Here is a 72089-nt window from a genome sequence, read left to right as displayed (position 1 = left end):
TTCACATATTACACTATTATAAATAACCTAGGAAAAATGGAAAAAACAATTAAACATGTTATATGTACATACTAGAAAAAAATCCAGTAAATATTGTAACTGATGAAGTTTGTTTCCTAAATCTTGATTATGGATAGAGGCATAGCGTTGTATACCACATATACAAATATTCCCATGTATTATTTTAGAACCTCAAGCTGCTTTGAACTTGATTTACTTGTTTTAAATCAGTGCTTTGAATTGTTATAATCACATATATGTGCGATATAATTACTGTAATGTTCAATTACTTAATAAAAACAAGAAGGATCAAGACTAAAACAAAAAACAGCCCGTTATTGTAAAAAGGTCCAAGCTTTGATATGAATCTATGCATGTTCACTATACTTCCCAAAACGATATTCAAAAAATGGTAAAATCTAAACGTGCCTATAAGGAAGTGACAGGGAAATTGTGAAATTTATGTGATGTCTAAAGACAGAAGAAATGTGACATATATGTGATGGTGTTGTATGAGGTAATGAGCTGGTAACAAAATACAAGCTATGTGCTGAGTCATATATAGACTTTAAGAAGTAATAGTGTTAACCATTAAGATAATGGTGAATTTTTCAACAAAGGTGAATGAAGCACTAAAACTTATAATAGTGAACAAAGTGTAAGTAGTATATTAGATTGCAATTAAAATTGGCGAATTTTAAGTGTGTAACTATAATGGTGCTAATGGTATATGCTGAATAAAAGGAGAAAGGAATTTATATGAAAACGTGCTAAAAGTGATGTGTTTCACTAAAAAAGAAGAGAAAAAAAAATTATAACAACTACTGAGTCACATAAATTGATTGACTGAGTTTAGGTTTGAAGACATAAAAGTAATACATGAAGTGTTATTATTTATTAGTGAGTAAGATATATGAGGAGTATATAACACTAATCTAAGATTCACACTGGCGAGACTATTGGTATTGCTATGCTACTTCACTATATGGATAGTATTTACATACTATTTAAAATAAGTTTAAAGAATAGTTGGTTGCCTTTCTAAGTGGTTATCTGATCTATAGATTACAAAAATGAAACAAAATTATTGTATTCATTTAATCCATACGGTTGAACCGTATTCAGTAAGAAAATCCATTTGCTTTCTGCTTGTAGCAGGATGTTTTCTAAATTGCCCCCTCTTATGCCCAATTGTATTTTTTCAATTCCAAAACATTTGAGTTCAGATTGTTTGGAGTTGTGACTTTTGAAAAGGTGACGTGCCACAGAAGTCAAATTTTTACCATCCTGGAGGTCTTTACCAGCATTTTTTATGTTCCTCAGATGTTCTTGTAATCGTGTCCTGATTTTTCTTGTTGTCATGCCTACATAGGTCTTATTGCATTTACACTGGAGGGCATAGACAACTCCCTCTGTGTGGCAATTGATGTAAGATCTGATTTTATGTGTTTTATGAAAACTATCATGGATTTCCTCTTGTTTCACCATAAAGCTACATGTGCTACATGTGCCACATTTAAATGAGCCCTTCTTGAATGCTCCCTTAGTTTTTGGTCCTTGTAAGTGACTTGGACTGATCAAATCCTTGAGATTATGTGTTCTCCTGAAGCCTGTTTGGATTCTGTCTCCCATAATATGTGATAGTATAGGATCAGAAGTTAAGATGTGCCAATTCTTTTGTAGAATATCCAGTACTTGTGTACTCTTAGAATTATAGGTTGAAATGAATCTAATTTCATCCTTTGGAGATTTCTTTTTCTTCTTTAACAGGTCTTGTCTGAGAGTATTTCTGGCTTTAAATTCTGCCTTTTTGATAGATTTGCGGCTGTATCCTCTGGATATAAGTCTTTCCGTTACTTCTTTGGCTCTTTGTTTATAATTTTCTTCAGTGGAGCAATTACGTCTCATTCGTAAAAATTCGCCCACTGGAAGGGCTTTGATTGTGTTCGGGGCATGTGCACTTGTACTATATAATAGACTGTTTGTAGCTGTCTTTTTTGGATGAACATCCATTTCCAACATACCAGTTTGAGTTTTGGTGATTTGAAGGTCTAAGAAGTTGATCTTTGCTTGATCAGCTTCATAAGTTAGCTTGATATTTAGGTTGTTGGAATTTAGCTTTACCATGAATTTGTCTAGTTCATTTTTTGTGCCCTCCCACATAAAGAGCACATCATCAATGTACCGAATCCATAGAGGGATTCTATTGAGATCTTCTGTATTGTTGTCTGAGAAAACGTGTTTTTGCTCCCACCAGCCTAGAAAAACATTAGCATAGGTGGGAGCACACGCAGTGCCCATGGCAGTACCTCTTGTTTGGAGGTAAAAGCCATTATTGAATGTGAAGAAATTATGAGTGAGAATGAACTTTAAAAGTTGTAATATAAAGTCATCATGCGCAGGGTCTTCCTCTGAACCCATTGACAAAAACCACTTCACAGCTTGAATGACTAGATCGTGATTTATACACGTGTAAATTGATTCCACGTCCACTGTGACTAGCCATGTAGTGGAAGAGAGGTGTATATTTTCCAATTGAACCAGAACATCTGTTGTATCTTGTACATAAGAAGATAGTTGGGGGAGAAAATTTCTTAATCTGAAGTCTAAGTATTTGCTCGCTTTTTCTGTGAGACTATGAATGCCAGAGACAATTGGGTGACCGGGTGGGTGCTTTTTATTTTTATGTATTTTTTGAATTAAATAAAAAGTCGCTACCGTCGGATTGCTCACTTTAAGGAATTGATATTCCTTACTTGTAATTATGTTGTCATATCTGGCCATATCCAGAATATTCATGTATTCTTCCAGAAACATTTGGTTTGGATTGAATGCCAACTTTTTGTAACAAGATGTGTCTTTTAGTAGTTTGTCAGTTTCTGTTCTATACATGTTAATCGGCCATAATACAATATTTCCTCCCTTATCGGAATTTCGAATAATGACATCATCCCAATATTTTATCTCATTCAATGCTTTTTGTTGATTTTTGGTCAGGTTGTATGTTGTTGGTTTGTCAGTTAGTTTGGTTATCTCCTCACAAACCACCTCTGTAAATGTTTGTAATTGAGCACATTGATTTAATTTAGGCATAAAAGTTGATTTGTTGATTATCTTGTCTCTCCATTTAACTTCTTTGGATTGCTCTGAACTTAGTTCCTCCTCTAAGTTGTGTTCCGATATTAAGGACTCTAGTGTTTCCAAGGTGTTCATCTCCTCATCAGACCAGGAATAATCAGGAGCTGGTTCAATTGGTTTTGATTTTCCACAGTAAAATCTTTTTAATGCTATTTTGCGGACAAATAAATGTACATCCTTAATGGTTTCAAATTTGTCCAAGTTCGGAGTAGGGCAAAATGACATTCCTATAGAAAGTATGGATTTGTGAGCTTCTGATAATAGTTTCTGGGATAGGTTTATTATTCTTAATGAGTCAGTCTCATTTGGGAGAAAGGGCTTGGAGCTCTCTGGTAGGGTTTCCAGTTCTTTTTGTTTGTTTTGTTCACTGTTTGGCTTTTGTTTTGCCTTTTTGGTTTGCCCCCTGCCTCCTCTGGTGTGTCTGTGTGTGAAGAGGCACCTGCTCCTAAAAAATCCTTTCTCTTCCCTCTCGTGATTCTGGTGTTAACCTCAGGGTTAGGTGTCTGTGATTCTGTGTCTGACTCCTGAGTTTCTGACTCTTCCCCTTCCGTATCAGAAACCTCACATTGGACTAGGTTTACTTGTGATGATTTCACTCTGTTGAAATTAGTTTTATTTTTCCATTTGTAAACTTTCTTGCTTTCATAGTCCGTTTTGTCCCTGTTTAATTTCCCCTGTTTAGTTTGTTTGATTTCATTCTCGTATTTATCTAATTCCTTCTGATATTGTTTATATGTTTGTTCAAAATCTGGTAGTGATTCAAATTCCTGTAATTGTGTATTAAGATCCTGGACTTTTGTCTCCAAAAGATCATATTCCTCCTTATCATGCTTAATCAAGATTTTCACTAATTTAGTCGAGCATTCTGTTAATGCATCTTCCCACTCTGTATTGTGTTGTGGGTTTCTGAATTCAAATGCCGGAAACAACTGTATTCTCAGCCCTCTCGGAATTAATTTAAGTTCAATATATTTCTCAAAGAAATGGTGATTCCACCAAAATTTATCCTGTTTGAACATGAGTTTGTGTATATATTTAAGGGCTGAGTTAATTTTATCCTGTATATTGAGTATATTTGTTGAGGGGTTTTTAAATACGTCATTGAGGTCAGTTTCTCTTTTACGTTGTCTGGATAACCTATCCTGTTCCCACTTGGATGACATAGTGATATAATAAAGTAAATTTACGTGTGTGGCTGATATAATGAACCACTTAATGTGTGCTCTATTGGTGAGAAGCCTGAGAATCAGGTATTGAAATTAGATGAATTTACAGAAATTACCAATGGCACTACTTGTGTGTAATAGACCTGCCTATATCTTTAATAATGCCAACAAAGTACGGCAAGATGTGGGTGCTTAGTGTATGAATTTAGATACTGAAATATGCAAGAGGAAAGCATACACATTGAAAGCACTCCCAGGTCAAATTGCAAATTTATTGCAAGTAAATATCACTCAGTAAATAATCCAAGGATAGAGTATGGAAATAGGAAGATTCACTAAATTAAAATATAACTTTTATTGGGTTCATACAATTAAAATAGGAAAAAAACAATTAAAATCACTCTTAAGTACCGACTGTAGTATGTGAATAATTTATATAGCCAATTGTTAGTTAAGCTAATCCTTCCAATCAATACCAGGGTGCACAATAATATCACGTACCACTTGGTAAAGTGCAACAAAGTCAAATAACGTGATACAATAGTATTAATTTGTTTAGCACAACTGGTAGCTTAGAAAGTGAGAGAATAGAATGGATACTGTGTCCCTGTTTAAGTAAACAGTTTGATTAACCCTTTTATGGTTGTGAGCAATGTTGAAATTCAAGTTATGGTGTGATACAACTTTAAACTGAATATGTTAGCTTAGTAAATAACACACAGTTTATATATAGATTTATTTTCCCTATATTGTCATATAATTAGGGAAATAAATACTCTGTTCCTGTTTAAGTAAACAGTTTAATTCAACCGTTGATGGTTGTGAGCGATATTGAGATTCCTGTTATGGTGTAACACAACTTTAAACTGAATATACTAGTTTGGTAAATCCACAGTAAATCCACAGTTTATATATAGATTTGTTGCCCTATATTGTCATATGATTCACAGTACAATTAGAGACGTTATCACAGTATAGGTCAGGAGGTTGTGCTTGACTGTTAATTATCTTGTATATTCAGTATTAAATTCAGGTTGTTATAAATCACTCCCTTGGTGAAGTATTTTATATAATATATTTGCCCCACTTGGTTGTTATACAAACGAGAGTGTGGGTTGAATGTTTTCACATAAGTTAGATACAATTGTGTTACTAAATTCCACAATCTGTGTTTGAAAGTATCACTATCAATTGCAACACTTATAACATAAACCTGATATTGGCAATATATAGGTGTGTGCTGGTTCGAGTGCACTGAGTGTTAAGGAGAGTGTCCTCCAGCTCAGCCGTATGAGAAGCAATTGCTCCTTTTGTTAGGTGTTGTATTCGAGTGCTACAGTGTATGTGTAGTGGTCCTATAATGGGATCTATTCTCCTTGTGATCTTGACAGATATACCTGTGTATGAAGTTATAATTAAACCCCTTTAGATTATTTGAGGTTAATAGGGCATTGGCATTACGTTAGAAGTAACAGCTAAATAATGCTCGTTTTACATCAGCCATGCACTATCTAAAATAAACAGATCCTCGCACGCTCTCTGAGCCCACACACATAGTATGGAATAATAAAGTTACGCTCGTGAAAGCAACTCCATGCACTCTCTCACTTTCACACTAATTCTTTAGACAGGATAACTAGTATAATTGGCTAATATTAGTTAGATCATAATGGATAATGTACGAGTAAATTGTTACTCCTAATAATGACTACAGTAATACAGCGGTAGATTAAGGCTAATCTAAAACACAGGAGCTCCTAGGACTCCTCACCATTGCCCTAACGTCCCTAACATGTTTCGCCACTTAGCGTGGCTTTTTCAAAGGTGAACGCGCCGCACAGTAGTCGGCTATTTAAGGCAGATAAGATTCACACCCCCAATAGGCGTGTATACACCTTCTGACCTATCATTGACGATTGTAGTGTGTGTGTCATAATAGGGAGGAGACTTACAGGAAAGCGTCTATGGGGATTAACTGTTTGTTAACTGTATTAGACAAAAGAGGCACATTAACTTAGATGCCAAGCTAAAAACGGATTATCATATTGCACTATGATAGACAACCTTGGAAGAATGAAAAAAGAAAAGAGCATGATAGATATTCACACTAGATGAAATCTAGCATATGTTATAACCGATGAAGTTTGTTTCATAAGTCTTCATTACGGATTCACATATTACACTATTATAAATAACCTAGGAAAAATGGAAAAAACAATGAAACATGTTATATGTACATACTAGAAAAAAATCCAGTATGTATTGTAACTGATGATGTTTGTTTCCTAAATCTTGATTATGGATAGAGGCATAGCGTTGTATACCACATATACAAATATTCCCATGTATTATTTTAGAACCTCAAGCTGCTTTGAACTTGATTTACTTGTTTTAAATCAGTGCTTTGAATTGTTATAATCGCATATATGTGCGATATAATTACTGTAATGTTCAATTACTTAATAAAAACAAGATGGATCAAGACTAAAACAAAAAACAGCCCGTTATGGTAAAAAGGTCCAAGCTTTGATATGAATCTATGCATGTTCACTATACTTCCCAAAACCATATTCAAAAAATGGTAAAATCTAAACGTGCCTATAAGGAAGTGACAGGGAAATTGTGAAATTTATGTGATGTCTAAAGACAGAAGAAATGTGACATATATGTGATGGTGTTGTATGAGGTAATGAGCTGGTAACAAAATACAAGCTATGTGCTGAGTCATATATAGACTTTAAGAAGTAATAGTGTTAACCATTAAGATAATGGTGAATTTTTCAACAAAGGTGAATGAAGCACTAAAACTTATAATAGTGAACAAAGTGTAAGTAGTATATTAGATTGCAATTAAAATTGGCGAATTTTAAGTGTGTAACTATAATGGTGCTAATGGTATATGCTGAATAAAAGGAGAAAGGAATTTATATGAAAACGTGCTCAAAGCACTGGTTTAAAACAAGTAAATCAAGTTCAAAGCAGCTTGAGGTTCTAAAATAATACATGGGAATATTTGTATATGTGTTATACAACGCTATGCCTCTATCCATAATCAAGATTTACGAAACAAACTTCATCAATTACAATATATACTGGATTTTTTCTAGTATGTACATATAACATGTTTCATTGTTTTTCCCATTTTTCCTAGGTTATTTATAATAGTGTAATATGTGAATTCGTAATGAAGAAACAAACTTCATCGGTTATAACATATGCTAAATTTCATCTAGTGTGAATATCTATCATGCTCTTTTCTTTTTTCATTCTTCCAAGGTTGTCTATAATAGTGCAATATGATAATCCGTTTTTAGCTTGGCATCTAAGTTAATGTGCCTCTTTTGTCTAATACAGTTAACAAACAGTTAATCCCCATAGACGCTTTCCTGTAAGTCTCCTCCCTATTATGACACACACACTACAATCGTCAATGATAGGTCAGAAGGTGTATACACGCCTATTGGGGGTGTGAATCTTATCAGCCTTAAATAGCCGACTACTGTGCGGCGCGTTCACCTTTGAAAAAGCCACGCTAAGTGGCGAAACATGTTAGGGACGTTAGGGCAATGGTGAGGAGTCCTAGGAGCTCCTGTGTTTTAGATTAGCCTTAAGCTACCGCTGTATTACTGTAGTCATTATTAGGAGTAACAATTTACTCGTACATTATCCATTATGATCTAACTAATATTAGCCAATTATACTAGTTATCCTGTCTAAAGAATTAGTGTGAAAGTGAGAGAGTGCATGGAGTTGCTTTCACGAGCGTAACTTTATTATTCCATACTATGTGTGTGGGCTCAGAGAGCGTGCGAGGATCTGTTTATTTTAGATAGTGCATGGCTGATGTAAAACGAGCATTATTTAGCTGTTACTTCTAACGTAATGCCAATGCCCTATTTACCTCAAATAATCTAAAGGGGTTTAATTATAACTTCATACACAGGTATATCTGTCAAGATCACAAGGAGAATAGATCCCATTATAGGACCACTACACTTACACTGTAGTAACTTCCACTTGTACCGTTCAACATCCGGGTATTACTGGTGATCTGTACCTACATGAATAACTACGCGAGGCGCGTTGTCGCCATAATTTAAACCCCGGCACTGTGCAATAGCATTATCAGCCATTAGCACTCGAATACAACACCTAACAAAAGGAGCAGTTGCTTCTCATACGGCTGAGCTGGAGGACACTCTCCTTAACACTCAGCGCACTCGAACCAGCACACACCTATATATTGCCAATATCAGGTTTATGGTATAAGTGTTGCAATTGATAGTGATACTTTCAAACACAGATTGTGGAACTTAGTAACACAATTGTATCTAACTTATGTGAAAACATTCAACCCACACTCTCGTTTGTATAACAACCAAGTGGGGCAAATATATTATATAAAATACTTCACCAAGGGAGTGTTTGATTTATAACAACCTGAATTTAATACTGAATATACAAGATAATTAACAGTCAAGCACAACCTCCTGACCTATACTGTGATAACGTCTCTAATTGGACTGTCAATCATACGACAATATAGGGCAACAAATCTATATATAAACTGTGGGTTATTTACCAAACTAGTATATTCAGTTTAAAGTTGTGTTACACCATAACAGGAATCTCAATATCGCTCACAACCATCAACGGTTGAATTAAACTGTTTACTTAAACAGGAACACAGTATTTATTTCCCTAATTATATGACAATATAGGGAAAATAAATCTATATATAAACTGTGTGTTATTTACTAAGCTAACATATTCAGTTTAAAGTTGTATCACACCATAACTTGAATTTCAACATCGCTCACAACCATAAAAGGGTTAATCAAACTGTTTACTTAAACAGGAACACAGTATCCATTCTATTCTCTCACTTTCTAAGCTACCAGTTGTGCTAAACAAATTAATACTATTGTATCACATTATTTGACTTTGTTGCACTTTACCAAGTGGTACGTGATATTATTGTGCACCCTGGTACTGATTGGAAGGATTAGTTTAACTAACAATTGGCTATATAAATTATTCACATACTACAGACGGTACTTAAGAGTGATTTTAATTGTTTTTTTTCCCTATTTTAATTGTATGAACCCAATAAAAGTTATATTTTAATTTAGTGAATCTTCCTATTTCCATACTCTATCCTTGGATTATTTACTGAGTGATATTTACTTGCAATAAATTTGCAATTTGACTTGGGAGTGCTTTCAATGTGTATGCTTTCCTCTTGCATATTTAAATTAAATATACCTACATTAGCTGTAAAGTATCCACTAGTGTGGTTATATTCCAATGTTAAGTAGCATTACATCTATCCGCTATTATTATGTTGTGACTTGAACACTTATGAGATTCTTAGAAATAGTGCAGGAGTAATTGTTAGCAATGCATACATTTGCTATTGCTACAATGTTAGATTACATACTGTATATAAACTCCATGAGACTATTATTAGAAAGAGTACTTGGCATACCATTAAGTTTGCTCTGAAATATATCAAGCCCTTGATAGCGAATTGTAGATACCAATATATGTTTCCAACATTGGGGTAACATGAATTGGATAGTAAATGCTCTCTCGTGGGAGTAATAATGCTATCAGAGGTTACTAGAAGTATCAAAAAGTGAAGTCAGTATGACCGCTCCTACTATCAGTAATATTTGAGATTAAATATACTACTATTCCATTTAAAATAGAGCCCCCATCAGCTCTGATAGTACCCCTGACGTGTTTCACCCTACTGGGCTTTATCAAAGTGCTTGATATATTTCAGAGCAAACTTAACAGTATGCCAAGTACTCTTTCTAATATTCGTCTCATGGAGTTTATATATGTAATCTAACATTGTAGCAATAGCGAATGTATGCATTGCTAACAATTACTCCTGCACTATTTCAAAGAATCTCATAAGTGTTAAAGTCACAACATAATAATAGCGGATATATATGTTATGCCACTAAACATTGGAATATAACCACACTAGCGGATACTTTATATCTAATGTAGGTATATTTAACCCTGTCATAGAAGAAACATGTATCATAAGAGTTATATTCAACACAATACATGGTACATTATCACCTACATGATAATTGTTTCAGAGGTATAAAGCAATAGCGAATGTAAGCATTGCTAAACCTATTGACTATTGTTACAACAAACTCACATCAATAAACTGTTTCATTAAAAATTACTACAGGGTGGATGTAAAATACACAGCATTACACTGAATGTCAGCATTGCTGCAACCACTTTATTGTTGCATTGCTCTCTTTCATATACCCTTAGAGTGGATGACTTGTTATAATTCCACCTTTTTACTGGTTCTCATTACGTCATACTGGAGAGCAATAGCGGATGTATGCATTGCTACTCATTATTAATTTTGCACTACATACCTAGAACCTATCATTATCTTAAATTTAGTACAGCAATAGCATATGTTTGCATTGCTATTTACTAACTCTATTTAACTAAATAGTGGCACAAATTGTGGACGCACTCCCAACTCTACTATAGAGGAAATAAACATAACTAGGGGCGTAACAACCAGTAACTGATTATATTCATTATCTTATTTATTTTGCTAATACTTAGCACTCCTCTCCTGGGCATTCAGCAATAGGGAACATAAGCGTTTCCAAGTATACTCCACATTATTACTACCTCATTATATGCCCACTAGATGTAGGATCATTCTTACTTGAGCACATATTTGGCTGCAACAGTATTTGCATAAATCGTCTATCCACATTAAATGCCATTAGTGAATTTATCACTCCAAATACTTGTTCATGATTCATTATTGAACACTATACTTATAACTAACAGCTATATATTTTTAAAATGTTGGCATTGATACTATAATTTATTGATCTATATTGCTCAGTGTCTGTTTAGACCAATATTACATCCTTACAGTAGTAAGGATCCAACACACTTTGGTTACTTTCCCACTTTGCATGGAGTTTTACTTATTTTGTTGACTCTGATACAACCTTAAGTGTCATTATACTTAGATTAACGCTCCCTGATTTAGTATTAATTCCCTGAATGACCATTGAATAGAAATTGATTCAAAGGCTCATATCATACATACTGTTTCCCAGGGTCAACATATTACATATACTATCTATTCCTATTTTTATTGGCTTTTACCCATTTTTAATTAATTTTGCACAGTAAAAGTTATATTTTAAATATTCCTTTCTCTGTCCTGCCTTCTAAGTCAGGGCACAGAGTGCTGTTATTTTTATATCCCAATTTATCCCCAATTCCTCTGTACAGATATGATCTACTTTATTCATCATAATACTAAGGAGACTAATTAAATTATATACATTAGTTTACTCTATAAGTACTTGGAACATTTTCGGTATCAAAATCTGGTAACTGCAACTGTACATTAGTGGATCACTTTTAGATACTATTTCTTATTTTTATGAATATAATTACAAGAGCGGTTAATTTTAAGTTATTTTTAAGGACGATGTCCCTGTGGAACAATTTGGTATGACTAAAGAATGAATTCTTGATATGATTTATTTTTTTATTTTTCTGCTATTATTATATAAAAAAAGACAGAATATTATTTTGAACCTAATGTTAGCTTTTGTATGAATACTTTATTCAGATATATCCATGCTTTAATAGCACTGCATCTCATTGTTTTTATTTTTCTTATTTCATTGTTTGTTTGTTCTAGAAGGGACAGACAGAGAAGCAGCAGGATTACCGATACCCTAGGTGCATTTGCCTTTCTTTATTTCTATCAGTTTTCAATAGCCAAACTCCACCCACCATTTGGCTTATTTGGAGGAACCAATCTGGGCTTTAGTCTGCAGACAACATAGCCAGTCACTATTGTAAAGTTAGTAAAAATGTAATTGTTTTCCGACAGGTTAGCAGTTAAAACCAATTAGGGACAGATAGTAGGGTTATGGCCTTGAGAAGGCATCAGGGTACATTTAAAGGCCCGAGAGTTAGAAAATGTTCTGTTTTCAGAGCCAAGTTACATGAAAAAGGAGCAAAATAACTAATGAAAATATATTGCAAAGTTGTTTTATTATGCAATACTAAACGTTGTATATATGAATCCTAATGTGTTTCTCTCAAAGCTAAATCTCTATAAAACTGAGTTTCTTATACCCCCATTCTTCCAAAACATTGACCCCCCCACCAACTTTCTATAACTGTTGATAATAACATTATTACCCCCACCCTTCATATCTGATGCCTTGGGATCACACAACTCAAATCTTTCATTCACTCCTCACATCCAGTCTTTAGACATTTTCTGCCATATCTACCTTAAAACCATCTCCAAAATTTGACACAAAACACAACTAAGATTTTATCCACTCTGTCATCATTTTCAGCTTTGACTGTTGCAACTCCATAGTCACGGGTCTGCCTAGCAGCCATATATCTCCTTTACAATCCACAATGAATACCTTTGCTAAGCTGATCTTCCTTATACAACCCTTGTCATCTGTTGCACCTCTGCAAATTCATTCACCGGCTTCCTCTAGCCTCCAGAGAAAAATCCTGACCATATATAATAAGATCAATGGATTTTTACAGTGGTTGTTTAGCAGCAATGGACCAACTATAGCAGAATTGGACTACAATGTGTGCACATAATTTAAAAGGTGATATTTATGTATTTTTTTTCTTTTAAATTACTGTTGTTATTATTATTATAATGGTGGTGGTCCAACTATAGTGTGAGACCTATTTTTGGATAAGAACAGGAAAAGTCGGATATGAACCTCATCATTAATTTATTTTTCCATTCTCACATAAGCATTCTGCAGAGATTTTTAGGGAGGCAGTGACTATGTTCAGAGGACAGCCTGGGAGCTTGAGCTGAGGTAAGCTTTAAAAGAAAGGAACTGTTTATGGTTTATGGAGGTAGGCATAGAAAGAAGGGAACTGTTTATGGTTTATGGAGGTAGGCATAGAAAGAAGGGAACTGTTTATGGTTTATGGAGGTAGGCATAGAAAGAAGGGAACTGTTTATGGTTTATGGAGGTAGGCATAGAAAGAAAGGAACTGTTTATGGTTTATGGAGGTAGGCATAGAAAGAAGGGAACTGCTTATTGTTTATGGAGGTAGGCATAGAAAGAAGGGAACTGCTTATTGTTTATGGAGGTAGGCATAGAAAGAAGGGAACTGTTTATGGTTTATGGAGGTAGGCATAGAAAGAAAGGAACTGCTTATTGTTTATGGAGGTAGGCATAGAAAGAAGGGAACTGTTTATGGTTTATGGAGGTAGGCATAGAAAGAAGGGAACTGTTTATGGTTTATGGAGGTAGGCATAGAAAGAAGGGAACTGCTTTTTGTTTATGGAGGTAGGCATAGAAAGAAGGGAACTGTTTATGGTTTATGGAGGTAGGCATAGAAAGAAAGGAACTGCTTATTGTTTATGGAGGTAGGCATAGAAAGAAGGGAACTGTTTATGGTTTATGGAGGTAGGCATAGAAAGAAAGGAACTGTTTATGGTTTATGGAGGTAGGCATAGAAAGAAGGGAACTGCTTATTGTTTATGGAGGTAGGCATAGAAAGAAGGGAACTGCTTATTGTTTATGGAGGTAGGCATAGAAAGAAGGGAACTGTTTATGGTTTATGGAGGTAGGCATAGAAAGAAAGGAACTGCTTATTGTTTATGGAGGTAGGCATAGAAAGAAGGGAACTGTTTATGGTTTATGGAGGTAGGCATAGAAAGAAGGGAACTGTTTATGGTTTATGGAGGTAGGCATAGAAAGAAGGGAACTGCTTATTGTTTATGGAGGTAGGCATAGAAAGAAGGGAACTGTTTATGGTTTATGGAGGTAGGCATAGAAAGAAAGGAACTGCTTATTGTTTATGGAGGTAGGCATAGAAAGAAGGGAACTGTTTATGGTTTATGGAGGTAGGCATAGAAAGAAGGGAACTGTTTATGGTTTATGGAGGTAGGCATAGAAAGAAGGGAACTGTTTATGGTTTATGGAGGTAGGCATAGAAAGAAAGGAACTGTTTATGGTTTATGGAGGTAGGCATAGAAAGAAAGGAACTGCTTATGGCTTATGAAGGTAGGCTTTATTTAAAAAAAGTAAATGTTTATGACTTAACTATTTCAAACCCTGCATCCACTGTGATGGACATCACATGTTTCTTGGTATTATTCAATTAAAACTCAGTAATTCTCTCTCTAAAAACATAAGGCTCTAATTCACCAATCAGAAAAACTACAATGACAGAAAGTCAGACACCAATGGCACACAGCTACTACAGTAAAAGGTGCAAACAACTTTTTCACTTGTTAAATATTGATTTGATTTCATTTAGTCATTAATTTCTTGATCTGGATGTGATTTTAACATGTTAAAAAAGGGTTCATTCATTATTTCTAATGACTGTTGCTTCTTAAATTGCGAGAAGCAGGCTTGCATGTCCGAAACTGCCTGCAAGGTCTCCAGAGCAGCTTACGCTGCTTCATACATGGAGTCCATTGTAGAAGTACCGCTTGGGACCCACAAAGCACCGCAGGTCCTGAGCGGAGACTATTAAATGATTGTCTTGAAGGCCATGCAAAAACATAGACCATTCAGCAATAAGTTGTATTTTATTTCAAACAATATCAATGCAATATTTGCAAAGTTTATAAGTATATCATTTTTGTACACTTTAGTTGAACTACAAGTAATGTAGGAGAAATGTAAGTTCTATTTTTTAAATTGTATGTTGTAACATTCCAACAGTGATAATATTTTCATAAACACATTAATTTAATATTCTCTTTTGAGTTTTTTTTTATTATTGCAAGGCAACTATACATGAAAATCAATACATTGATATACCCGGCTGTGTATAATTCTGTGATTAAGCAAGGTTAATCATTCAGCAAAAGGAAAAGTCCCATGTGAGTTTTAATGAAATTTCACTCTCTCATTTGTAACGTCCATTATAGTGAACATGAAAAAACAATGGGAAAGATATCCCTTAGCTTTTTTTTTCTGTATCATTTTTGGATGACAGAAGAATAATATTTGCCTATAAGATTTTTTTTTCTACTTAGTCGAAATAATTCAGGACTCAAGGGGTTTATGGAGACATGCTTTAAATACAATGAAAGGTTTTTTACATGGATTTTTTTTTTTTAGCAAAATAAAGGTAATTTTGAAGTGGTTATTAATGCTATGATCTTTAGGGTGCTATATTTTGTATTTCAGTTAACCATCAGCTCTTTTACTTGACTATGTCACTTTAATTATTCCCCTAGGTTTTAGTCCCTACAGGAATACAGTCTATTTGTTTTTTTTTCCCTAATATATTTATTGTAAGTTGTAACCTTTAAAAGCCTGCAGAATATACTGGTGGTTAGATATAAAGCCTGATAATAATAATAATAATAATAATAATAATAATAATAATAATAAAAGCTATTGTCATTTCTTGTCACGCTCAATATTGTTTTTTCAACCTTCATGTTGTCATATAGTACATGGAATTTCACTATATCTGTTGACTGATCATGGATCCACACACAAACACCAGCAGATAGATGATATGGTTGATCGGTGTGTGTGTGTGTGTATGTGTGTAGGAGAGTGTGTGTGAGTGAGGATGTCTGTGTGTGTTGGGGGAGATTGTATAAGTGTGTGTGTGTGAGGCGGGTGTATCTGTGTGTGTGTGTAGGGGAGAGTATATCTGTATGTGTGGAGGGGGAGAATGTATCTGTGTGTGGGGGTGGACAGTGTATCTCTGTGTGGGGGTGGAGAGTGTATCTGTGTGTGGGGGGGAGAGTGTATCTGTGTGTTGGGGGAGAGTGTACCTTTGTGTGCGTATCTGTGTGTGGGGGGGAGAGTGTATCTGTGTGTTTGGGGGAGAGTGTATCTGTGTGTGGGGGGAGAGTGTATCTGTGTGTGGGGGAAGTGTATCTGTGTGTGTGAATGTTGGAAAAGTGTATCTGTGTATGTGGGGGAGAGTGTAACTGTGTGTGGATGGAGAGTGTATCTCTGTGTGTGGGTAAAGTGTATCTGTGTGTGGTGGGGAGTGTATCTGTGTGTATGTGTGAGAGGGAGTGTATCTGTGTGTAAGAATATGCATGAGGTGAAAGTGTATCTGTGTGTGAGGGGAAGAGTGTATCTGTGTGTGTGTGTGTGAGGGATCGTATCTCTGTGTGAGGTGAGTGTATCTGTGTGTGTGTGTGTGTGTGAGGGAGCGTATCTCTGTGTGAGGTGAGTGTATCTGTGTGGGGGGAGTGTATCTGTGTGTTTGGGGAGGGGAGTGTGTCTGTGTTTGTGAGGAGGAGAGTGTATCTGTGTGTGAGTGTGAGGGCAAATCTGTCTGTATTGTGTGTGTGGGGGGGCAGGACACATTTACATTTCAGGGCCCTGTAGGCACAGAAATTTGAAGCACACCCCTCTCAGATAGGTTGTGTTACTGAAGCTGCTTGCTCTCCTGCTCCACCTGCTTGCCAGCTGCAGGTAATTACAGAAATTAGCCTGCTATTTAAGACAGATTCTCAGTTCAATCTGGGCTCCTGCATTGCGAGTCTAACTTCTGTGTTGGTGCATCTGATCCTGTTTTACCTGCTTCAACCTTCAAGTTGTTTTAACCTCGGCCTGTGATGTGACTATTCTACTAGATTTTCCTTTAGTCTGTTTACTCTTCCAGATTCTCCAAAGGTATTCTGTATAGTTTCTGGCTGTACTCCTGGTTTTGACCTAAGGCCTATCTAAGGGACTCTATGTCAGGACTCTATGCCTGCTTGCTTACAGAAGTAATCAACAAAAGTTTCACAGCAAATAAAGATGGTGGCAATATTGTGTTTTAGAATATATGAAAACTGGCATAAAGCCCAAGCTGTAGTGAGCACTGGAAACATATACCCGTTACAGTAGCAAAAGTCCCATACAACATGTAAAGGTTTCTTACCGTGCCCCCCCGCATATTCCAGCCGGTCCCTGGGTAGAGGCTGTGGGCCTTGCGCTGTTGTAATCCTCTCCTGGATCTCATCTGACACCTTCCTGTGTCTCTCAGCGTCCTCTGTATCCTCCAATCAGCCTACCATACCCTCCTCAGCCCGTAGCGATAGGGGGGCGTGGTTATGCCTCTGATGCGTCCGATGACGTCAGCTCACCTCTGCCTCTGTTCGTTAAGGAGCTGGATGCCAGGTAGAAAGTCCTGAACAAAGCGTGAAGTCCCCAATGCTTGTCGTGCTCACAATGGGTAATGACCAGTAAAAGTTCAAAGTAGAAATTAGGAGCACCGGCAGCGGGTTATTTAAAAAGTAAACTTTTATTCTTAACACCTTAGTGTCATTAAAATTATTCCAGTTGCTTGGCACAAACAATGGAAGTAAAGTTAGGATAGTCTGTTAACAACAACTTTACATGTTTCGGCTCCAAAAGCCGTCTTTATAAGCTGCTGTTAAGCACAATAAAATTAGCATATTTAAAAGCAGCAGACAAATCCTATTGGTTACAACTTAATTACTAAATAGGTAACACTTGTAAACCTACTATATGTGTTGCTAGTACTTAACCCTTATATTCCCTTTTCTTGTGTACAACAGATGTGTATAGACTTAATGCTATACTCCCTTTTAGTAACAAAATATCCTATTAAACTATTCACAGAAAACGAATAAACATATTTGGAAAGGTTTTGGAACATAAAACAGATAAGTCAGACATCGCAAAAAATGAGTATATAAATCCACACTTTAGGGTTCTCTACACAGTTCCCATTACATCTGCTTATAGCGGTATCATTAAATAAAACATTTCTGAAATTGAATTATGTGCTTAGAACAGTACAGGAAGATGTAAGGAAGTAAAAAACTAAATAATACAAAAAAATAGATTAATTCCCTATATTAGGAAGAATTGGTATAAATATTTTACCCAAATTGATAACAAATAGAACAAGGATATTTTGTTACTAAAAGGGAGTATAGCATTAAGTCTATACACATCTGTTGTACACAAGAAAAGGGAATATAAGGGTTAAGTACTTGCAACACATATAGGTTTACAAGTGTTACCTATTTAGTAATTAAGTTGTAACCAATAGGATTTGTCTGCTGCTTTTAAATATGCTAATTTTATTGTGCTTAACAGCAGCTTATGAGGACGGCTTTTGGAGCCGAAACATCTAAAGTTGTTGTTAACAGACTATCCTAACTTTACTTCCATTGTCTGTGCTAAGCAACTGGAATAATTTTAATGACACTAAGGTGTTAAGAATAAAAGTTTACTTTTTAAATAACCCGCTGCCGGTGCTCCTAATTTCTACTTTGAACTTTTGCTTGCTTACAGCTAATAACTCTGCATGTTCTTCTGGTTCCTGAAGCAGTAGTAGAAGTGTATTATATTGCTGTTTGTTATATACTTGTTCTTGAAGTAGCTGTATCCTACTGACCAGTTGCGGAGTTACCTGTCTACAGCATATTTACGTTTCATGCCTGCTATTGCAAAGTTACCTGTCTACAGCATTTCTAAGTATCTTTCCTGCTATAACAGAGTTACCTGACTACAGTATATATTCGTATCCAATCTTCTTTTGTACAGTTTTTTTTCTACAGCATATCTACGTATCTAACCTACTATTGCTGTGTCTACAATGTGCCTGTACTGTGCCTATTTCATTTCTGTCAAATTACCCTTCTGAGTGACAGGCAATAGCACGGTTCCCCTCTATGGAGGGCGACTATGTACACATGCCTACTTGCCTAATGATAAATCCGGCCCAGGGGGAGGGAGAGTGTATCTGTGTGTGAGGGAGAGTGTATCTGTGTGTGAGTGTGAGAGAGTTTTTCTCTTTGTGTGTGGGTTTGTGTGTGTTTGTGTAAGAGAGCGAGAGTAAAACGGTTTGTGCTATTACCTTTACAACATTTTCAAATTGGACTACACTTAAAAAAACAGTCTACTTGAACATGTTTATTTGCTTAAAAAGATAGATAATCTCTTTGTTATCCATGCCTTAGTTTTGCATAACCAACACTATTATATTAATATACTTTTACCTCTGTGATTACCTTGTATCTAAGCCTCTGCCATCTGCCCCTTATTTAAGTGCTTTTTACAAACTTGCATGTTAGTTGATTAGTGCTGGTTCCTGCATAACTCCATGGGAGTGAGCACAATCTTATCTATATGTCACACATGAACTAGCACAGTCTAGCTGTGAAAAGCTAATGAAATGCATTGAGATAAGTGACAGGTTGCAGGTACTTAGAAGCAGGCAGAGATTTAGAGGTTATAAAGTATATTAATAATATAACAATGCTGGTTGTGCAAAGCTGAGGAATTGGTAGTAAAGGCATTATCTATCTTTTTAAACAATTTAAAAAATAAAGTAGACCGTCTCTTTAAGAATAAAGTGCACACACAATTTAGATACTCAACAAAAAATATTTGCTCACGTTGCTCAAAGTTAGAGGATACTTTGCTGACTCCCCATTCTAACAGTTTGTGTAATTAAAGGTTGTTTTGTTAACTATTAGCTGGTAGGGGATCAATAATGTCTGTTTATGTTTTTTACTGATGTTTTATATATTTCCCTAAAGGGATTATTTTAAAATGAAGGATTAAAAGTTAAGTTTTATAAATGTCTAGCCCCGCTGGCTACCTGAATGTGAGTGCTTTATATAGATGTGTCTTTTCTCACCTTGTTTTATTTTTCACAAATGCTATCTGCATGTTATACCTATCCTTAAAGAGCTATTGGTGTTCTACAAATAAATAAATAATAAAAGCAATATTAATAAAGGAGTATCCCCCCACTAAACATGGTTTTTCTTTTACATATTTAAAGAAAAACATAAGCCACATATCGGGACACCCCCATACAATTTAGACCTAATTAAGGCAAATGCCTATATTATGAACGTTATCTATAGAAAAATGGCAATTGCCAATAGTAAAAGTGAAATGTTACAATGCTTTATTTATCATCAGGTGCATATTTCCAAAATATTACTGAACAAAATAGTGCATGAGAAACTTTTTATTATTATTTTAAATTTTTTACTAACAATTTCAAACATTTATTTTTTTACATAGCATGGTTTAATGCATTTTAACATTTAGATATGTTTTGTATAAGTAGCCATAAGAGAATATTCTGGATATTGCTTTACTGTATTGATTAAAAGACTGTTGTGTTTGTACTCAGAGAGATTTGAACAGAAGGTCAGGGCTGAGGGTTCTTTTACGCCTTGGCATTGAGTGCTTTACTTTTAAAGTTGATAGTACTTAATTTCAGCAAATGTTCCAATGAGACTGAGAATTCATGTCCTAGCTGTAGGTCTTCCATCATTGTATTTGCTAGGTGTGCTCCTGTGGTTTTCCCAATTAAAGCTTCTAAACATTTTAAAATAGCTGTGCTAACAGTTTTGACTCCTCTTTCTTCAGCTTAAGTTTATATTTTTCCATGGTCAAGAGAATTTCAATGAAACCTGTCACTTAATATAGATGGCCTGGACTTTTCTCTCCCTTGACAATATTGAACATAGTAAGCTAGAACTAAAGTCATCACTCAAAATAACATCACAAATTATTCTTACAGCATCATTCTGTACTTTAGTAGTGACCTAAAAGGGAACAAAATGTGTCTTCTTTGCAGAACAAGAGGTAATATATATAAACAAATAGAAGATGTTAGGAGTTGGCTTTAAAATAGAGTGGCAATGGTTTTTAAATTTAATTACAATATTATATATTTTGCTAATGTTATTTTAAAAATCTATACTAAATGTATAATTTATATTGATGAAACCTATCTGCAAAACACTGAGTTATAAACAGTATATGTGTATTTAAGAGCATAGGTGTGCTTGATAAACCTAAACACATTGGCTAAATGCAGTGTGAAGAATTACATCCTCCCTTAGGAAGAGCTAATAGTTTTGTATTATGTGGTTCTTTTGGTGTCCGCTATATTCATGAGACTAATGTTGCCCTCAGCCACAAAACTCGTATTTACTTCCTAGATTTTAATTTTATCAAAACAAAGTGTTAGCTCTTATATAACTGAATATAATGTGCTGCCATCCATTATAACTAAATATAATAAATAAATAATTTTGAACCAGTTACAATCACTATAAGACGTGTGCATTTGGCAGTTTTATTCACTGGATTTGCACAGATCTTAATGTTTTTCACTTGCATAAGAGGATATTCGTCTCCAAAAAGAGTCAAATACCGAAAGCAGCCTCCGTCATCCACATTCAGCAGTGATCAAAACTGCTGAATGCACAGCACACCTCTAATGACTATAACTATATGTATATAGTAGACATGTGCACAAAACATAACATTGTTTTGGATGAATTATAAAAAAAAAAAGTTTAATTCTTATGGGTTGATTCCAATCTTTCCAATCTAATTTTTCTGCATTTTTTTGGCTATTCAAGTTCTGAGTGATCACAATTCAAGCCATTACACTTTTTCTGTAATGGGGAAATTTCAGATTGGATCTGAAAAGATAGCAGGAAAATTGTTCATATGATATCTTAATCTTAATTATGAAAGTTTGGTTTTGATTTTACTGTCTCTTTAATGTAAAAATAAGAAATATTCATATTTTTTAGATATTGACAATTGCAAAAGGGATACAGATAACAATAACACAAATAAACAACATTTGATCTAAGTGCAACACACACACACAAAATACATTAACCCCATTAATACAATATAAAGGAACTAATCAATGATAGGGGCTGTGTGCATATGCAGTCTGAATGTGAAGATTTTGCAATGCAGAGATAGTGTAGAATGTCAGGAGAGGAGAGAATGCTGGACAAGAAGAATGAGAATTAATTGCTTGTTTAGTTAATGAGAGCTACTGATTAGGAAAGAGTACATTAGAGTGAAAATGGCCAAGAGATTGTATGTTATCCAAGACCAGTTGGTAAGATCTGCTGGCCAGTCTGGAAAGCATGGGAGGACTTGCCGTTCGGTGAGAGCAAGACACATGGGAGATCCTGGACACTATAAGGGGTGAAATAGGTCCCCTTTGATATGACAGAGGGTTTTACTTCAGGGCTTAAGAGACGTGGAAATAGTCTAGTAGCCTCGCCTAACACATCAAAGTCTCCTTGATGTATATGACCTTAATAAGCCACTGTCTTGGGCTAAAAAGGCAGTACCCAGGTACGCCTGTTAAGTTGATTACAATTTTTTTTCTCTGGCAGTTTTCAGAGGAAGGAGTAAGACGTCAGTGGAATGTCAACATTCTCTCAGATGCTGCCATGTTTCCTGACCACCCTACTGATTTGTTGCCACAGGTTTATTACCTTTGTCTAAACTCCTGAGGCCTAGTGTACAGTCAAAAAGGGATTCTACCTTTGAAGAGGATTGCCCAATGTCCTGAGTGTCATAGATTACAACCATGTGGCCATCCAAGGTCAAGAGATCATATACAGAAACGTCAAGCATATTCACTCCCATATTAACATCATTCCCTGGAAGCACTTATAACTCATATATTCTATTTCACTCTTCCCTCTTTGACACATTTGAGAATGGAGAATTATTTCCCCTTTTCATCATATATATTTATATGTTATATGTTTTTTAAGGTACATTTATTAAAATATAGGAGATATGTGTGCATGTATTTATGTATGTGTGGTGATAGATTGATAGATAGATAGATAGATAGATAGATAGATAGATAGATAGATAGATTGAGAGAGAGAGATTTGATATGGGAATGCTGCATGCAAAATATGTCTGTCTCATTAAATTATTATTATTCTTTATTTGTAAAGCGCCGACAGATTCCGCAGCGCTGCCCATAGGTACAAGGATAACAGTACAGTGGAGAAACAATACGATAAGACACAAAATTTTACAGACAAATACAGGGGGAATTGAGGGCCCTGTTCCCGTGGGAACTTACAATCTAGATCAAATAAATTATTTTCAAGAAAATTCAATGATCTAACTGATGTATATGTGAAAATAAATCTAGTTTAGAAATAAGATATTTTCTGAATGTTGCTAACTTAAAGGGACAGTCAACCCCAGAATTTTTGTTGTTTTAAAAGATAGATAATCCCTTAATTATCAATTCCCCAGTTTTGCATAACCAACACAGTTATAATTATACACGTTTTACCTCTGTAATTACCTTGTATCTAAGCCTCAGCAGACTGTCCCTTATTTCAGTTCTTTTGACAGACTTGCATTTTAGCCAATCAGAGCTGTCTCCATGGTAAATTCCTGTGCATGAGCTCAATGTTATCTATATGAAACACATGAACTAATGTCCTCTAGTGGTGATAAACTATCAAAATGCATTTAGATTAGAGGTGGCCTTCATGGTCTAAGAAATTAGCATTTGAACCTCCTAGGTTTAGCTTTCAACTTAGAATACCAAGAGAACAAAGCCAAATTGATAAAAAAGAAAATTGGAAAGTGTCTTAAAATTACATTCCCTATTTGAAACATGAAAGTTTTTTTTGGACTTGACTGTCCCTTTAACTTGTGCTGTAGAGCACAAACCTTAACCTGTGTTTAGGTGTTCATTAAAGGTACAATCAAGTTAAAATTAAACATCCATGATTCAGATAGAGCACACAATTTTAAACAACTTTCCAATTCACTACCGTTATCTACATATTTGACGCGTAACTTGCATTCAATATTCAGTGTACATCGGTGATCATACGAAGAGGATCCTCCACGCTCCATGGCTCTGCGGTTTCCGGTCTTCAGTTCCGCGGTCATCTCCACTCGATGCCGGCTTGGTCCTGGATGAAGAAGGAAGATGCTGCCGGTTCCAAGAAGACTTCACCGCCGTCTGGAAGAGGAGCTTCTCTGCCGGACTTCAGGAACGGTGAGTACCAATTTGGGGCTTAGATAGGATTTTTTTTTTTTTTTTTTAGATTAGGGATTTAATGGGCACTTGTAAAAGAGCTGAATGCCCTTTTAAGGGCAATGTCCATACAAATGCCCCTTTAGGGACAATGGGTAGTTTAGGATTTTTTCTTTTTTTTTTCTTTTGGGGTGTTTTGGTGGGTGGGGGGTATTACTGTTAGAGGGGGGACTTAGTATTTATTTTTTAATGCAAAAGAGCTGTTTAACTTAGCGCTGCGGAATCTGTTGGTCCTATAGAAATAACCAATAATAGTAATAATAAGGGCACTGCCCTACAAAAAGACCTTTTTAGGGCTATTGGTAGTTTAGTATAAGATTAGGGGGTGTTTTTATTTTGGGGGGCTTTTTTATTTTCATAGGGATTAGGTTTAATTTTTTATTTTTGATAATTTGGTTTATTATTTTCTATAATGTTAGAATTTTTTATTTTTTGTAATTTTAGATTGTGTTAATTTAATCTTAGGTTGTTAGGATTTTTTATTTTAATTGTAATTTTGTATTTTATTATTTTATGTAATTTAGGGTTAATTTAGGGGGTGTTAGGTTAGGGGCTTAGTACTTAAATTAGGTTTATTGCAATGTGGGGGTTTGGTGGTTTATGGGTTAATAGATTAATTAGGTTAATTGTGATGTGGGTGAATGGCGGATTAAGGGTTAATAGTTTAATAAGGTTAATTGTGATGTGAGTGAATAGCGGATTAGGGGTTAATAGTTTTATTAGTTAGATTGTGATGTGGGCGAATGGCGGATTAAGGGTTAATATATTTATTAGGTTTATTGCAATGTGGTGAATGGCAGATTAGGGGTTAATACATTTATTAGGTTTATGGCGATATGAGTTAATGGCAGATTAGGGATTAATAGTTTTATTAGTTATTGCGCTGGGGGGGTGGCAGTCGACAGGAAGATAGATATTGCGCATGCGTTAGGTGTTAGTTAATATTTTCAGCCAGTTGCAAGAGTTATGGTGCTCATTTTAAGTGCAAGGCTTGCTGTGCCTGCCTATGTGTGGCAAGGTGAAAATGGAGTAAAATGTCTCCATTTTCGCCGTGTAAGTCCTTGCGCTGAATATGTAATACTGATTTTTGACACGGTTCTATGTTAGCTTATGGGAGTAAAAATTGCAGACGAAGGGTGAAATATATATGCGGCACCTTTTATGTTATAGCAAAAGCGTGTAAAAACCAGCATCGCCGGTTTATGCGGGCGACACCGCATATGTAATCTTGCCCTTGGTGTCTGTGGTAGCCATGAGGTTTAGAAAACAAATATATTTGGCCTCTATGTTTTCAGGATATGTGATGTTTTCATATGTTCCAATGTGTTTGTTTTGCCACCTATCATTAAATACTAAAATATATGGATTTTTCTCAAACAAAAAATAGTTTTTTGTTTTATTATTTTTTTTATAACAAGATGTTGCTTTTTGGAAAATATACACATTATGGCGTTGTATGACCATGTGATTTGGAGCAGCAGCAACAGTTCATTTTACTAGGCAGGCACTCTTAAAATCCCCTCAGGAAAACTGCAGGACTAGGATAAAGCCATTCTTATGGCAATCGCCTTCATGTTACAGGGGCATGTGAAAGTGCAGTCTCATCTCTTTCAAACAAGGAGCCTCTTGTTAAGTTGACTGAGGCTAATTTATGTGTCTTTAAATTCCACCTCAAGCACAAAATTGCTAATAATTTAATCCATATATCAGGGATTTCTATATTCCCTGTGATGTCAGCATGCATGCAAATAGTGATGTTAGGGAGGGTTCTGGATAGGGCCATCAATATGCACAATTTTCAGAGGTAAATTACAGGAAAAAAGGGGCAAAATAAATAATGAAAGTATACTGCATTTTTTACTACACTTAAAGGGACAGCCAAGTCCAAAATAAACGTTCATGATTCAAATAGGGCATGCAATTTTAAACAACTTTCCTATTTACTTTTATCACCAATTTTGCTTTGTTCTCTTGGTATTCTTAGTTAAAAGCTAAACCTAGGAGGTTCATATGCTAATTTCTTAGACCTTGAAGATCACCTCTAATCTGAATGCATTTTGACGGTTTTCCACTACTAGAGGGCGTTAGTTCATGTGTTTCATATAGATAACATTGAGCTTACGACGTGAAGTTACCTAGGAGTGAGTACTGATTGGCTAAAATGCATGTCTGTCAGAAGAACTGAAATAATGAGGAAGTTTGCAGAGGCATAGATACAAGGTAAATACAGAGGTAAAACGTGTTATATTATAACGGTGTTGATTATGCAAAACTGGGGAATGGGTAATAAAGGGATTATCTATCTTTTTAAACAACACACATTCTGGTGTTGACTGTCCCTTTAACCCTTTAAGGACACAGCTTTCAGTTTGGTCAATTGTTTTATGATGGAAAAATTCCGTCATATGTCCTTAAGAGGTTAATTAAACATTTTATATTATAATATAAGAGTTTAATTTCCCTTTTAAATAAGCAAAGATACAAGTCTCATAAATTTCTACTTTCAATATTTTGTGTACAGACTACTTCAATTATTACCATGCCTCACTGTCAATGGTCATTTGTGACTAAGTATAGATATTGATCTTATAACACTAGCAGGACATAACTAGAAGACTCTAATAAATTGGCTTGGTGACTGTTGCCACTTAAAAGTATAGATCAAATTCTACAAGCTGATTTCTGACTTTCTATCAAGGGAAATAACATTCTGTTTCAATTTCTATTTTTCCTATTCTTGCCAGCAGTAATAAGTATTTTAAAGTAATAATACAGTGAGGTCTAGTTAATTGTCTTGTGCAGGAACTAGCCTTTAAGGAGTAAAATATGTTTCACGATTGAAAATGGGCCACCACATTTTTATTAATGAAAATCAAAATAGCCTTTCTTCTTCATGTTTTAATGTATCATTGCAAACTGTAATAGATAAAGGTATTGTGCAAGGTGATTTAGTTTGTTGGTATTACTGACAAATATAATAAATCTCCTTAATGCAGCATCGCTGGCACATATTAAAATATAATAAAATATAGGAGCAATTAAAAAATGTTTAGTGCATTTCCTTATTGCAATATTACTTACCTTTATGCTTATATACATATATATTTATGTTTTAATATGTGTGTGTGTGTATATATATATATATATATATATATATATATATATAAAAACACATATATATATATATATATATATATATATATATATATATATATATATATATATATACATATATATTTAAAAATGCTGCGCAACTTACCCCCTTCTCTGCAATTAGGTTCTATGCCGTCTCTGACGGCATCAGAACGAGGTTCCCATTGAAGCCTATGGAAGTGAGCTCTCGTGAGCACAATGCTTCCTAGCAATGCAAATGTGAGGTCACATTCGCATTGCGCTTCACTTGTAATACCATTAAACATTAGTGTGTGCATGTATGAAAAAATGGAGGGCTAATATAACTTACATGCTAGCGATATTTAGCGCTCCACTTGTAATCTAGCTCAAAATGTATTTAGACTTTAATATCCCTTTAAGCATTAAAGCATTAAAGGGATACTAAACTCGTTTTTGTTTTTCTTTAATGATTCTGATAGAGCATGCAATGTAAAGCAACTTCCTAATTTACTCCTATTATCAATTTTTCTCTGTCCTCTTGCTATCTTTATTTGAAAAGCATGTATGTAAATCTTAGGAGCCAGCTCATTTAGGGTTCAGCACATGGGTAGCACTTGCTGATTGGTGGCTAAATGTAGTCACCAATAAGCAAGCGCTATCCAGGGTCTGCACCAAAAATTGGCCATCTCTTAAGATTTACATTCCTGCTTTTCAAATAAAGATAACAAGAGAGCAAATAAATTGTTAATTAGAGTAAATTAGAAAGTAGCTTAAAATTGCATGCTCTATCTGAATCATGAAAGATAACAATTGGGTTTTCAGGGGCGGGAGTGTATTGCTGCTCTCTATTAACCCATGGAATCTTGTCCCAGCTCCCTCTCACATTTCTAACACATATTTTTTACTGGTTTCTGCAGTCCATCTAAATGGAGAGCCAGTTGCTTTTTGTAAAAAAAAAAAAAAAAAAAATCTAGAGTGTATGACAAATATGTTTAAAAAAAAAATAACCAACATTTCTTCTTTGGTTGATTATTCTACAGGGTATAGTTTAGGCTTAGCTCAAGTTTTTAAAGCTAGTTAATGTATACGGAATAAGACATTTATAGCACATACATATTTTAAAAAAGTCAGCATATATTACAGATAAAAAAATATTATTCACTAGTGGATAGCAGGGTGATACTTATGTAACAGGTCAGGAAAGCACCAAAGATAACCCATTGTATGCTTTAATGTGAACATGGACAGAATTACACTTTGTCATTTTAATAGTCAAGTATCTCTATATTTTTTCTAATTAAATGGAATTCATATTCTTCTGCACTATGGACAGAGTGAAAATAGTTATGAGCATACAGTCACCTAGATGACCTTTTCCCAGTAATTACTAGCTGGATAAAGCTGTGCAGTGCTTACCTGTTAAAGACTGTAATACTATCTATATCTATATTTTGTATAGAAGAATGTACATTGAATCTAGAAATGTGTGATGCTGCCTGCCAGTCATCAAAACTAGAATGATTTGAAGCATTCAGAAACATTATTCCAGTTACCAAAATAGTAGAAAAATGTGGCTATCATCTAAAATATAAAGTATATTTTGAGAAAGAAAAAAGTATATTCAAACCTAATAAAAAAGATAAATAAAAAAACTTGTTAAATAAAGATGACACAGCAAAATCAGACATGATGGTTAGGTTATCTCTATTTAAATGCTTGTTGGTCATATTCTCACATATACTGTTTATATGGAGAGAGATGTTAATTAGCCCCATCTCTTCCTCTGATTTAATTTAAGGGGATGAGAAACCTTATTTGAAAGAGGGGAGTTTTCTTTTGAAGGGTCACATGCTTCTATAATTTTTGGATGGTAACTGTTAGTGATATTCACCCTGGACTAAACAACTCTTCAGACCACGACAGGTTAAAGAGGGTTTGTTTATTGAAGACACACTGCAGTGAGGAGAGTAAAAAAAAAAAACCATACAAGGTTTTCTCTGGGGGGGGGGTAGTTCCCCACCCAGGTATTTATTTACAGGAGACAGGGCATTCCTGATCTCCATATCTAGGCTAATACAGTTCATGATTGGCTAGCTAACAAAATGCAAGAGTTTTTTGTTTTTTTACCAATTATGGTTACAACATACTTAAATAGCAGTTCTACAAAATTTAAGTCAGTAGGTGTTACTGTGTCTGACCATATATCAAAAAGGGCAAAGGTCAGGGATGAACTAATGTTGCTTTTCTGAGACATTCCTTGTGTTTATAAAGAGAGTTCATTCATATATACACATATATTTTCTCACAGATGTATTTGTCTTATCAGGATACTAAATAACTTCACTGATACAGGCTGAAAAGCAGGAATTTGGACAAGGATAGAAAGAAGATTAGATTTACAAAAATAGACATACAATCATAAACTAGCTATAGTTTATAGCCCCCATTCAGACAAACTGGCCCTCCTGACTGTGTTTAGTTAACCCCTTCAGACCTTACTAAGGTCACTGAGGAATATGTGATTCACTTTCTTGGAAACGCGTCTGACCTGTTTATATTTTTGACCGGTGGAGCCTGCCACCATACACTTTTTGCCATGTAATGTCTTTTGATATTCATTACATTAAACTCACTGCATTATTAAGTTCCGTGTGCCTCTAGTTTCTATGTGCCGGGTGCGCTGACTTTTTGTGCCTGTCAGACCTTACTAAGCACTGTAAGCGAAAAAAAGAGACATACATTGGGTTTTTACAACAGTGACCATGATACTTCTTTATTTAAAAAAATAAATAAAAAATTATATATATATATATATATATATATATATATATATATATATATATATATATATATATATATATATATATAAAGATTTAGTAGATAGTAGACTACCCATGGTTGTGATCTAGACCCATTTTGGTATATTTCATGCCACTGTTTTACCACCAATGAGATCATATTACAAAGATTGTTAACTTTTTACGAAACTTTGGATTTCTCACTGAAATAATTTACATACAACTACTGCAGTGATAAGACAAATGGTTGTACAGCTTTTCTGGGGTACCCTTTGTTCAGAAACAGCAGACATGCTCCCATTGTTTTTAGCCATTAGAAGGCAGCTAAGAAGGCAGCTAATTGCAGTGTTGCACCACAATTCTGAAAATCCAGACAGTGGGCTAGATTACGAGTTATGCGCTAATAGTTGAGACTGAGCGAAAAGGGGCTTTTCATAGGTGTTTGCATGCATCGTTTTTTTTTGCTCAAGTTAACACACACCAGGTTAGTGCAACCTCAGAGCTCTGGTTAACTATTTTGCAAACAAAAGAGTGCCACAAAAAAAAACATAAAACAGTTTACTTTCAACTCATAATTTGTAATTTGGCTCAATGAAGGGCTTAATCAGGTAGCTTGTAAGGTTAATTTTAGCTGTAGAAAAGAGATTATCCTCCTACCTGACACCTCCCACTCCCTGATCCCTCCAAAAAACTATCCTACATCCCTTATTTCCACTGGTAACCACCATCTTAGGTACTGGCAGTCTGCCAGGATGCAGTGTAGGGATATTTTGTTTTACATTTCTGTAGTATAGGGAACCCTCCACACTCACATCCCTGATCCTCCCCAAACAGCTCTCTAACCCTCTCCCCTCCCACTACTTACCAGCATTGTTACTGGCAGCTAGTCTGACAAAAACAAATTATGTGTGTGTTTTTTGTTTTGTTTTCTAAATTTCTATTTATTAATTTTATTTTCTGTAGTGTAGTGGACTGCAATTTAGGGTCCTCCTCCCCCTCCAGCCCATCTTTTCTGTAGATGTAGTGCCCCATCCCTTACTCTCCCCTATTCTAATATTTTTTTCTGTAGCATAGTAAACCTCGCCCCTAAAGGGCTCCCTCCTTGCTTGGTGGATCCACCTGCATCCCTCCTTCCCTTCCACCTCTCCCACTCATCACCATCCTTATAGATTGGTACTTTCTTACTATATCAAGATGCCTTCTACGACCAGATGCATCTCCGCTGTCTAAGCTGAGAGCGGGGACCACACCATGTGCCACAGTGCTAGATGTAGGTACTACAGAGTATGCTGGCATTTGTGACGCAGTTCCTATGTCCATATGGCACAAAGGGTTAATATGTTCCAAATAAATAATTTACCTGCTAGAGTGTATTAAATTGTTTAAAAATACCTTATTATTTTTTAATTTGAAATGCTTTAAAATGATGATTTTGCTTGTTCAATTCACAACCTTCAATTTCAATACTGCAGTATAACCTATAGAAAATCTAGGTAAAAAAAGAAAAAGAGGGGCGGAGCCAGCCATCGACCAATACGGCTGCTAAAAGCTAAAGCTCCGGACAAGCAGGCTCTTCCTGAGCAATTATCAGCAGCTCAAATCGGTGTAAAAGGACCTCAATAAGAAGCATTGGCCACCAGAACACTCAGAGACAGATGTGAAGCCGGTCTGGAGCGCAGCACACGTACAGGAAGGACTTTGACATGCAGATAAGTGCGTGGCGCGTCTCCCGACTAGGCCTAACTGCATAGTACTGAATCCACAACACGATAAGCGGAACAGCAGGCGGCTCACATGTAGGTAACTACCCGCAACAAAAATAACCATTACTAGATGCCCCTCAGGCTACCCGGAGCCCCCACAACATAACCTCCTCTACAACATACATTAGTAAAAGAAATGGAGGGGTCCGTATACTAAACTGGGAAAAAGAGAGCAAAGAGGGATAAGTAATTAACCCTAGAGGTTACATGATATCTTGAATAACTTTACCTAGAGATATGTCATAGCAGCTCAACTGAACCTAAGAATTACAGACAGCACAGGTGGTTAAAAAAAACAAAAAAAAATAGTAAAGCAAGTTTTACAGTGGCAGGCTCAGTTTTTACTTAAAGTGATTGTAAAGTCAGCCTCCTGTCTAAACAGCTGTGTAACAGTTATCCCAAAATAACCTGAGTTTCATTCATCAAATTTTACGTTTTCTAATGGATACCTGTATTTTCTTAATCTTATATTAATTTTCGGCAAAATCATCCTCCTCCCGGCATTTGCGCTCCGTTGCTGCCTTTTTTGATTGACGTCTTAATAGCCAATAACGGCTCTAACCACGGGGGGACCCACCCCCTTACCATGACGTAATACGTCCTTATTGCGCATGTGGTCGTTTGCGGTGCAGAGCTAATCTATTGTAAGCTTGTGCACATTTCGCGCATGCGCAATAGAAGTAAACACGGCGTCGCAATAGTCGCAATAGGATTATATACGGAGTCCTGTCATTTCCTCTGTATTGTAACGCTAGGATTAGTGGATCTGAAAGGGCTCCGTATATACGTTTTATTTATTTTAGCTATGTCACCAACTATGTTTATGAAGAGAATGCAATATAGGAGTAACGCATGCGCAAGGCAAAATATACACGGGAGCGCGCAGTGCCGATACGTAAACAGCGGGTGGGACCGCTGTTTACGTAATATGGAGGAAAACTAGCAAGCAGTGAGTGGGAGGAGCGGGTAAGTGAATGATCGATATTAAATATATATCATAAAAACGAAATCATAGATTATATTAAAAATGTATTGTGGCGGTATGCTTAATCGGATGATTCCCTACCAAACTATATTATACAAACCTGAAAAATTTACATTCACTTTAAAACAGCATCACAGGGGCATAATTAATAAGAGTAGAGCACAATAGCAATATAATCCTCAAGAACTACCACGCCATATATAGGTTTACGTCACCTTCTGCCTACTCTTATTTACATACAAATCTCAGCGCAGGAAGTGTCATATATACATAACGCACTACTATGGCTTCAAAAAGGCTATCTAAACAAGATAAAAATATGAAAAGCCACATGACAACGACAACAAAACTTAACAACTTTTTTAAAGTACTTGAAGATCCAGAACCAGAATCCCCTACATCTCTAGATTCCACAGAAATGGCAATAGAAACAGGACTAATTGCTCAGCACCCTGAAACAAGGGAACTCCTCATGAGAGCAGACATTAGCAACCTCCCTACAAAGGCAGACTTCGCCTCCCTCATTTCTCAAGTGGGCAAAATGATAAAAGACGGTCTCAAAGACGTTAAAAAAGATATATCGGAACTAGGGGAAAGAGTAATGCACATGGAGGAAGATGTAGATCAACTACACAATGGTACCGACTTATGTAATAGAGCCTTGGAAGTACAAGACACATTAATACAGCAAATGCAGCTACAACTGGAGGATCTGGACAACCAAGGACGTCGTAATAATCTCAGGATAAGGGGAGTATCTGAAAAAATAAATACATCCCAAATACCACTATATCTACAAAGTCTTTTCCAGCTACTTTTAAAAAGCACGGAACCACCAAACATGCCCATAGAGAGGGCGCATAGAGCCCTAAGATCTAAACCACCGGAGGGAAAACCTCCAAGAGACATTATACTGAAAATGCAGCTCTTCACTGATAAAGAAAACATTATGGAGGCTTCTAGAAAACTACGCCAAATAACATTCGAAGGAGACAATATCCAAATATATGCTGATTTAAGTCCTATCACTTTGAATAGAAGAAGAGAAGCAAGATATCTAACGCTACACCTACAAGAATTGAAAATTCCGTATAGATGGGGTTTCCCATTTAGCATAAAAGTCTTACAAGGCTCTCAATTAGCAATCTACAGAACGCCAGATGATCTGGAGAGCTTTTGTAAACAGCTCAACATTCCCCAACCCACCCTACCACCTCTGGAAAAATCACTGCCGCTGAAGGAGACAAGCTCTACCGACGATCCCAAGCCCCAAAGAAATGCCAGGAACAGAATAGGAAGGAAGAGACCCCAACAATTCTCAAACTCCGCAGACTCGGACTTAAACAACACTTGAGACTCTTTATATGCTGTAAGCAAAATAAGTTTGTTTCACAAGATTTTCTCTTCTCTCTGTCCTGTAAGTCACAAGAAAAAACCACCTGAGCTAGTATACATCTCCGATCAGGTTGGTCGTAGAAGCGCCTAGACGCATGAGTATGCTTAATACTATTGTCACGCTTTTTATACCTTGAAATCAGAAAGGTCAAAGATGTGCATAGCACCAAGTTATCAGTTAAATGTTAATAGGAAGTAGCCGATACTCTCATGTTCATATATAATTATGAACGGGGTAGTATCCCCTTGGTTTTTATATATTGTGTATGTACTTTTATTTAATGTTAGCAAGTTAACTATTGTTTTAATTTTATACACTGGAAACATGATTAGAAGTTACACTAAATCGAAAACTGTATCCCAGAGGCGGAGAGAGTTCAGACAAGTTACCCCACAAAATATCTTAACCCAAACAGTATTTACCTGGGGATTGATTAGATGGCAGACACAGATTAATTATATGCTTAGATAGCGGTGAGAAACCTTAACATACTGACACAAAACGCCAAAGGCCTTAATTCCCAAATAAAGAGATCAATAGCACTCAATTGGTTCGCTAAACACAAGAACGAGATCATATTTATTCAGGAAACCCATTTTAGACACAAAGAGGAACCCAAATTACAAACCCAAATACAACACGCCCTACAAACTTGGCGAGACAAACCCCTATCGTGGTGGGGCCGTATCCAGGCCATAAAAATGTCGATCTTGCCGAAGATATTGTATATATTAGAAACAATACCTATATCTCTCCCCAGACCCTATCTCCAGCAGCTTCAAAGATATATCAACTCATTCATATGGGGAAGACAAAATCCGCGTATAAATGCAGCCACACTATTCCGACCCTTGAGAGGGGGGGGACTGGGAGTTCACCAATTAGAAGCATACTATAACTCAGTAACACTTCAACACATTCTAGACTGGCACAACAAGAGCACAGTTAAAGCCTGGGTATCCATAGATTCCCAGATACTAAGAGCGCATCAGCCAGACTCAATTTCCTGGATCCCCAAAAATTTAAGGCCTCCTCCATGCTCTTCATCACCTATATATAGACACATCTTTGACTCATGGGACCAGTTAGTCCAGAAACATCCGACATTGTCCTCACCACAGTCATCCCTTACCCCAATTTCTCCAAATATGGAACTCACAGGCGGTTATGAACCCCTGCGAAACATCAAAGTTACATGGGAACTCCCTGACTCAGTACCTATAATCTCACTACTAGACAACCATAAACTCAAACCAAGGGATAGCTTATCAAACACATTAAAGGGAGCGTTCACCTCATGGCTGAAATATTCCCAGCTAAATCATTTCATTCATAGCAACCACTCTAGAGAAGATTTAGTGAGACATCCCACCCCCTTTGAGCAATTATGCCTGTCGGAGATACCCTTTAAGGGAACTCTATCTCGAGCCAAAAAGGCCCTTGAAAACGCTAAACAACCTTCCCCACCATTATTCACGACACAATGGCATCAAGACCTAAACATACGATTAGAAGAGAAAGATTGTCAGATAATCTATAACAATACTCGTAGGTCATCCACCTCTACTAGAATAATTGAAATGAACTTCAAGGTCCTCATGCGCTGGTACCTGACACCCTACAGATTACATAAGATTTACCCTTCCTCAACAGCGCTTTGCTGGAGAGGATGTGGAGAAACAGGAACCATGGCTCACATTTGGTGGAAGTGCCCCAAAATATCCACATTTTGGAGTTCAGTGGAGAAGGCATTACAAACCACAATGGGAGAAAACTTCACACTCACCCCCGAGATAGTGCTACTAAACCAAAACCCATCACTACATTGCAAACTGCGCACTATACTGACTAGGATATGCTTAAACAGTGCAAAATCACTGATCACACAGCATTGGAAGTCTGCAATAGTCCCCACAATTCAACAATGGCTGGCCAGGGTGTCAGATACCATCCCTATGGAACAATATGGGTATTATAAGCGAAACCAATTGGGTGTATTTCTAGATGTCAAATTTTATTGGAAGACTTTTTTAAACACACTAGAATGCACGTCCTGAGATAATCGCCCAGTGGGAGATGGGGCTTTAAGTTAGAATACGCCATAAATCTAGACCCGACAGGATGAACTCGACTCCGCCTACATAGTAAATAGAATTTAAGTTTGAATTTACCACATTATCATGTATGTAACTCCAGTGGTTGTTATTAAAGTTATTAAATTTGTTAGATGATTCAATACAGTTATGATTATGAGAATTAACTTAATGCCTCTGACTCATAAGAACTTTCAACATCTCGCAAGAGGTGGACATCAGATGGACATCTTAATAAGGCAATTAGCCTTCAGAACTTTCTTGAACATGGACACCATTATAGAACCAGCAAGGGAGGGTCCGCTCCCAAAGAAATGAATAATTAATGTAACTCAAATATAAGCAATGTATTATGTTACACTTTCGAAATGTATCACTTGTATTTGCATTCCTATGGTTGGAAAATTAATAAAAATCATCTAAAAAAAAAAAAAAAAAAAAAAAAAAAAAAGAAGAAATAGCCTATCACTGGAGGTTGGGGATGTTTGAGCACCCTATATTCTTGATGTAGATTTGAATACATGATACTCTTATCAGCTGTATGCATGAGTACAATGTCCATGTATTAGGGACACATGTTTAATTACTTTGAATAATAATAAAAAAAAAGTATTATATTAATTGCATTTTACAGTTTAAAGATTGACATTGTAAAGATACATGTTTATTCAGTTTTAAGGTTTGTCTAGTAAGGCACCTAATAAGTTGGCTGAGACTTCTGTGTGTCATTTTAAAATTGACAGCTTAGACCAATACAGTCAATCACATACCTAGCTACTCTCATAGAAAGCATACACTTGTCGCATAAGCAGATATATAGGTTTGGGAACACAGCACTAAATGGCAAAAATGCAAGTCAATAGATAATAAATAAATAGATATGTTATAAGGGGGCTGCCAGAAGAGGCTTCGATACAAGTTAATCCCAGAGGTAAAAAGTATATTAATATAACCGTGTTGGTTATGCAAAACTGGGGAATGGAAAATAAAGGGATTATCTATCTTTTTAAACAGCAAAAGGAGTAGACTGTCCCTTTAAGACATGAAAAGTCCTTTTCAGTAGATGCTTTTATTTCGGAAGGACTTGTAATTCTTTATTATTCATTGTTCATAAAATTATTATTTTTTTAGAAAACAGAAGAAGATTTTTTTGTTTTGTTTTCAATATTTTGGGATTTACATAAAAAGGAATATTATAAACTAAGATTCATTTTACACCAACTTGTACCTAGCTATTTTTGCTTTCCTCAGCTATCATACTTCTCTTTGGCTTGATAACATTCAGTTAAATAAAAAAACAAAAGTACCATAATCTACTTTTCACCTCTATTTTACCTTTACATTTTAAGATAACAAATATATATACTATATATATATATATATATATATATATATATATATATATATATATATATATATATATATATGTAGGTATGTATACACATATACAAATGTTTCAGCACACCTTACAAAATTATTTTATTTTTTTTCTTAGGGGTGCAGGCAACCAACCAAATAATTACACAAAATAGAATATTGCCACACATCCACTTCTATATTATCAAAACATTTTAAATATTGCAAAAAATCACCTAAGCTCATATATTAAAATTGAGATCTTAATCAAACAATATGGCCATATTTTGCTTAAGCCAGTCACCAACTTACAAGGTGTCCCAATGTTGACTGGTCCTAACACTGCAATGTGATGCCTTTCTGGGCTGTAACATTGCTGCTTTAAAGGGACACTCTGAACCCACATTTTTTTCTTTTGTGATTCAGATAGAGCATGCAATTTTAAGCAACTTTCTAATTTAGTCCTATTATCAATTTTTCTTTGTTCTTTATTTATTTGAAAAAGAAAGTCCAGTACCTTGGACAGCACTTGTTAATTGGTGGATGAATGTATCCACCAATCAGGAAGAACAACCCAGGAGGTTCACCAAAATGGGCCGGCATCTAAACTTACATTTTTGCTTTTCAAATAAAGATACCAAGAGAATGAAGAACATTTGCAAATAGGAGCAAATTAGAAAGTTGCTTAAAATTGCATGCTCTATCTGAATCACAAAATAAAAAATTTGGGTTCAGTGTCCCTTTAACTATGCATTTAAGAATGAGCCTCTCTGGTTTTATACACACTTTCAATGTACTATAATGAGAGTACCTGAATAGCCAACCCAATAATTACACAAAATAGAATATGTATCTGTGTTTTATTTGTATGTGTGTATGTATAAATGTGTATGGCTGTATTTGTAAATGTGTATATATGTATGTATGTGTGTGCATATATATATGTTACGGGTAAAGTCAGAAATCCATGTAATCCTAAGATTACCCGGGTAAACCTTACATTACCCAAGCATCTGTGGGTAAAGCAGGATGTAATGTAATTCCCACATCTACACTATTTTTTTTTGCCTCTGCCTGGGGGGTTCAAGGAAGGTACCCCCGACGATCCTCTGGCATCCACCCCAAGTGAACCTTGGGAAATGAGATTTAAAAGGGGGGCTTTGCTCCCTTTGAGCCCCCTCCAGGCGGAGGCAAAAAAGATAGTGAAGATGTGTGAATTACAGTGCATGCTACATATGTTTGATGTGATGACTCAATGCACTCTGAGAAGATTTATCATGTTACATCAGGCTTTACCAACAGCCGCTTCAGTAATGCCAGGTTTACCCAGGTAATTAATGCTAGGATTACCCAATTTCTTACTTTACCCGCAACATATATATATACTATATATATATATATATATATATATATATATATATATATATATATATATATATATATATATATATATATATATATATATATATATACATACATACTGTATGTATGTACATATATTTATATATATATATATGTATATATAGTGAGATAAATTGTGAGGTAAACTGAAAAATATATGTCAGTATATAAAATAATTCATTTATATATCAAATTCACCTTTGGTTCACAAACCTACTTATTAAAGACAAGAGTAGATGTCATGACAAAGACCCCTGCTGTTAGTATATACTGTACACTAACAGGCCAACAAGCCTGACAAAACAAGAGAATAAAATGGTCCCCACTGAATATACACCTCAGATCATAAGAGCATCCTGATGTATTATGCAAATAATTCAATATATTTTATCCAAACTGGATACATCAAAAGGCTTAACCAAAGTAGGTTTGCTGAGTTATAAAGTCTAACTCAATTAAGGGAAATTATCAGATAAATGGGATAACTTCCATTAGACAGGAGATGATCTAGAAAGGCCACCCTCGTATACTGGAGACATGGGTCTTTGGGAACTTATGTCTACAGGGACAATGATACAAATAGAAAGATTAGTGGAAAGCGCTAGATAGATACCTATATTAAGCCACAATAAAGGGTATTTCTCCTCTAGACTACCCAATAACACTGGGAAAAAAAGGAAACCTAATGTGTACTAAGACACATAAAGAGTTAAATAATTGTGGCATTAAAAACAACTTAATATTCTCTGGTAACAGGCTGTATGGGAATAAAGTGGAGGGGATTTTAACAACTCTTAGGACTTATATCAGATCACACAGATATATATCTGCTAATATAATGTACACTACGACAGGGTAGAATTGCAATAAATAATCGCCAATCTAAAACGATAATAGAGTCAAATGACCAATGGACTTCAGATCAAAACCTAAAGGTTAAGCATAGTATCAGGCAGCCAATCATTATTAGTTTAATACAATAACACAGGACATAAAAAATCATTAAAGACAAATATAAAATAATAATTGTGGCTACAATCGGTTTAAAAGACATATGCCTATGATGCTGACAGAAACAAAAAATAAAATTGAATAAAAAATCCCACATCTTCATAGATAAGTACAAAAAAATCAATAAAAAGTCCCAGCAAGTCCGATAATTTTAAAAGATGGGGAGCAGGTCCAGATGAATCCTGCAATAAGATAAGAGCGACAAGGGTTCCTTATCAGAGTATGGCAAAGTTTCAAACTTTAAGGTGCTTTTTATTACTTACACCGTAAGTTGATATCAGTTGATTCAAGCTGGTTTAGAGACTTTTCGCCCCTCTCGCTGTTTCTCGTATCCTCTGTCTTTTCTTTTAGATCTTGCTGCTTGTCCGGAGGATTGTATTAGATCACGGTCAAACTACAGATTCTTCTCAGGGAAAAAAAATAGTAGTTTTTCCTCTGCTTTGGTGATAGATCATATTAGATCTCGGCCAAAATACGGATCCCTCTCAGGGTCACAAAATAGCAGAGTAACGCGTTTCGGCTGCAAGCCTTTTTCAAACACTGCTTTCCCGGTGTATCTGCAGCTGTCTTATACCTTTTGATTAAAGGGACATGTTCCTAAATATCAAATTGGTTCATTTAAAGTAGATAAATGTTTACAATCATATTATATCTATTGAATTTTATTATTCTTATTTTTAATAACTGCAGATATTCCATTTACAATAATCCAAATACATAACATATAAATAAATACTAAACTTAACTTGCAGGATACCTTTAATAAATTTCTCAATGTGTATATAATACAAAGAATAACTTAAGGAGAAAATTGTAGAAACTAAAATGTTTAATTTAAAGTACTAAATATACTTAATATTATTTTTTATTTTAAAGTGATAGGTGTTCCTTATATTTCACTTGTGTTCTTATAATATTTCCACTATGTTTTTCTTTTTAACAATATGTGCTACAGATATAAACTATGTTATTCTTATGTAGTGAATACTTTCTATACTTATATTAAAGTGCTCAGTGCTTTCTTATATGTTTAAAGTGCTAAAAAATTATATAATTCATTCATTTATGTGCTCTAACTGACTTTATATTTTCTCTACAGATAATCTATTTAATATGTACTTAGAAATTGTTTCTTGTCAGAATAAATAACTATCTCCTTATTCAGTCCATTAAAGGGACAGTCCAAAAAAAAACTTTCTTGATTTAAATAGGACATGTAATTTTAAACAACTTCCCAATTTACTTTTATCACCAATTTTGCTTTGTTCTCTTAGTATTCTTAGTTGAAAGCTAAAATTAGGAGGTTCATATGCTAATTTCTTAGACCTTGAAGACTGCCTCTAATCTGAATGCATTTTAACCACTAGAGGGCATGAGTTCATGTGTTTCATATAGATAACATTGATCTCACGCACGCTAAGTGACCTAGGAGTGAGCACTGATTGGCTAAAATGCAAGTCTGTCAAAAGAACTGAAATATGGGGGCAGTCAGGAGAAGCTTAGATGCAAGGTAATCACAGAGGTAAAACATGTATTATTATAACTGTGTTGGTTATACAAAACTGGGGAATGGGTAATAAAGGGATTATCTTTCTTTTTAAACAACACAAATTCTGGTGTTGACTGTCCCTTTAAGGGTAAATATTTTCTATACTTATATTAAAGTGCTCAGTGCTTTGTTGTATATTTAAAGTGCTAAAAACTGTATAATTCATTCATTTATATAGTATGTGCTCTGACTTTAAATTTTCTCTAAAAATAATCTGTTTGATATGTACATAGTTATTTATTCTGATAAGAAGCATTTAATTTCTATCTCCTGATTCAGTCCATTAGGGGTTAGAGTTTTTAATTCATATATCCATTATGTTTCAATAATTCTTTATTTATATTCATTACTCTCCAAATTTTTCTTTTTAGTTTTGCTATCCCAGTATATGAGGGGTGTCTAACATTGGCTTCATTACATGTTTTAAAGTGTTTAGGTATGGGTAAGACTTTATTCCTATCGGTGTCACAATTTTCTATAGACCAGAGATGCTCCCTTATCATGTCACGTAGGGGTTTTTCTGATTCCCCTACGTACTGTTTTCCACAATTACACTCAAGGAGATACACTATATTTCTGTCTGTGCACCTTATTGTAGCTCGTATTTTATATATTTTTTGAAACTGTCGATTGTACTTCTTTTTTCTTTTTTGCATGTTGACATGCTTTGCAAGCGAGGCAAGGAAAAAATTCCTCTAATTTCTATCTTAATAAATACTTATTTAATATTTATTTATTTTGTATAATTTTTTTCTAATATAAAATTATTCTCATGATAAGTTTCTTTCTTTTCCTTTTTTTTAGGTTTTTTAAGTTTGTCCCTATTCATGTTCTTCACAGTATGTGTAATTTTTTCTATCTCTTTTTTCTCATATCCTCTTTCCAATAATTTTTGTTTTAATATTTCTGTTTGTTCTACAAAATCCCCCTTGTTATTACAATTCTTTCTGATTCTCATTATTTGACTTCTTGGTATATTTTTTTCCATTTAGAATAATGACAGCTTTTTTGGTGTATGTAAGTGTTGGCGTCTATGGGCTTAAAATAGGTTTTTGTATTTCATTTCCCACCCTTTACAAAAATCTCTAGATCAAGAAAATTGATTCTATATTTGCTACTCTCACTAGTGAATTTTACATTCTTTCTATTATCATTCATAGCTGACAAAAATTCCTGGAATTCTACTTCTGTCCCCTTCCATATAACAAGGACATCATCAATGTAGCATCTATAAAGGACCAGATTTGCAACAAGCTGCTGGGAACACAGAAACTCCTGTTTCCATAACCCCGTAAAAAGGTTTGCATGACTTGGGGCTAATCTGGTCCCCATAGCCGTACCACACTGCTGATGATAATATTCCCCATCATATAAGAAATAATTATGAGTTAGTATATATTGTATACCTTTCAATATAAACTCTACTTGTTTCTCCTTTAGTAATACATCCTCCTTCAAAAAATGTTTCACTGCATTAATCCCATCCTCATGTGCTATACAAGTGTAAAGTGAAGCTAGATCACAAGTAGCAGCAAATAATTATCTTTCCATTCTATTTGTTCTAGGATATTTAATATATCAATCGAATCTTTGAGATAAGATGGCAGTATTTTTACATATTTTTGTAGATATGTGTCTAGATATGCTGACAGATTTAATGTTATAGAGTTTATGCCGGAGACTATCGGTCTGCCTGGTGGTGATGTTAGAGTTTTATGAATCTTAGGAACAACATAGAATAGGGGGATTTTTGGAAAATCCTGATATATTAATTGTTTTTCCTTCTCAGTTAGAATGCCTTCACTTGTGGCCGTGATAAGTATATTACTTAAATTTATAGCTATTTTCTTATCCGGAATATTCTCTATATCTTATATATATGAGTATTCATTTTTCAAAGGTCTCAATATTTGGCCCTTTTTCATGTTTAGGATAGAACTTTGAATTTTTCTTCTATTGGGAATGGATGTATTCTCTAGTATCTGTTAAACTTTTATCTGCCCTTTTCTCTAGTCCTGTCTTAGTGAGCCACCTTTTTATGGTTAAATCTCTGATGAATTTATGTGCGTCTATAAATGTTCCAAACTTGCTAATTTTATTAGTAGGGGCAAAAGATAGACCCTTTTTAAGGACCTCTTCTTGGGATTTGTTTAGAACAACACTACTTAAACTAAAGATTACTTTAGTTTCCTCTATTTGTGACTCCTTAATTTTATTTTTTGGGGCTTGCTTTGTTCTGCCTCTTGTACCTCTTTTCCTTTTTCTGATGCCTTTCTTTTTTGATTCTCTTTGTGGTAAAGGATCTTTTTCTGGGGTTCCCTGGCCTAACTCTAAAAAATGAGCATTACTGTTTTCCTTGTTGACCCTAATCTCTCCCTGCTTTTCTCTTCCACGTGTGTTCAGAGTGTTTTCTTTAGTTGCTATATTGTCAGTTCTGTGACTTGCCCTTTCTCTATCCTCATAATGTTTTAGATTCTCATCTATTCGGGTGACTGTAATTTACTTCTTCCCTATAGTGATGTTGTGGTCTAAAACTTCTTGTATTTGTGTACCATTCACCTCTATTGTTATCGAATTGTCTATAATTGCCTCCTCTTGTGTTTGCAGGCCATTCCTCTCTATAGTAATTTTGTTATCTATAGTTAAATTACCGTCCATTTTCATATTGAAACCTATTATTTGTTCCCCTTTCATGCCTCTCATTATATGATCTCTAGTGTTTCTTTAGTACATCTGTCCACTATAGTGCTGTTTTCCTTCTCTATTGTATCTGTAGCTGTTATGTCCTGACTTATTATATCCTTCTGATGATCTAAAATTGCCTCTTCTGTAATTTTGGGTGTGACCTGTTTCTTCCTAATTCCCTTTATTTATTTGCTCCTCTTTTTATGGTTATTATTGCCTCTCCATGTATGGGATATGTATTTATCCTCTTCTGGGTTATTAAAGTATGTTAAATAGTCTTCCTTATCCCTGTTGGATTTATTTACTTTCACTTTTAAAAGTTCTTCCTCTGCTGATTTCATTAAATCTGTTATTTCTTTCTCTTTTTTAAATTCTTCTAAACTTGTATGTTCTAGTCATTTTTCTTCTAAATTTTTGATTTCCATCTGCAATTTTTGTAAGATTTCATTTCTGTATTCTTTGATTAGTTTCATAAGATTAAAAGAAGCTTCCTCAAGAATATTATTCCATTTTTCTTTAAATTCTAAATGAGTCAAATGACCAATGGACCTCAGATCAAAACCTAAAGGTTAAGCATAGTATCACGCAGCTAATCAGTATTGGTTTAATAACACAGGACATAAAAAATTATAAAAGACAAATATAAAATAATCATTGCAGCTACAATCGGTTAAAAAGAAATATGCATATGATGCTGACAGTAACAAAAAATAAAATTAAATAAAAAATCCCACATCGCAATAGATAAGTACAAAAAAATCAATAAAAAGTCCCAACAATTTTAATTTTAATATGTGGGGAGCAAGTCCAGATGAATCTTGCAATAAGATAAGAGCGACAAGGATTCCTTGTCAGAGTATGGCAAAGTTTCAAACTTTAAGGTGCTTTTTATTACTTACACCGTAAGTTGATATCAGTTGATTCAAGCTGATTTAGGGACTTTTTTTAAACTTGGGTTGAGGACAATCTCCTCAAATCTTGCTATCTGCCAATCTGGTAATGTATAACAGAAATTAAATACTGTAATAGTCACTATAGCTAACATTTCCTTTTAACAGTAGTGTAATATCTTAAGTACTATTATGATTTAAAAGTGTATTATATATATATTTCCTGGAAATTCTATTAGAGCTATTAAATTTTAATTAAGATTTAATTCTAATACTTAGCTCATTGTCACCAACCAATCATGGCTAAATAAGCCATATTGTGTATTTTGTTGATCTTACTGGCTAATTTTACATTTTTCTAGTAAATCTTTACTGTGATATTTGACATTCAATTCATTTTTAGGTTAAAGGATTACTGTAGTTTTATTCTTGGCATATACAACGATTATATAAATTGGGTTATATGTTCAAAGAAATAATTTACACCTACTTGCAGTTTCAGACAATCCTTCTAATATATATAAAATTTAGTTTTAAAATCTTCTAATGACATAGGCTAAGACAGCCCACAAATATGGGCTGTACAATCGTCCATATATTCAACCAATAATATTCAGCTTTTATGAATCTAATTAAAATGTTTAGTCAGCATCTTTAGCATGCGCAATTTGATCCGAGTTATAAAAAGTTATTTCTTTCTTATGCCCACACAATGATAAGTTGCTCATTAATGCTAGGGAGATTCTATATGTGAACAGCACTCACCTTATTAGCGCAGCTCCGTCACCCGCTCTACAATTTCAATACAGAGAGGTGACGTATTCTCGAACGTGTCAGAAGTTTGCGCAGGTGCATCGCGGATAATTTACGCCATATTGGTACCTGGGTTCTCATGCAGGATAGGGCTAAGTGATCAGGTACCCCCGGAGTGGGTTTGGAAATCAGAATTACTTTGTAAATCAATTGCAGGCAAACAGTAAGCTATTACAAAGTATGTGACATTAATAAGTGTCTTATTTTTAAACGTTTTATCTATTTTTCTAACTTTGTTTTTTGAGATCATTGTCCCTTTAAGATTAATTTCTCAACAATATTGTGTGCATATTCAAAGTCTAACAGGCAATTTAATTTTGAATATTAACTCATTTAAATATTTATATAGCTTGCTTTTTATTGTAATAATTTGTTATATATCTGATCATAATTGATACCCTGATTACTGCAGAAATATAATCGCTGTGTTACTGCATAAATATAATCACTGTGTCTAGAATATTTCTACCTGTCAGAACTTAGTTATATTTTTATTGGGATTAATTATTAATATTTAATAATTTTTATTGTCAGTAATTACTGATATTTATAAACATCTCAACATACATTCATTGGATGCATTTAAAGAAAACAAATGGCACTAGTTCTTTATTGCGTCAGGAACTGCCCACAAATCTGGGATTGTATCTGCGTGTCACCAGACAATAATAATTGAAGGGGTATAGGCTGTGTACTTGTTACTGAATTGAACAAACTTTATATCAGTACTTGACTGATAGGAGTATACACCTTTAGAGCACCTTTAGAGCACTCAAGTTCATTATAGGAGAGAAATGCTACTCTGACAGAGAATGTCAATTTATTAAAATAAAATTTTTAAAATCCACATTAATAATACATAAACACTGACATAAAAATTAAAAACACAAGTAAGCTTAGCTGGAAAATGATCTAGGGATGTGCTAAATATGGATACAGGCTGGCTCACAGTAAGGCTGTTTGAATAGGCTTAGGATGTGGATATAAATCCATAGTCTAACACTAAGCTATTACTGGTTTAGTGCCCAGGGTAATGCTAGATTATCAGGATTTACCTTAATATTCAACCAAATAGTTGCAGCTTACTATAGAGATGGGTACCTGTGTATAATAATACAATCAATATGGCTTACAGATATAACAATAAATTATTGCCTAAACTTAAGGCATAGTATACTCTGCAGTTACTGGTATCTCATATTATATTGCTGTGGTCCTTTAGATATAATAACTATAGCCCACTCATAGTTGAGTGGTTTATAATATAACTCTGTTTAGTAATGGTAAATAGCAAGATATATCTATGTGGTAAAATGTTACCACTTGAGTATCTCACAATATAAGCCAAAGCCCTTGTTATATAAATGATTTGGACAAATCTCCCTTACCAAGTACAGAGGTGCAAATCAAGTTAAAAATAAAAATAATTTGCGTGCATATTTCCACAGCGTGTATGTTTAAATCTAAATGGTATTGCACCAGAAGGACTAAGGGATATCACTCTATATAGTAATGGTGAATATCAAGCTGCACTGATCCTTATGTTTACGATGTATTCACATGAGTAACCTTCAGTGCAAGCCAATAGTCTCCTACATTAATAGTGGAAAATTCAAACATACAGTATCTCCCTTAGTGGGTACAGAGGTGCCAATCTGATTAAGACACTAAATATACATGCGCATATATCCGCAGCGTGTTAAGATAAGTCACAATGTTATAGCACCAAATACCTCAAGATTACAACTAAGACTTGCTAATTAAAACCGTCTTTAAGACTCATTAACTACCCCACTTGGCCCTGATATGTTTCACCGTTACTGGCTTTATCAAAGGGTGCGTGCACGCAGTTTGACCGAGTATTTATGTGATTTCAAACTCCGCCTTTAGTTTTTTGATGTGTGACGTTGATTACCAATCACGTTGTCTGAACCAATCATCAAATATGTATCACGTTTCCCTTACACTCGATTACTGGTTATTGGTTTTCCTATTCATTACTATATTACAAATGCCGGTGATACAATGTGAATCATTTAAAAGTGTCTTACTGGAATATGTTCTTGATTATTAGCATATATTCATGCCTGAACATTACTGTCTTAGTAATATGATTGTGTTGGTAAACTATCTTTAATAAAAATTGTATGTGATGAAAATTGGGCAATTGGAAGTGAAACTGAGTGATAAGATCTCCTTTTTTAATAATAATGGAGATGTGATTATTTTAATTGGAACGTGAATATAAATAAATACAATAGATATGATTAATATACATAGAGAAATAATACATGTTAAGATATTAATCTCTCAGTGGATTAAATGAAGAGTGGGGTCGAGACGAAAACAGTAAAGTGATTAAATATTGGTGTAAAAATTGTGAATAAAAAATATGATTTTTACGGATATAGGCTGTGACTACGGATCTTGCATCCGAAACGCGTAAGCCGGTTTGTGCTATGCCGGATACTGCACTATGTTGTTTTGTTTGCTGACTTCCCATGTCATCTTTTAATATTTGAAGAAATAAAGACAAGATTTTTATATACACAAGCTGATGGATGAATTCTTTCCAAATTGTTCATAGTTCCAGTTATCCCTACGCTATATGCTATTACATAGGGATAGGAGCAGGTGTACTGGTATTGCAGTGTTCTGATTTGTCAGAGGGTAGGTCACGTGAGTTATGACGTAAAAGTACGGAAGATCTGGAGCCACGAGGAAATGCTGACAAGGAAAATAGCCGGACAGACCCTGTGAGTCGAACGCTAAGAGTGAGAGAGACGGAGTCCCCACTTACACACGGCACAAGGTAAAGGCGACCAAGGTAATCTTGGTGAAAGTGGCAATGAACTTTATTGATGGATTTAAATGACATAACATCAGAAAACGAATTAGAAATATATATGTTACCTTGTTCCCCACTGTGATATCACTGCATATTTGTATTATAAATTGTAAATAGGTGCAAATAACTCATCTATCTCTTTTATCCGACAATCAATTGGCAGAAAAAACATATGGAGAGAATTTAACTGGTTTTGATGGATTCATCAGAACCAAGCATCCATTATAGATAGGAGAAATAATTATGTGTATTCAGCCCATAGGGCTGGACTGAATTTAACATATATATATATATATATATATATATATATATATATATATATATATATATATATATATATATATATATATATATATATATATATATATATATATATATATATATATATATATATATATACAGGGAGTGCAGAATTATTAGGCAAATGAGTATTTTGACCACATCATCCTCTTTATGCATGTTGTCTTACTCCAAGCTGTATAGGCTCGAAAGCCTACTACCAATTAAGCATATTAGGTGATGTGCATCTCTGTAATGAGAAGGGGTGTGGTCTAATGACATCAACACCCTATATCAGGTGTGCATAATTATTAGGCAACTTCCTTTCCTTTGCCAAAATGGGTCAAAAGAAGGACTTGACAGGCTCAGAAAAGTCAAAAATAGTGAGATATCTTGCAGAGGGATGTAGCACTCTTAAAATTGCAAAGCTTCTGAAGCGTGATCATTGAACAATCAAGCGTTTCATTCAAAATAGTCAACAGGGTCGCAAGAAGCGTGTGGAAAAACCAAGGCGCAAAATAACTGCCCATGAACTGAGAAAAGTCAAGCGTGCAGCTGCCAAGATGCCACTTGCCACCAGCTTGGCCATATTTCAGAGCTGCAACATCACTGGAGTGCCCAAAAGCACAAGGTGTGCAATACTCAGAGACATGGCCAAGGTAAGAAAGGCTGAAAGACGACCACCACTGAACAAGACACACAAGCTGAAACGTCAAGACTGGGCCAAGAAATATCTCAAGACTGATTTTTCTAAGGTTTTATGGACTGATGAAATGAGAGTGAGTCTTGATGGGCCAGATGGATGGGCCCGTGGCTGGATTGGTAAAGGGCAGAGAGCTCCAGTCCGACTCAGACACCAGCAAGGTGGAGGTGGAGTACTGGTTTGGGCTGGTATCATCAAAGATGAGCTTGTGGGGCCTTTTCGGGTTGAGGATGGAGTCAAGCTCAACTCCCAGTCCTACTGCCAGTTTCTGGAAGACACCTTCTTCAAGCAGTGGTACAGGAAGAAGTCTGCATCCTTCAAGAAAAACATGATTTTCATGCAGGACAATGCTCCATCACACGCGTCCAAGTACTCCACAGCGTGGATGGCAAGAAAGGGTATAAAGGAAGAAAATCTAATGACATGGCCTCCTTGTTCACCTGATCCGAACCCCATTGAGAACCTGTGGTCCATCATCAAATGTGAGATTTACAAGGAGGGAAAACAGTACACCTCTCTGAAAAGTGTCTGGGAGGCTGTGGTTGCTGCTGCACGCAATGTTGATGGTGAACAGATCAAAACACTGACAGAATCCATGGATGGCAGGCTTTTGAGTGTCCTTGCAAAGAAAGGTGGCTGTATTGGTCACTGATTTGTTTTTGTTTTGTTTTTGAATGTCAGAAATGTATATTTGTGAATGTTGAGATGTTATATTGGTTTCACTGGTAAAAATAAATAATTGAAATGGGTATATATTTGTTTTTTGTTAAGTTGCCTAATAATTATGCACAGTAATAGTCACCTGCACACACAGATATCCCCCTAAAATAGCTATAACTTAAAACAAACTAAAAACTACTTCCAAAACTATTCAGCTTTGATATTAATGAGTTTTTTGGGTTCATTGAGAACATGGTTGTTGTTCAATAATAAAATTAATCCTCAAAAATACAACTTTCCTAATAATTCTGCACTCCCTGTATATATATATATATATATAAGTATCAACAAGTAGGGACTGCACTCACTGGATTCAGTTCAAATAATACCTTATTAATTCAATGGTGATGTTTCAGGGTACGCAAACACCTTCCTCAGACCAAACACAGTGCACAAGAAACAAAGTGACTTTAAACCCAAATAAACCCCTCCCATCTTACATTCCAAGAAATTGCGCCAAAACCGTATCCATGGAGACCAGGTAGTTACCTGGCAACCATGTTACACATACAATTTAAGGCATTCAAATAACAGTGGTGTGATTATTACTTCCTAACTGTTAATAAGACAAAAAGAAACACCAGTGTGTAAACACTTATGTGTATAAAAACTGTGAAGACATCATGCTTAATATATACCTTTAAAATTCAGTATATCAAATCATATAAAATATAGGTAAAATAATTTGAGTAAATATATAAACCCCTCTGCAACAACATAGCTTATATGTTCAAGTTTACACACTAATCAGTGTATTATTCGGCAACAGATAATGTTAGGCTATTTAGACACATAGTTACAGTTTGCGTGGCTAAATGCAATTATTGCAAAGATGAGCTTCATATTTAGTGTTAGAGAGAATAAATGTTATCATTTAATATAGACATTTAACCTTTGCTCAGTGAGTTAGGGATTAATGGAATGATCATATCGGATTAGGTATAATATTAGTTACTCACTGTATATTATGAATTGCTGCTAATCGTTCACCAGCTGCTGCGCTGTTCAAAGAGTCTATAGTATGTCAGTTGGGCGCAAATTACAGACTCAGCCAATCAACGGCTTGTTTAGTCAGCCGCATGGCTCATTAGCATACCGTGACGTCACCGGGCTTTGCGACTAGACTCTGTAGTAGCGTGGCTAATTTGCATATTGAGATCGTACCTGTCAGAGCGTGATTTTCAATACTGTTTATGCTCAGTGTTTATGTGCTTTGTAGTGCTAAAGTGGTGTCCTAATGTTGCAAGCGTAGTTCATAAGTTATATGTTGGAGCCCAACATTTACCTTGTATGCCGTATGTGTGAATATAGCGGGACCGATTAGGGACAAAAAAATGTCAAACAGCCCCTGTTAGATCAATGCCTATCTTAGTTGGTTAGTCACCTGTGTGAGTGTAATAATGCTAATATAGGACTCCTGTGTGTTTAGGTTTGATATCATATGGGACTGCAGGGAATGTTCCATCACTAACACTGTGTTCCATGTTTGTTGTATATAGGCAATATTATTATAAAAAGGTCTATCAGTGCTATCAGATGACACATGTTATAAGGGGTATATAATATCACTGATCCCTGTTTAGTGTCTATTCATCATGATATTCTGGATCAATAAGTTAAGTGCCTAACCAAGATATGCCATCATAGTTATAATTGCACCTCATATATTAGTCATCATATGTTAATATAACCCATACTGTGTTCTGAGTTAGAGGTAAAGTAATTTATATGCCATGTGCCTCCCCAACCTAAGGGTATATTTAGTTATAGACCTCATAGATAATCATTGGTCTGTCCCATCACAAGTGGCAATCATGGTAAACATAGTACTTTTTACAACTATATGCAGTCCATCATTAGTATGACATTATAAAATAGCATAAACGACTGTTAGTCAATATAAATAGCCAGAATTACGTATGAACATCAATATCAGGTATATTGTTCCTGGAAGTTGAATTAGTGTTGAACCAGTATTTAGATCAGGCGGCACACATCAATAGTATGGATAAATGTATAGTCGAATATGAGATAAGTCCCCATGGTTCACCCCACTCCATATGTGCACATCTTCAATTCAATCTGTAGTTCAAAGACTGTCACTAGTGTAATGATGGTTATTGTTATGAATGGGATTTATTGGGTCAGACCTAGCGTATACCCCACTATTGCATGGTTGTGTACTCTGATCTAAACTACCAACCCAATCAACATAACAGTACTTACCCATGGGTTAAAGATAGCAGTGCCAGTCATTTGACATATTTAGGCCTTGTGGATGTAGGGTTCCCAATCGGTATATCCATCGTGTTTCAAGTTGTAGCAATCTGTTATCCCGATCGCCTCCACGCTTCGGGGGGGGGGGGACACATGATCTATTAGAATGAATCGTTAGTCTGTTACTTTGTGATTTGGCTCCAAAAAGTGCCTTGCTACTGATTGTTCAGCAGTGCCTTTGTCCAGTGCACTTCTTATAGCCGATCTGTGGTTAGCCATACGTAGTCGGGCATTATCAATTGTTTTACCTACATAGAATTGTCTGCAGCAGCATCTCAAAAGGTAAATTACATGGCTAGTGGTGCAGGTAATAAAATGCTTAATGGTATATTTTCTGTTGGTGTGTGGGTGGCGAAATATTTTGCATGGTATCATCCCACTGCATGTAGTGCAGCCAGTGCACCTAAAGCAGCCAGTTCTTTTTGTCTTCAGCCATTGTTGTTGATAACAGTGTTGTGGATCAGTCAGCATCAAATAGTCTCTCAGGCTCCGTCCACGCTTATACCCCATGATAGGGGGATCCATTACATAAAATGGAAGTGATTTGTCAGATTCCAGAATTTCCCATCTTTCTCTGATGTTGCTGGCTAGTTTATTCTTTCCCTTATTGTAAGTAGTGGTAAAGATAATTCGTTTCTTATTTTCATGCCTTGGTTTATTTAGAGTCTCGCCAGTTTTAATCTCATCAATAACTTCCTTGATCAGGCTATTTTTGTAGCCGCGTTGTAGAAACCTGTTTGCCATCAGTTCCAATTGCTGTTCTCTATTTGTTGATTCAGTGTTGTTTCTGACAACCCTCATCATTTGTGATTTAATGATGGCCTTGCGTGTATGGGGTGGATGATTACTTGTTGCTTCCAGAAGTGAGTTCCTATCAGTTGTTTTTGAATATAATGTAGTGTATAACTTATCTTGGTTTTTGTAGATCCTCAAATCTAGGAAGTAAATCTGTTGGTAATCATATTTAACTTTGAATCTTATCGGGGAGTCTTTGCTGTTTAGCTCATTCACCCAATTTGTCAAGGCTTCTTCTTCACCCCGCCAGATCAGGAATACGTCATCTATGTACCTCTTGTAGCATATGATGTAATTGTGGCTGTATACCCCCATTGTCTCCTTTTCGTATTGCTCCATAAAGAGGTTAGCATATGAAGGGGCCACATTCGAACCCATGGCAGTCCCCATGAGTTGTTGATAGAAGTATTTCTCAAATCTAAAATAGTTGAGTTTTAGGCATTTCTCCAGAAGGCTGAGTATAAAGTTTATTGGTGGTCCAATGTATGGGTGATGGTTCAATGCACTTTCTATCACCTTAATCCCCTCGCTGTGTGGGATGACTGTATAGAGGCTCCTTACATCCATAGTCACCAATATATTATTGCTGTTGATGTCCTCCAAAGTATTTAATAGTGTGATCAAATCACTGGAGTCTCTGATATAGGAGTCCATGCCCTTCACAAATGGTTGTAAGATAGAGTCGGTAAATTGGGCTAAGGGCTGGAGTAAGCAACCTCTCGCTGATACTATCGGCCTCCCAGGCGGATTCTGCTGGTTTTTATGTATTTTGGGTAACGTGTAGAGAATTGGATGTATTGGATATGTTGTGGTGAGAAAATTAGCTTCATCTTCACTAATCCAATCGTTATTCGCCGCCTCTTGTATTAGATTATCAATCTCTTTCTTGAAGGTTTTGGTTGGGTCCCATGTTAGTTTCTTGTAAGTTGTAACATCACTGAGTTGCTTAAGGACTTCATCTCTGTATTGTTTGTATTCCATTATGAAAATTGCCCCACCTTTATCCGCAGGGCGTATCACGATGCTTGGGTCAGTAGCCAGAGACTTTAAGTCTTGTCTTTCACCCCTGGAGAGGTTAGGTCTTTGTCCATCACTCGTGATCAATTCCGAGTCCTTAGTGATAAGTCTAGTGTATGTTTTAATGCTTGGTCCGCTGTTTATAGGTTCAAACTTGCTTCTTGGTTTAAATTTATTCATCTCTGTTTCATTGTCGGTATTTCCAAAGTGTTCTTTAAGCTTGAGGTTTCTATGAAATCTGTTAATATCTAGGAAGGTGTCAAAATTATCATCCTTGAATGTGGGAATATAAGCCAATCCTTTATTAAGCAGGCTAATCTCATCTTTGGTCAGAATCTTATTGCTAATATTGATCACTATGTCTGGGTTTATCGTCTTTGCGGTAGTGGTGGTCTCCCGCCAGCAATAGTTGCCCCTCCTCGGGTGCGGCCTCTGCCTCTTGTGTTTCCTGATCTGGTTGTCACCCCTAAAAAAGGGGGTTTGGTTGTGCTAGGGTCCTGGTCCTGGTGTTGTTGTTGAATATATCCACCTTCAGTGTCTGAGCCCGAGCTGCTATCAACAGTGTTCAGGAACCGTGATCTGTAGTTACGCTGTCTTCTTTGTCGCCGTGGGCCACTCTGTGTGTTACTATAAAGCCAATAGTAAATTCTTTTTTCTTTATAGACCGTATCAACCGTGGTTAGCTTCTGATTTTTAAAGGCCATGAGTTCCCTTTTGTAGTCATTAACTTGCTTGGTAATCTTATCCAGCCATGTATCGCTGTGGTCCTCTCTGAGAATCTGTATCTTATTTGTATTAAAATCTTTCAGTTCATTCCTTACTGTAATTAAAATGTTGGTGCATTTTTCAATTACTAAGGCCTAGATTTAGAGTTCGGCGGTAGCCGTCAAAACCAGCGTTAGAGGCTCCTAACGCTGGTTTTGGCCGCCCGCTGGTATTTGGAGTCAGTGATTAAAGGGTCTAACGCTCACTTTGCAGCCGCGACTTTTCCATACCGCAGATCCCCCTACGCCATTTGCGTAGCCTATCTTTTCAATGGGATCTTTCTAACGCTGGTATTTAGAGTCGTTTCTGCAGTGAGCGTTAGAGCTCTAACGACAAGATTCCAGCCACCTGAAAATAGCAGGAGTTAAGAGCTTTCTGGCTAACGCCGGTTTATAAAGCTCTTAACTACTGTACCCTAAAGTACACTAACACCCATAAACTACCTATGTACCCCTAAACCGAGGTCCCCCCACATCGCCGCCACTCGATTAAAAATTTTAACCCCTAATCTGCCGACCGCCACCTACGTTATACTTATGTACCCCTAATCTGCTGCCCCTAACCCCGCCGACCCCTATATTACATTTATTAACCCCTAATCTGCCCCCCACAACATCGCCGCCAGCTACTTAAAATAATTAACCCCTAATCTTCCGACCGCAAAGCGCCGCCACCTACGTTATCCCTATGTACCCCTAATCTGCTACCCCTAACACCGCCGACCCCTATATTATATTTATTAACCCCTAATCTGCCCCCCTCAACGTCGCCGACACCTGCCTACACTTATTAACCCCTAATCTGCCGAGCGGACCGCACCGCTACTATAATAAAGTTATTAACCCCTAACCCGCCTCACTAACCCTATCATAAATAGTATTAACCCCTAATATGTCCTCCCTAACATCGCCGACACCTAACTTCAATTATTAACCCCTAATCTTCCGATCGGAGCTCACCGCTATTCTAATAAATGTATTAACCCCTAAAGCTAAGTCTAACCCTAACACTAACACCCCCCTAAGTTAAATATAATTTACATCTAACGAAATAAATTAACTCTTATTAAATAAATTATTCCTATTTAAAGCTAAATACTTACCTGTAAAATAAATCCTAATATAGCTACAATATAAATTATAATTATATTATAGCTATTTTAGTTTTAATATTTATTTTACAGGCAACTTGGTATTTATTTTAACCAGGTACAATAGCTATTAAATAGTTAAGAACTATTTAATAGTTACCTAGTTAAAATAATAACAAATTTACCTGTAAAATAAATCCTAACCTAAGATATAATTAAACCTAACACTACCCTATCAATAAAATAATTAAATAAACTACCTACAATTACCTACAATTAACCTAAAACTACACTATCAATAAATTAAATAAACACAATTGCTACAAATAAATACAATTAAATAAACTAGCTAAAGTACAAAAAATAAAAAAGAACTAAGTTACAGAAAATAAAAAAATATTTACAAACATAAGAAAAATATTACAACAATTTTAAACTAATTACACCTACTCTAAGCCCCCTAATAAAATAACAAAGCCCCCCAAAATAATAAATTCCCTACCCTATTCTAAATTAAAAAAGTTACAAGCTCTTTTACCTTACCAGCCCTGAACAGGGCCCTTTGCGGGGCATGCCCCAAGAAGTTCAGCTCTTTTGCCTGTTAAAAAAAACATACAATACCCCCCCCCCCAACATTACAACCCACCACCCACATACCCCTAATCTAACCCAAACCCCCCTTAAATAAACCTAACACTAATCCCCTGAAGATCTTCCTACCTTGTCTTCACCATCCAGGTATCACCGATCCGTCCTGGCTCCAAGATCTTCATCCAACCCAAGCGGGGGTTGGCGATCCATAATCCGGTGCTGAAGAGGTCCAGAAGAGGCTCCAAAGTCTTCATCCTATCCGGCAAGAAGAGGACATCCGGACCGGCAAACATCTTCTCCAAGCCGCATCTTCTATCTTCTTCCATCCGGTGCGGAGCGGGTCCATCTTGAAGCAGGCGACGCGGATCCATCCTCTTCTTCCGATGTCTCCCGACGAATGACGGTTCCTTTAAGGGACGTCATCCAAGATGGCGTCCCTCGAATTCCGATTGGCTGATAGGATTCTATCAGCCAATCGGAATTAAGGTAGGAATTTTCTGATTGGCTGATGGAATCAGCCAATCAGAATATAGTTCAATCCGATTGGCCGATCCAATCAGCCAATCAGATTGAGCTCGCATTCTATTGGCTGATCGGAACAGCCAATAGAATGCGAGCTCAATCTGATTGGCTGATTGGATCAGCCAATCGGATTGAACTTGATTCTGATTGGCTGATTCCATCAGCCAATCAGAAAATTCCTACCTTAATTCCGATTGGCTGATAGAATCCTATCAGCCAATCGGAATTCGAGGGACGCCATCTTGGATGACGTCCCTTAAAGGAACCGTCATTCGTCGGGAGACATCGGAAGAAGAGGATGGATCCGCGTCGCCTGCTTCAAGATGGACCCGCTCCGCACCGGATGGAAGAAGATCGAAGATGCCGCTTGGAGAAGATGTTTGCCGGTCCGGATGTCCTCTTCTTGCCGGATAGGAGGAAGACTTTGGACCCTCTTCTGGACTTCTTCAGTGGATGTCTAGCCCCCGCTTGGGTTGGATGAAGATATCGGAGCCAGGACGGATCGGTGAACCTGGTATGGTGAAGACAAGGTAGGAAGATCATCAGGGGATTAGTGTTAGGTTTATTTAAGGGGGGTTTGGGTTAGATTAGGGGTATGTGGGTGGTGGGTTGTAATGTTGGGGGGGGGGTATTGTATGTTTTCTTTTACAGGCAAAAGAGCTGAACTTCTTGGGGCATGCCCCGCAAAGGGCCCTGTTCAGGGCTGGTAAGGTAACAGAGCTTGTAACTTTTTAAATTTAGAATAGGGTAGGGAATTTTTTATTTTGGGGGGCTTTGTTATTTTATTAGGGGGCTTAGAGTAGGTGTAATTAGTTTAAAATTGTTGTAATATTTTTCTTATGTTTGTAAATATTTTTTTATTTTCTGTAACTTAGTTCTTTTTTATTTTTTGTACTTTAGCTAGTTTATTTAATTGTATTTATTTGTAGCAATTGTGTTTATTTAATTTATTGATAGTGTAGTGTTAGGTTAATTGTAGGTAATTGTAGGTAGTTTATTTAATTATTTTATTGATAGGGTAGTGTTAGGTTTAATTATATCTTAGGTTAGGATGTATTTTACAGGTAATTTTGTAATTATTTTAACTAGGTAACTATTAAATAGTTCTTAACTATTTAATAGCTATTGTACCTAGTTAAAATAAATACCAAGTTGCCTGTAAAATAAATATTAATCCTAAAATAGCTAAAATATAATTATAATTTATATTGTAGCTATATTAGGGTTTATTTTACAGGTAAGTATTTAGCTTTAAATAGGATTAATTTATTTAATAAGAGTTAATTTATTTCGTTAGATGTAAATTATATTTAAGTTAGGGGGGTGTTAGTGTTAGGGTTAGACTTAGCTTTAGGGGTTAATACATTTATTAGAATAGCGGTGAGCTCCGATCGGAAGATTAGGGGTTAATAATTGAAGGTAGGTGTCGGCGACGTTGTGGGGGGCAGATTAGGGGTTAATAAATATAACATAGGGGTCGGCGATGTTAGGGCAGCAGATTAGGGGTACATAGGGATAACGTAGGTTGCGGCGGTTTACGGAGCGGAAGATTAGGGGTTAAAACTGTAATGCAGGGGTCAGCGATAGCGGGGGCGGCAGATTAGGGGTTAATAAGTGTAAGGTTAGGGGTGTTTAGACTCGGGGTACATGTTAGAGTGTTAGGTGCAGACGTAGGAAGTGTTTCCCCATAGCAAACAATGGGGCTGCGTTAGGAGCTGAACGCGGCTTTTTTGCAGGTGTTAGGTTTTTTTTCAGCTCAAACAGCCCCATTGTTTCCTATGGGGGAATCGTGCACGAGCACGTTTTTGATGCCGGCCGCGTCCGTAAGCAACTCTGGTATCGAGAGTTGCATTTGCGGTAAAAATGCCCTACGCTCCTTTTTTGGAGCCTAACGCAGCATTTGTTTGAACTCTCGATACCAGAGTTAAATTTATGGTGCGGCCAGAAAAAAGCCCGCGGAGCGTTAACAGCCCTTTTACCGCCGAACTCTAAATCTAGGCCTAAGAGTATTAAGTCCATTGAACATTTATTTTTTACCAAAGTATTATAAACTGTCTGTGGTGTTTCAATAGCCTCTACAGTAGTTGTATCAGAATCAACCAAGATCCAAAGTGCATCAGCAGATGTATATGCAAAAGTCCTGGTGGTGGTTGCTTCATCAAGTAGTCCCTCTTCTGTCAGGATATCATTTGGTGAAGGATCCTGCATATTGGGGTCTTGCTTCTGTTTGATTTCTAGTATCAGTCTTAATTCTTTCTATATGTAGTTGTAGTATTATAAGCGATGTCTGTGTTCAGGAAATCACCCAGTGTGCCTTAGTGGCAAAGAGCAGGGGCCCATAGAGAATAGGTCCCTGTTATCCAAGAAAAGACTTAGACTGTATCTAAGTCCACAGATGGTTTAGAGGGTTGGTGTGGTTAATAGGTGTTGGGTGCCAGATATTTTCCAATCTTCATATTTCCACTGTGTATCTGCACTCACAATTCAAAGATAGTCAGCAACCAGGGTGCTCAGTCAAAATTTCAATAAGTATCAACAAGTAGGGACTGCACTCACTGGATTTAGTTTAAATAATACCTTATTTATTCAATGGTGACGTTTCGGGGTACGCAAACCCCTTTCTCAGACCAAACACAGTGCACAAGAAACAAAGTGACTTTAAACCCAAATAAACTCCTCCCATCTTACATTCCAAGAAATTGCGCCAAAACCGTATCCATGGAGACCAGGTAGTTACCTGACAACCATGTTACACATACAATTTAAGGCATTCAAATAACAGTGGTGTGATTATTACTTGCTAACTGTTAATAAGACAAAAAGAAACACCAGTGTGTAAACACTTATGTGTATAAAAACTGTGAAGACATCATGCTTAATATATACCTTTAAAATTCAGTATATCAAATCATATACAATATAGGTAAAATCATTTGAGTAAATATATAAACCCCTCTGCAACAACATAGCTTATATGTTCAAGTTTAAACACTAATCAGTATATTATTCGGCACCAGATAATGTTAGGCTATTTAGACACATAGTTACAGTTTGCGTGGCTAAATGCATTTATTGCAAAGATGAGCTTCATATTTAGTGTTAGAGAGAATAAATGTTATCATTTAATATAGACATTTAACCTTTGCTCAGTGAGTTAGGGATTAATGGAATGATCATATCGGATTAGGTATAATATTAGTTACTCACTGTATATTATGAATTGCTGCTAATCGTTCACCAGCTGCTGCGCTGTTCAAAGAGTCTATAGTATGTCAGTTGGGCGCAAGTTACAGACTCAGCCAATCAACGGCTTGTTTAGTCAGCCGCATGGCTCATTAGCATACCGTGACGTCACCGGGCTTTGCAACTAGACTCTGTAGTAGGGTGGCTAATTTGCATATTGAGATCGTACCTGTCAGAGCGTGATTTTCAATACTGTTTATGCTCCGATTAGGGACAAAAAAATGTCAAACAGCCCCTGTTAGATCAATGCATATCTTAGTTGGTTAGTCACCTGTGTGAGTGTAATAATGCTAATATAGGACTCCTGTGTGTTTAGGTTTGATATCATATGGGACTGCAGGGAATGTTCCATCACTAACACTGTGTTCCATGTTTGTTGTATATAGGCAATATTATTATAAAAAGGTCTATCTGTGCTATCAGATGATACATGTTATAAGGGGTATATAATATCACTGATCCCTGTTTAGTGTCTATTCATCATGATATTCTGGATCAATAAGTTAAGTGCCTAACCAAGATATGCCATCATAGTTATAATTGCACCTTATATATTAGTCATCATATGTTTATATAACCCATACTGTGTTCTGAGTTAGAGGTAAAGTAAGTTATATGCCATGTGCCTCCCCAACCTAGGGGTATATTCAGGGCCGGCGCTTGCATATAGGCAAGTTAGGCAACCGCTTTAGGGCGCATCAGCAGTGGGGCGCAAAATTGTCAGTGACTCAGAGCACCCAGTGAGTGTTTTATATAGTTTTATTTTTTAGTGTTTTATATATTTTTATTTTTTTTACATATGTTATCAGTGGTGGAGATCCGCCCGCCACTTAGGACTCTTTCCCGGCATCACCCAGTAGGCAGCAGCAGTGCAGCACAGTTTCGTTTCCGGCCTCTGTCTAAGGTGCCAAAGTTCAGTCCCTTAATACTGGAACACCGGTGTAAGACTAAGCTCCTCCTACATCCGGTCCCTAAAGCGCGGGCCGCCCTCTGTCAACTATCACCCGCCACCTCTTGTTCAACAGTTCAAGAAGACAGCACAGTGACATGACAGCAGACAGGTACTTACTTATTAGCGTTAGTGTGCAGTGTGCGTGACAGTGACATGTATCACCCCGCTCTGGTCCTTAACCGCTCTCGGCTCTGAGTTTTTAATTGTATGGCATTGGCACAGTATCATCTAAGTGCATTGCTCCCATCCCACAGAGCTGAAGCTGCAGGCATGTTAATCTGCTGAAATAGGCACATACCCATAGAAAAACACTAAGCTATTTGTAACTCCCAACTCACTAACACTAAGCTATTTGTAACTCGCAACTCACTGCACTCTAAAGTACCACTGCAAGAAAAAATAATAGACATATTCTAATGCAAAAATAACAAACTCTTATTCATTATAGCATGTCATTTGTAAATAACTGACGGTACTGACCCTAAATAATGATGTATTTAATTTAACCCTATAGGTTAGGGGTTGACAAATCTGTTTTTACAATTGAGTAGCCAATTACACTAATTAGAAGCTAGGCATGCATTTAGGAGTTAGACAATGGAATTTGTATATAGATATATGGAGCATAATAAGCCAAAAGGAGCCAGGGGTAAAATTCCAGAAGCCAGTGTTTTCCAGGGTCTGGGTTTGTTGAGCCCTACTGTAAAGTGTGAGTTGCAGGTATTCTAACAGAATGCAGATTTAAATCTCATGTCACCCCAACTTCAAAACCAAGCCAAGTATACAGAAATCAAACTGCTTCTACATTATAAACATTTAATGATATGACTGTGAGTACCGGGTTACAATGGGCCAATGGCAGCCTTAGAAGAGTTTTTTTTTGTCAATAGATAGTGTTAAGCAGTGATGAAGTATGAAGCCACAAAGACTAATCCTGAGGCTAATCCTAACCCTTACACTATGCCCTAATGCTAAGCCTTAGCCCTTAGTTTGCCTTACCCTAGCTAGTTTTAAATATCAATACCAGCATGATATAGTGTGTGTATATATATATATAGTGTGTATGTACATATATATATATATATATATATATATATATATATATAGATAGATAGATAGATATAGTGTGTTGTATGTATGTGTGTATATGTAAATATATATAGTTTGTGTATATATATATATATATATATATATATATATATATATATATATATATATATATATATATATATATGTGTGTGTGTATATATATATATATATATATATATATATAGTATATAATATACTGTGCGTGTATATATATATATATATATTGTGTGTATGTGTGACTGTGTGTTTATATATATATATATATATATATATATATAGTGTGTATATATATATATATATATATATATAATATATACATATACACACACAAATATATATATATATATATATATATATATATATATATATATATATACTTTTCTTTCTTTCTTTTTTTTTTCTTTTTTTTTTGGGGGCGGGGGGGGGCGCAAAATTTATCCTCGCCTGTGTGGCCAAAAATCCTAGCACCGGCCCTGGGTATATTTAGTTATAGACCTCATAGATAATCATTGGTCTGTCCCATCACAAGTGGCAATCATGGTAAACATAGTACTTTTTACAACTATATGCAGTCCATCATTAGTATGACATTATAAAATAGCATAAACGACTGTTATTAAATATAAATAGCCATAATTACGTATGAACATCAATATCAGGTATATTGTTCCTGGAAGTTGAATTAGTGTTGAACCAGTATTTAGACCAGGTGGCACACATCAATAGTATACACACTGGTGTTTCTTTTTGTCTTATTAACAGTTAGGAAGTAATAATCACACCACTGTTATTTGAATGCCTTAAATTGTATGTGTAACATGGTTGCCAGGTAACTACCTGGTCTCCATGGATACGGTTTTGGCGCAATTTCTTGGAATATAAGATGGGAGGGGTTTATTTGGGTTTAAAGTCACTTTGTTTCTTGTGCACTGTGTTTGGACTGAGGAAGGGGTTTGCGTACCCCGAAACGTCATCATTGAATAAATAAGGTATTATTTGAACTGAATCCAGTGAGTGCAGTCCCTACTTGTTGATACTTATTGAAATTTTGACTGAGCACCCTGGTTGCTGACTATCTTTGAATTGTGAGTGCAGATACACAGTGGAAATATATATATATATATATATATATACAATACATCTGCTTTTGTTTTGAAGTAAGGCTCTCTCCATATCACATCCTCTTATTCCCATGCTTATTTTTTTATATACAACAATATTCTAGATCTTTCACTTACGCTTGATGGTATCTGTAAAAGTTATAAGCTACTGAAGTAACTGTTTTTTTATTTTCCAAGTCTTTGGCCACATTTTTTATATTTCAAAGGTGTTCTTGAAGTCTTGTGCGTATTTTACATGCAGTCATACCTACATTGGGGCATTTGCATTTTAAAAGATAGATAACCCCTGTAGTGTTACAACATGTAAGAATGTATGTTATGGGTTTTGCCAAATCTATCATTAATGGATAACGTTTTTTTCATTTGATTGTAAGATGTGCCAATGTTTTTGCACTATTTTAACAACATCATTACTTTGTGTGTTGTAGGTCAATTAATCTTGTTTTCCCATCCTGTTTGAATGATTTAGGTTTTAATAAATATTGTGTACGTGTATGCAAACCTCTTTTTGCTTTTTAAATTAAAAATATGAAACCCATATGAAACCCATATGCAAATTTAAATAACTTTCCAATTTACATCTAATATCTGATTTTCTTCATTCTTTTGATATCCTTTGTTGAAAATCATATCTAAATATGCTCAGTAGCTTCTGATTGGTGGCTGCACATAGATACCACATGTGATTGGCTCACCCATGTGCATTGCTATTTCTTCAACAAAGGATATCTAAAGAATGAAGGCGTATCCTAGCCACTGCCTCACCAGCCTCTGACGTCACTGCACGTCACTGTTTTTAATAGATGTATGGCTATAACCCCTCTTAATAAACCCTCTTACTGAGTTTATTTTCTTATTCCTTCTAATTCCTTCTTGTCCTTAAGAATTTTCCTATAGGTAGGGACTTAATGGTACTGGGGGAGTGAGCACTGGTACTGTATCATATGGTGTTTGTTGCTGTTTATTTACTGAACAAATCAGTACCTAGAGATCCATTTTCTTTCTTAAATATTCTCAGGTCAAGAAAAGATATTTCTGTTTCACTCAACTGATATGTTAGTTTTATATTGTGGTCATTATTATTCAATATTTTCAAAAAGAAGTCCAATTCGTGTTTGGTATCCTCCCACGGAAATAGAATATCCTCAATATACCTCAACCAGAGTGAGATGTATTTGGTATACTGTTAATTTGTATCTGTGAATACTGTGTTATGCTCCCACCAGCCTAAAAATAAATTTGCCTATGTTGGTGCACGTGCTGTACCCATTGCTGTCCCTCTCGTCTGCAGGTAAAATTGATCGTTAAATACAAATACCTTTTTCTTCAATACAAATTCTAATAATAGCAGCACAAATTTATCATGGTTCTTGTCCTCATCTGTAGCCATGTCTAAGTTGTACTTTACATCAGTTAATGTTTTATGCTGGTGTAAAGAGCCTCTGCATCAGCAATTAATAGCCATGTATTGGAGCTTAATTGGATGCCTTGTAATTGTTGTAGTGTTTCCATTGTGTCTTAAATGTATGATGGCATTTGAGTTAAAAAATCTTGTAGTCTTGCATTTACATATTGACTGGCCTTTTCGGTCAGATTATCATTGCCAGATACTAGTGGGCATCCAGGTGTGTGTTTGCTATTTTTATGGAATAAGGTAAAATGTAGAGATCTTTTGGTTACAGTAAGGAACTTTCTCTCTTTATCAGTGAGAACTTTTTCTCTTTATTAGCTTCTTGCGTCCTCTACCATCACCTCCTCTCATGCTAGACTACAGGACTTCTCTTGTGCTGCACCAACCCTCTGCAATGCACTTCCTCGTGCTGTCAGACTTGCCCCTAACCTCTCCTCCTTTAAACGTTCTCTAAAGACCTTTCTGTTCAGGGAAGCTTATCACCCGACTTATTAACCTAGATTTAGAGTTTTGCGGCCAAAGGGATGCGTTAGCTACGCATGTTTTTTTTCTAGCGCTGCATCTAAACAACGCTGGTATTTAGAGTTCTCTGAAGGGCTGCGTTAGGCTGGAAAAAGGGAGCGTACAGGCATATTTACTGCCACTTCAACTATCAATACCAGCGTTGCTTATGGTAGCGGCTAGCTGGAAAAACGTGCTTGTGCATGATTCCCCCATAGGAAACAATGGGGCAGTTTGGGCTGAAAAAAAAAACAGCGTTCAGCTCCTAACGCAGCCCCATTGTTTCCTATGGGGAAAAAAATAGCTACAATATAATTATTATTTATATTGTAGCTATATTAGGGTTTATTTTACAGGTAAGTATTTAGCTTTAAATAGGAATAATTTATTTAATAAGAGTTAATTTACTTAGTTAGATTTAAATTATATTTAACTTAGGGGAGTGTTAGTGTTAGGGTTAGACTTCACTTTAGGGGTTAATAAATTTATTAGAGTAGCAGTGAGGTCCAGTTGGCAGATTAGGGGTTAATACTTGAAGTTAGGTGTCGGCGATGTTAGGGAGGGCAGATTAGGGGTTAATACTATTTATTATAGGGTTATTGAGGCGGGAGTGAGGCGGATCAGGGGTTAATAACTTTATTATAGTAGCGGTGAGGTCAGGTCGGCAGATTAGGGGTTAATAAGTGTAGGTAGGTGGAGGCGACATTGGGGGCGGCAGATTAGGGGTTAATAAATATAATATAGGGGTCAGCGGTGTTAGGGGCAGCAGATTAGGGGTTCATAGGGATAACGTAAGTTGCGGCGGTGTACAGAGCGTCAGATTAGGGGTTAATAATATAATGTAGGTGTCAGTGATAGCGGGGGAAGCAGATTAGGGGTTAATAAGTGTAAGGTTAGGGGTGTTTAGACTCGGGGTACATGTTAGGGTGTTAGGTGCAGACTTAGGAAGTGTTTCCCCATAGGAAACAATGGTGCTGCGTTAGGAGCTGAACGCTGCTTTTTTGCAGGTATTAGGTTTTTTTTCAGCTCAAACTGCCCCATTGTTTCCTATGGGGGAATCGTGCACGAGCACGTTTTTTAAGCTGGCCGCGTCCGTAAGCACCGCTGGTATTGAGAGTTGCAATGGCGGTAAATATGCTATACGCTCCCTTTTTGGAGCCTAACGCAGCCCTTCTGTAAACTCTAAATACCAACGGTATTTAAAAGGTGCCGGGGAAAAAAAGCCAGCGTTAGCTACGCGGGTCGTTACCGACAAAACTCTAAATCTAGTCGTTAGATTCTTTAGAGGTGATTTGATCTGAAGATTAGAGATTTCTTTACATAACAAATCATTAAAGATCTGTATGATAGGAGTATTTGTTGTTTTATCTATATATTTTGATTTATTGATCAAATGTTGTCTCCATTTCGAAGGGATGTCAGGTTCTCTCTCTTTTAATAATTCTTGCATATCATGCAGAGTATTGAGTTCTTTAGAACACCAATTGGCCATTGCCTCTTGAACTCTATTTTTATGTGATGTTTTGAACTGTGTTTTTTCAACAGCAATTTTCTTAAGTAAGGTTGAATATCCTTTATATTTTCAAATTTGTCTAGTGGGGTACTAGGGCAGAATGAAAACCCCTTAGATAATAAGCTGACATGGTCTTCAGACAGCATTTTTTTGGATACATTGATTACTTTTGTTATTTCAATCTCAGTCTGGAAAAGGGGCTGAGGCTCCTCTTGTGAGGTTTGTTCCCCTGTCTCTTTTATCTGGTATTTTTGGTTTTGGGAACTTTTTTGCTTGCCCCACCCCCCACCTCTTCTGGTGTGTCTGAACAAGAATTGTCATTTTCCTCTAAAAAGCCCTTCCTCTTACATCTGTTTACAATTATCGGCTTGGAATTGGCTGCAGTCTGGAATATAGGGTCCTCACTAGGGGTGTCTGATTCGTCCCCTTCTGTTTCAGTGTCACTTTGGATAATAGTTATCATTGGATTTATTTACATTATTGGAATTAAATTTCCTTTCCACTTATACACTTGGTTATTTTGGAAATCTTCTAGGTCCCTATTCAATTTCCCCATTTTGGTATGTTTTATATCATCTTAATATTTGTCCAATTATTTTTGGTATTATTATTTTTGGTATTATTATTATATTATAGGCAGACTCAAAATCTTTCAGAGTTTCAAACTGTTTTAATTGTTAATTTTGTGCAGTAATCAATTTGTCCAATCTTGTATATTCAGATTTATCATGTTTAATCAGGATATTCATTAATTTATTTGAACATTCGGATAAGGCATCTTCCCATTCTATATTTAAATTCTTATCTTTAAATTAAAATGCTAGGAAGAGCTGTATCCTTAGTTCTCTTGGTATTAAGTTTTTCTCTATATATTTGTTGAAAAAGTGATGATTCCACCATACTTTATCCTGCTTATATAGATTTTTAGGGAAAACCAATAACCAGGAATCGAGTGTAAGGGAAACATGATACATATTTGATGATTGGTTTAGACCAAGAGACAACATGATTGGTAATCAACGTCACACATCTAAAAAATAAAGGCGGAGTTTGAAACCACATAAATACCCACTCAAACAGGGTTCCTGCACCCTTTGATAAAGCCGGTAACAGGGAAACATGCCAGGGGCAAGTGAAGTAGTTAATGAGTCTTAATAAAGACGGCTTTAATTAGCTAGTCTTAGCTGGTAATCTCAAGGCATTTGGTTCTATAACATTGTGACTTAACTGAACATGATGTGGATATATGCGCGTGTATGTTTAGTGTCTTAATCAGATTTGCACCTCTATATTCGCTAAGGGAGATATGTTTCAATTTTCCACTACTAATATAGGAGAATATTGGCTGGCACTGTAGGTTACTCATGTGAATACATTGAAAACATAAGGATCAGTGCATCTTGATATTCACCATTACTATACAGTATAGACTGAGATCCCTTAGTCCTTCTGGTGCGATACCATTTAGATTTAAACATACATGCTGTAGAAATATGTGTGTGAATGGTTTTTATTTTTAACTTGATTTGCACGTATGTACTAGGTAAGAGAGATTTGTCCCAATCATTTATATAATTAGGGCTTTGGCTTATATCGTGAGATACCCAAGTGGTAACATTTTAACACATAGATAGGTATATCTTACTATTTACCATTACTAAACAGAGTTATATTATAAACCACTCAACTATAAGTGAGCTATTTAATGACATAAAATACAAATTGTGAATCACATGTGTAGTGTCCCCTTATGGGTATTCTTTTGCCTGATCTGGGATGGGTCATTGTGGTGCCCAATTGGATTGAATTAATTTGGGCACAATTATGACAGGGGAAAGTACCATTCTGTACTGTTTCACTCTCCATAGTCTCACATTCTCTGGAGAATCTAATGTCAGCCCTAACCAGTTTATCTTTTACATTTTGATTCCTTTTTAAATGAGAATAAAGGAAAATCTTTAAATATATCTGGCAGTATTCTGTCCTCAGATAATATCGGCCAATGTCTTTTGAATATCTTTTTGAGGGGGCCTATGTGGTACCCGTAAGGAACCACAAAGGGGATTCTTTCTTTTATGTTGGTTGGAGATGGACTGTACTCTTAAACTGGACCAAGAATACATCCCATGACCCTGCAGAACTCACAGCTATGGATAATCAGACATCTGCAACAAATTTCAATGACTCAGGCAGTTAACCCCTGTGAAGCCTGGGTGCTAAACCAATAGGCAAAAAACAAGTTAAATCTGTTGTGTTAATATTTTTGTTTTATACATTTTCTCTAAGGGCTTTGCCCCCCGTTTAACTTCCCAAGTCACTGAAAGCTGTGCAGCTCTCTATGACTTTTGCATGATTTTTGTAATTTTGGAAAAACAAATTGTAGATTGAGTTTGTTTAAATACCTATGCTGTGCTATGGATGTGAAGAAAAGACATTACAATTACAAGTATATATTTTCCTTGTGGTCAAATTTAAATCAACAGCCCTCTAAGTTCTCATGTCCCTAGGTAGTTATATTGTGTTTGCTCTTCTCCTCCTAGAGAGACTAGAGCACCTACTTGATACATATGTATGGTGAAATTATATTGGGCCTGCAACATTCTACACAGTAATTGGTCAGAGCACAAGATCATTTACATCTGTGCCAAACTTTCCACAGAAAAGGAGACCAGGAGCATGACGTTTACAAGTCTTTTTAAGAGGTGGTGCAGTGAACTGTTCTTGAGAAATATATATTATACAAAATAAATAAAGTTAAGAAAAAGTAAATGACTAGGGATTTCAGCACTCTAAACCTTTACTCTTCTGGGCCCCAGACGGAAACAGGTACCAACCACACAATGATCAAGAGAAACCAGACAGGCTTGTCGTCAAATACAGAGACATTTATTCACAACAACATTTCAGTATGTCACTAAGTGATGCATCACTCTAATACAAGATAGCATTATATTCCAAGTTTATATACAAGATCGGGTAATCAACCATTACTTAAAGCAAAATAGAAACAAGAAATATTATGGATGATGATTAAATAGTGTCATATTATTATGGCATTCTGCTATGCACATACATGTATAATCATAGCTATTTCATGAGGTAAAAACATCCTCTTTAGATTAATGCCATAATAGGTGTGACTTCACACAGTATATAACAATTACAGTAGCAACTGCAATATTAATATACAAAAACTTGCAACATTTTTCGAGGTAAAAGCATCCTCTAACATTTTTGCTGCAATATTGTGCCATTGCTTGCAAACTGTGCACAAACCACAACCGTATTATCATTCATGCTGTGGTAGATTTAAATCAACTGAGGTAAAAGCGTCCTCCTTTAAATTTCACCACTTAAGGTTTGATTAGGCTTGGTTTGTGAACTTAAATCACCGTCTTTAACGTGCTTTATCGTGAAAAGATTTTTGTAGCATCAAAACAAAGTGTCCTGATATTTGAGGCAAAGGCCTGTTCAGCACAGCGTGTTCCGTCCTATTATGTGCACATAACCCCAGAAATGAAATCAGCATTCAAATAACAGTACCTTAGTTGAGCCGTGTCTTCCAGCGTATTACCTGTACATTTAGGTAAACAACCACTACGGCTTTAAGAAATGCTTATCCAAATGAAGTTGTTTTCCGGTCAATACCGGATCAGAGTGTCATCACTCCCTCTTGGTTTGTGCTTCGCTTAGGAAAGGAACCTGCATTCAGCTGCCACAGGTGTGCTCTGTTTCTTTGCATAGCCTTAGCATAGTCGACATACGTTTTGGCCAACAATGCCTTGCGATTATTCGGCCTCGTCAGGACTAATTTGCACAGGTATTCTCACCTCCCTTATCAAGGGTAGAATTTGCATAGAGGGTGTAGCTTAATAATAACAAAACGCTACTTCAAATTTAAATATCCATACCTGCATATAGAGATTTTGAGCACAGAAAACACAATTTCATTTAGTCAAATTACAGCACTGAGCTGCCTTCTCCCATTTGCAATTTTTCCCACCCACATCGAATGAACAATGGTACTTAGATATTTTACTATATGTCAAAGAAATATTCTTATTGTATATCCTTAAAAGTGATACAAATTAGCTCAAAACTACACTACATTTCCAGATTACCAAATTTAAACTTTTTAATTTAGGAAAGGGGCATAATCTATTACTTCATTTACCCCTTTTGGGGACAGTGTTTGAAGAACATATATCCACCTCGATTCTTTTCTTAAAAGACAATTGTCTTCATCACCACCTCTACCACTTTGTATTCCCCTGTCAATTCCAATAAATTTTAGGGAAGCTGGATTTTGTTGATGGTATTGGCCAAAGTGTCTCACTACACTGGTATCCCAGCCATATATTATATCATCCCTATGCTCCTGGACTCTTTCTTTGAAAAGTCTTTTAGTTTTTCCTATATAGAAATAAGGACAGGAACAGTGCAGTAAATATACCACACCTACAGAATTGCAATTTGCAAAGATCTTTATGTTATATGTTTTGCTATTGTTGCTTGAAAAAGTTTTACTTTTCTGCATATAAGGGCAGTACACACAGTGTCCACAAGGATAACTCCCCTTTACCTCTTGTCTTAACCCAAAC

This window comes from Bombina bombina, chromosome 1, assembly GCF_027579735.1.
Source record: "Bombina bombina isolate aBomBom1 chromosome 1, aBomBom1.pri, whole genome shotgun sequence".
Classification (NCBI taxonomy): Eukaryota; Metazoa; Chordata; class Amphibia; order Anura; family Bombinatoridae; genus Bombina; species Bombina bombina.
The sequence above is the reverse complement of the archived record's forward strand: the minus strand, read 5'-3'. Positions refer to the sequence as shown.